General features: G+C 37.9%; 1 pseudogene across 1 annotated transcript; it reads right to left on the bottom strand.

Annotated features, from left to right (window-relative positions):
• Nucleotides 1-23,223: 23,223 nt before the first annotated feature.
• On the bottom strand, nt 23,224-51,632 carry LOC308338228 (ADP-ribosylation factor-like protein 1; annotated as a pseudogene). Its single transcript has 3 exons — nt 51,490-51,632; nt 25,901-25,982; nt 23,224-23,681 (listed from the first exon to the last, which is right to left on the bottom strand). The product of its transcript is annotated as an ADP-ribosylation factor-like protein 1 (transcript).
• Between the last annotated feature and the right edge of the window lie 20,457 nt (nt 51,633-72,089).

Here is a 72,089-nt window from a genome sequence, read left to right as displayed (position 1 = left end):
AAATACCAAGGGCTATCTCCACTAAAAAGTTCAGTACAGTAAAGGATTTTCTGGAAGAATCAGATAACAGAATATTAAGGACCCACTAATGCTACAAAACACTAAGAAAACAAAGGCAGAGTTAAAGGTTCATGCTGCATCTTAACTGATTCTGTTGTTTTTTTTTTTTTTTTAAGATTTTTTATTTATTTATTTATTTGACAGGCAGAGATCACAAGTAGGCAGAGAGGCAGGGAGAGAGAGGAAGAAGCAGGCTCCCTGTTGAGCAGAAAGCCCGATGTGGGGCTCGATCCCAGGACCTTGAGATCATGACCTGAGCCGAAGGCAGAGGCTTTAACCCACTGAGCCACCCAGGTGCCCCTTAACTGATTCTGTTTTGAATGAGTTATTTATCTGACACCACCAACACTCAAATAGATTAGAAAAATTGTTAGGTAAGTGGATTACCATTGAGTTTGCATCTTAAATCAAAATGATAATGATCTTCTGGCTAACGAGATGCAATTCTAGTATAATAAAGGTAAGAGAATTTGAGGCCAGGAGATAGACGGTAGGAGTCCAGACAGGGCTCCATCTCTTGCTGACCATTTGACTCTGGGAATATCATGTATGTAGCTTGCCCGGTCCCCAGTTCCCCCACCTGGAAACTTTCCTCTCAAAGTTGATAATAAAATGCAAATGCTAATGCCTGCCTTATCTACAGTACAGGGTTATTTTGAGAACTGATTTTTTTAAGTGCACTTACTTATTTGGATACTGATATTTTCTCATTATATCCTTCTTATACACCATATATAAGATTTTACAAAGAACAATACCTTTGGAAGACTAATGAAAAGTAGATTTCTAGAAAGAAAAGGTTGAGCAATCCCACAGAGAGACACTATTGAGCTCTTTTAATTGATTCATTTTTTTTCCCTCTTCAAAGGTCCCATTAGAGTACGAAAACACGTTGAAAAGCAGAATCACATACAAGCCACAAACTGGGAGAAAAAATTGTAAAACACTTATCTGATAAGAAACTAATACTCAAAATATATATAAGAATGTTAGATATCCTAAAATATATATAGGAATGCTATATATATTTTAGGATATCTATGTATCTCCCAACAATAATCTCATTTTAAAATGTGGGAAAGGGGCACCTGGGTGACTCCATTGGTTAAACCTCAAACTCGTATTTCAGCTCAGGTCATGATCTCAGCATTCTGGGATCCAGACCCACTCGGGCTCCAGGCTCAGGAAGAAGTTTGTTTGAGGATTCTCTCTCTCCTTCTCCCCCATTCATGCTCACACACACACACTGTTTTGCTCTCTAAAATAAATAAATAAACCATAAAGAAATAAAATGTGGGAAAGATCTGAGTAGACACCCTTCCCCTAAAGAAAGTATACAGATATCAAATAAGAATAATGAAAAGATGGCCCACAACAGTGGTCATTAGAGAATTGCAAATTAAGACAGCAATGAGATACTACTACCTAGCTATTAAAATGGGCAAGCATTTTTTTAAAAAACTGACACTACCAATTCCTGGCAAAAATGTATAGCAACAACCACTTTCATTCATCACTGATGGGATTGCAAAATGGCACAACCACTTTGGAAGATAGCTTGTCAGTTTCTTACAAAGCTAAACATAGTCTTAGCATATGATCCAGCAATCACACTCCTAGGTATTTACCCAACTGGTTTGAAAATTTAAACCCTCACAAAAATCTTCACACAAATATTTATACAGCTTTATTCATAATATCCCAAAACTAGAAGAAGATATCCTTCAAATGTGAATGAATAAACAAACTGTGGTACATTTATACAAGGAAATATTATTCCATTATAAAAATAAGTGAGCTATCAATACACTCAGAGACATGGCTGAACATTAAATGCATATTGCTAAGTGTAAGAAGTCAGTCTCAAAAGGCACATACTATATGATTCCAATTATAGAACACTCTGGAAAAAGCAAAACTACAGCAACAGTTAAAAGATCAATGGTTACCAGAACATTTAGGAGGATTGGATAAGTGAATCACAGAGGATTTTATAGGTCAGTGAAACTATTCTATGGGGCGCCTGAGTGGCTCAGTCATTAAGTGTCCGTCTTCAGCTTAGGTCATGATCCCAGAGTCCTGGAATCGAGCTCCACATCAGGGTCCCTGCTTGGCGGGAAGCCTGCTTCTCCCTCTCTCACTTCCCTGCTTGTGTTCTCTCTCCTACTGTCTCTCGCTCTCTCTCTCTCTCTCTCTCTGTCAAATAAATAGATAGAATCTTTAAAAAAAAAAAAAAAAGGAAAGAAACTATTCTATATAATAGGTAATGAGGGATACAGGACATCCTGCATTTGTCAAAATCCATAGAACTTTAGAGAACAAAGAGTAAATCTTAACATATACAAATACCTTTAAATCATTTAGGAGGTTGGGGATCCCTTAATGGTCTGCAGACTGTGATGAAACAATCTAATTGTATTACAAATACATGGAACAATCTTACTGAAAAGGATGTGGAGTAATGGTGCTGACTTAAGTATTTTTGGAAACGAGTGGAGTCTATGAATAAAGACAAAATAAACTGCACACAAGTACTGTACTCTAGTCAATAAAGTTGTTTCCCACAGGGGTATAGGTTAAAAATTCTAATTTTACTATGCAAGTATATTTAGGTAAACTTATAATTAGGTGAATCAATCATGGACAGTGGGAAACATGTTGCCCACTACTGTAGAGGGAATTTAAAGATAAGCAAAGGGAACAGATTGGAATGTTCATGGAGTAATGGATTAGAGTTGGAAACATCAGTATGTATGACATTTAGCTTAACACAGATATAAATGATTACATGTAGAAATATTAGGGACGTATATATACATGGATTTGTATACACACATACATTCCCCTGCCCTGTCAGCTGAAAAGGCTTAGAAGAAATGATACCCTACCAACAATAAGTACAACTAGCACTCAGATGTTGTTCTCTAATAACATTCTCCAATAAAAGGAACCAGCGTTCCTTGGAGAATTGGTAGATTTTAGGGCTAGGGCAAAATGTAGACAACATGATCCAAGAGCATCTTATAAACCAAAGATTAAGGAAATGTTCCCCAAAAATGGTAAGGGTGTGTCAAATGGACACAAGAATTCCAAAGCTAGCCAAAGCTAGAACAATTTGAGCAAAATAAATAGAATAACTTGGGACTATAACCCAAAGTATAAAACAAATATCTGTAAATTCATGCTAATATAAATAAATGATTGAATAATTAAATTGGGGGATGAGACAAATCTCTCATGCAGAAGAATTCCAAATAATTTATATTGGATACTCTGCCCTCAAGGAAGTAGAGCATAACTCCTTACTTCTTAAAGTGTGGGCTGTACCAAGTGACTTCCTTCCAAAGAGTATGCTATGGAAAGGAAGAGAAAAGACATAAATTAATCTGATAAATACTACCTTAGCCACAAGATCTACATCAACAGTGATGTCCTGCTGATAACATGTACTCTTGATGGGATATGATGACAGTGGCAGATTCTTCTCCCCAAAACCCACAAACTCAGTCTAATCAGGAGAGAAACAACAACAACAACAACAACAAAATCCAGAAAGGTATATCCTACAGTACTTCTGATTAGTGCTCCTCAAAACTTTCAAGTCCTCCACAGCAAAGAAACCCTTACCGGTACTCACAGTCAAGAGGAGCCTAAGGAGGGGACACCTGGGTGGCTCAGTGGTTTAAAGCCTCTGCCTTCAGCTCAGGTCATGATTCCAGGGTCTTGGGATCGAGCCCCATATCGGGCTCTCTGCTCAGCGGGAAGCCTGCTTCCCCCTCTGTCTCTCTGCCTGCCTCTCTGCCTACTTGTGATCTCTGTCTGTCAAATAAACAAATAAAATCTTTAAAAAAAAAAAAAAAAAAGAGGAGCCTAAGGAGCCTGGACAATTAAACATAAAAGGGGTTCCTGGAGGAGATCCTGGAACAGAAAAAGCACATGCAGTGGAAACAAAGTAAATCCAAATAAAATATGAACTTGAGTTATAATAGCATATCCCTATTGGTTCATTAACAATTAACAACAACTGACACACCGTAATAATGTAATACGAGGTCAGGGATAGGAGACATGGTGAGGAGTACATGCGAACTCTTTGTACTCTTATGTTCACAATGGTCCTGTGACTATAAAATATAAAACTGCTCTGAACAATAATCAATGTAAAACATCATTAGAGAGAGCAATAATGGATTAAACTGTAATGTCACTTCTTCACAAGCATCTGGTTTTACTAAAGAAGATGAGACCAGAACACTAATTTTGAAATTCTCTCAGTAGGCTACCGTAGGGCAGCCGGAGCCCTCATTCAGTCATTAGGCATTTATAAAAGCTAATAGAAAGGTTGGTCTTTAAAAACATATCAGAATATAAATCAAAGGGAAACTCACAGACCAGGAAAAAAAATGGAATAAGCTGGAAAATCTTTCCTTTTACATGAAAAATGAACCTGATTTTATTTCCTAGTTCCCTAAGAAAGGGCAAAGGACCTTCACTCTACCATTGAGCAAGGGTCATAAGTGCCTCCTGTTCTGGATGGAGATTATTCAGATGCCTGTCCTCCCAGAATACTAGAGCCCTGGTGAAGTAGACATGCTTCTGAATATTCCCTTCTCCAAGTCCAGAATCTGGTCATCTATTGGACACTGCAAAATACATAATCAAGTATTTTCTTAAAACAGCAGATTGAAAGAATTTTTAAAGTGCAAATACTTAAACTTGTCAGAGAAAATCTGGCTAGGGCTACTTGCTTGAAAATTCATGGGTTGGGGCACCTGGGCAGCTCAGTGGGTTAAAGCCTCTGCCTTCAGCTCAGGTCATGATCTCCGGGTCCTGGGATCGAGCCCCGCATCGGGCTCTCTGCTCAGCAGGGAGCCTGCTTCCTTCTTTCTCTCTGCCTGCCTCTCTGCCTACTTGTGATCTCTGTCTGTCAAATAAATAAATAAAATCTTTAAAAAAAAAAAAAAAGAAAAGAAAAGAAAATTCATGGGTTATCCATCCTTGCCCTTCTCTCTGCTCCAACTATTCATATCAGCATAAGGCAAAAAATAATGAAAATAGTTGTTCATTTAGAACCAGTGTCAGTTTGCTTTTGTATTCTGTACCCATAAGATAATCTATTTCTTCCCCCACATTTTACCCCAGAACATAACTTTCTGACCAGAGTAATTCCCCCCCAACCCAGCTAGATTCAAGTTTTTCCCTGTTGAGAAATCATGAGAGAGAGATGCGGGTTTCAGCCTGACTAGTCTTGAATGTTCTAGTGCACCTAAAACTGAACTGCTTGCATCAAAGAGGGGAGGGTCATGAAGGCACAAGTTCTATAGCAAATCTTGAAAACAGGTAGAAAACTGAGCTAAAAACAAAACAAAAAAACAAAAACAAAAAGCGTTATCCTTTTTCCCCATTATAGTACAAATGACCTAAGTATACATAAGATCCCAATTAAAACAAAGAACTAAAACTCAGTGTGTGGTACTAATTGCTAACCTCTCTGTGGTCCAAATTCAGTTTCATTTCCATGGAGCACCACTACCCTATCCTCACTTCACAATTCTACTAGGAAGAACATCTTTGTCTATGCACTTTAAGCTCCTTGGGGATGGCACCCAGGAGCAAAAGTGACCATAGGAAAGGAACCTCAAATTCTGGGAGCATACTGAGGCAGGGTGCATGCTCTGAAGTTTAATCCTGACATCAGGTTATTGAAATTAGAGGAAAACCCATACTGAGTCATTTGGTTCTCTCCCTTGAGGGCAACAGATTATGGCGGACAGTATATTATTTAGCACTTTGACCAGTGTTCTAAATAGCCTTTCCTTGGAGACTATTAACTCAAAGCTGGCAAGGATTTTATTATAAATGGAGGGCTTTATCATTTCTTCCACAAATGCACATTCTCCTGCTAAGATATTAAAAAAATAAAACTTACAAAACAACATGAAAACAGTGTGGTATTATAGAAAGAGTGTGAAACACTAAGCAAATAGTCCCAAAGTGGTCACAGATCCTCACTCTGACCTGCCTGGACAACAGCTTGCTAAGAAGACTTTCCTCTCTACCTTCTCCTTAGAACGAGGGGCTATATCCAAGCTCAGCTTCCATCAGGACTTGTGACTTTGTCTCCTTTCCTTACAGTATCATCCCACAAGTCTGACAATCCAAAATACAGTTAATGTTCCCAAGCAACTCTCATAAACAGCTGACACCCACATTCAGATGGCTTGGTGCTCAGATTATTCCCCACTTGCAAGTTTGCTTTCGGGCTCATCCTAGGAAAAGGGCAAAGTATGCCCACTAGAGAGCAAACATGGTACTTGTAAACAAAGTACTTTGGCTCTAGTATTTTCTCCATGGGAAAAATGGGAGGGTAGGACACCCTTGTCTTTTTTCCCCTATGCCTTTGGAAGAGCCTGCCTTTCCCAACAGAGCAGAGCCCCCAAGGACTGAGGACCTCACTGCCAAATACAGGGCCAAATATGTGCTCTGACGCTTATTAGTTACAGGAAACTCAGTTTCTTCATCTATCAGCTAGAAATAATACCTATCCCAGATTCTAAGTACTAGTTATAATGTATCCCAAATAAATGCTTACAATCAGCACATTAAAGAAACTCAGTAAATGGTAGCTACTGTTATCAGTATAATTATTCTCAGCAGCTAGCCTTTAAAATATTATTTAAATGTGTAACCTAAAATGTACAGTTTGATTTATTACACAGAAATAAAGCATTTAAATCCACAGAATAGATGATAATGATAAAGCACTGCTTACTGGTTATGTGAATGAGGAAGAAAATAAAGAAATGCCCATCTTGTTTTAGGCACATTACTTCATCTACCCATCTGCTGTCAAGATGCAAACCCAGGGAGAGGAACAACATGGTGGAGCAGTAGGAGACCTAATATCACCGGGTCCCAGGAGTTCTGCTAGTTAGTTATCAAACCATTCTGAACATCTGCAAACTCAACAGGAGATCAAAGGGAAGAAGAGCAGCAATTCTAGGAACAGAAAAGCAACCACATTCTAGAAAACAGGACATGTGGAGAAGTGAATCCAAAGTGATATACAGGAAGATAGACAATAGGGGGAGGGGCCAGCTCCCAGCAAGCGGTAGAGAAGCAGAACACAAAATCAGAACTTTTAGAAGTCTGCTCCACTGAGCAACACTGCTCCAGAGGCTAAGCAGAGGGTGGAGACCTCAGGGGGACAGTATGGTCTCAGGAACCTCTGGGTCATATAAAGACTGCGGGTGCCTGAGTGCAGTAGAGCTCCCAGGTATCAGAGCAGGGAAGCTGACTACAGAGACGGAGCCGCAGAGTAACCTCCCAGCTGGGATTACCTTAAACCATGATCCGAGGCACAGTCGGGACACTGCTCTTTGAGCAGGGACCCCACAGGTAGCAGATTTGGGGAGACCCTCTCCTCCTCCTCCAGGAGGAGCGACACAGGAGCACATTGAAGGAATCTGCGGGGTTTGGAGACTCCAAACAGAGCCGAGCACGAGGGACACAAATGATCCATCTTAAATTGGGAGAGCTCGGAGAGCTGCCGGAGACCAGGGAGATGGGAGGGATTAACTGCTTTCCTCTGAGGGCGCACTGGGAAGTGGGGCCCTGAGCTCTCAGCTCCCTCGGGCTGGAGACTGTGAGACTGCCATCTTCATTCTCCTCCTCCAAAGCTGCATGGAAAGCATTCAGGGAACAAAAGCTCCTGAGAGCAAAGAGAGTGAACCCAAACCCCCAAACCCGAGTGGATTGCTTAGCACAGTCCCTGGCAAGAGTGGTGCAATTCTGCCTCAGGCAAAGACATTTGAGAATCAATGCAAAAGGACCTTCCCCCAGAAGATCAACAGGAAAATTCAGCCAAGACCAAGTTCACCTATCAATGAGAACTGCAAAACTTCAAAACAATGGGAATACATCACATGGAATCCACGGCTTTTTTCCCATGACTCTTTAATCTTTCAAAGTTAAATTTTTTTTAATTTTATTTTTCTCTTATTCTATTTTTTTTACATTTTTTCCTCTTTCCTATTTTAATGTCTCTTAAGTATTTTATCTTATCAAGACCTTTTTAAAAATCTTTTTAAATTTTCATTGTTATACTCACATTCTATCCCTTTATGGTATTTAGCCTTATTTTTTGTATACATACAGGTTTTTCTTTCTTTAAAGTTTTGGGATACGGTTTCTTCTAATATAAAATATACCTTAAATCTAGACATGGCTTTGTTCTAGTCTCCAGCCTAATCACATTCTCTCTCTTTTTTTTTCTTTTTTCAATCAACTTCTTATCAATTCCTTTTTAGAATCTTGAATCTTTTTAATTTTCATCTTTACAGTCATATTCCATTCCTTCATCATGTCTACCCTTACTTTTGTATATATATGTTTTTCTTTCTTTAAAGTTTTGGAAGGCATTTTCTTCTAACAGACCAAAATACATACATGCATACATATATATATATATATATATATATATATATATACACATATATTTTTTTTTCCTTTCTTCTCCTCCCCCACCCTCTACGCCCAGTTTCTGGTCTCTTATGATTTGGTTAGTGTATATTTTTCTGGGGTCATTTCTACCATTTCAGTATTTTTTTCTCTCATTCATCTATTCTCATCTGGATAAAATGACAAGGCTGAAAAACTCACCTAAAAAAAAAGAACAAGAGGCAGTACTGATGGCTAGGGACCTAATCAATATGGTTATTAGTAAGATGTCAGATCCAGAGTTCAGAATGATGATTATCAAGGTGCTAGCTGGGCTCAAAAGAAGCATGGAAGATACTAGAGAGTCCCTCCCTGGAGAAATAAAATCCCTTTATGGAGAAATAAAAGAACTAAAATCCAACCAAGTTGAAATTTAAAAAGCTATTAATGAGGTACAATCAAAACAGAGGCTCTTACTGCTAGGATAAAAGAGGCAAAAGAGAGAATTAGTGATATAGAAGACCAAATGATGGAGAATAAAGAAGCTGAGCAAAAGAGAGATAACTCCTGGACCACAAGAAGAGAATTTGAAAGGTAAGTGATACCATAAGACGAAACAATATTAGAATAATTGGAATCCCAGAAGAAGAAAAAGAAAGAGAGAGGGGGCAGAAGGTATCTCGGAACAAATTATAGCAGAGAATTTCCCTAATTTGGCAAAGGGAACAAGCATCAAAATCCAGCAGGCAGAGAGAACCCACCTCAAAAAATCAATAAAAATAGGTCCACACCTTGTCATCTAATAGTAAAACTTACAAGTTTCAGTGACAAAGAGAAAATCCAGAAAGCAGCTTGGGACAAGAGGTCTGTAACATACAATAGTAGAAATGTTAGATTGGCAGACCTATCCACAGAGACCTGGAAGGCCAGAAAGGGCTGGCATAATATATTCAGAGTACTAAATGAGAAAAAGAAAAAGAATTCTTGGCTAAGAATATTATATCCAACTAGGCTGTCATTGAAAATAGAAGGATACATGTCTTGAAAGAAGTTAATGTGGCCAATGTCGAAGAGGTTACTGCTTATGTTCTCCTCTAAGATTCTGATAGATTCCTGCCTCATGTTGAGGGCTTTCATGCATTTTGACTTTATCTTTGTGTATGGTGTAAGAGAATGGTCGAGTTTCATTCTTCTCTACATAGCTGTCCAATTTTCCCAGCACCATTTATTGAAGAGACTGTCTTTTCCACTGGATATTTTTTCCTGCTTTGTCAAAGATTATTTGGCCATAGAGTTGAGGGTCCATATCTGGACTCTCTACTCTGTTCCATTGATCTTTGTGTCTGTTTTTGTGCCAGTACCATGTTATCTTGGTGATCACAGCTTTGTGGCAAAACTTGAAATCAGGCAACGTGATGCCCCCAGCTTTGTTTTTCTTTTGCAACACTTCCTTAACAATTTGGTGTCTTTTCTGGTTCCACACAAATTTTAGGATTGTTTGTTCCAGTACTTTGAAAAATACCATGGAATTTTGATTGGGATGGCATTGAAAATATAGATTGCTCAGGCAGTATAGACATTTTAACAATGTTTATTCTTCTGATCCATGAGCATGGAATGCTTTTCCATCCTTTTGTGTCTTCTTCAATTTCTTTCATGAATGTTCTGTAGTTCCTAAAGTACAGATCCTTTACCTCTTTGGTTAGGTTTATTCCCAGGCATCTTATGGTTCTTGGTGCTATAGTAAATGGAATCAATTCTCTAATTTCCCTTTCTGTATTTTCATTGTTAGTGTATAAGAAAGCAACTGATATCTGTGCATTGATTTTGTATTTACCCCAAAGATACAGATGTAGTGAAAAGAAGGGCCATATGTACCCCAATGTTCATAGCATCAATGGCCACAATCACCAAACTGTGGAAAGAGCCAAGATGCCCTTCAACAGACGAATGGATAAAGAAGATATGGTCCATTTTTATGATGGAATATTATGCCTACATCAGAAAGGATGAATACCCAACTTTTGTATCAACATGGATGAGACTGGAAGAGATTATGCTGAGTTAAATAAGTCAAGCAGAGAGAGTCAATTATCATATGGTTTCACTTACTTGTGGAGGATAAGGAATAACACAGAGAACATTAGGAGAAGGAAAGGAAAAGTGAATTGGGGACTCTGAGAAACAAACCGAGGGTTTGGGAGGGGAGGGGGTTACAGGGTTAGGTGTGCTGGTGGTGGCTATTAAGGAGGTCACGTATTGCATGGAGCACTGGGTGTGGGGCATAAACGAGTCTTGGAACACTGAAAAAATAAAATTAAATTTAAAAAAAATTGAAGGAGAGATGAAAAGATTCCAGGACAAACAAAAACTAAAAGAAATTGCAAACACCAAACCAGTCCTACAGGAAATATTGAAAGGGGTCCTCTAAGCAAAGAGAGCCTAAAAGTAACAGACCAGAAAGGAACAGAGACCATATACAATAACAGTCACCTTACAGACAATATAATGGCACTTAATTTCTATCTTTCAATAGTTACCTTGAATGTAAATGGATTACATGCCCCAATCAAAAGACACAATGTATCAGAACGTTTCAAAAAAACAAGACCCATCAATATGCTGTCTGTAAGAAACTCATTTTAGACCCAAAGACACCTCCAGATTTAAAGTGAGGGGGTGGGGATGCCTGAGTGGCTCAGGCAGTTAAGTGGCTGCCTTCAGCTCAGGTCACAATCCCAGGGTCTGGGGATCAAGTTCCGCATCAAAATCCTTGCTCAGTGGGGAGCCTGCTTCTCCCTCTGCCTGCTCTGCCTGCTGCTCCCCCTGCTTGTGCTCTCTCTCTCTCTCTCTGACAAATAAATAAATAAAATCTTTTTTTAAAATAATAAAAAATAAAATGAGGGGGTGCAAAACAATTTACCATGCTAATGGACATCAAAGGAAAGCTGGGGTAGCAATCTTTATATCAAATAAATTAGATTTTAAGCCAAAGACTATAAGAAGACATGAGGAAGGACACTGTATCATACTTAAAGGGTCTGTACAACAAGAAAATCTAACAAATTTTTTAATTTAATTTTATTTTTTTCAGTGTTCCAAGATTCACTGTTTATGCACTACACCCCGTGTTCCATGCAATACATGCCCTCTTTAATACTCATCATCCACTCACCCATCCCCCATACCCCTCCCTTCCAAAACTCTCAGTTTGTTTCCTCAGAGTCCACAGACCTTCATGGTTCGTCTCTCCCTCCAAATTCCCCCAATTCACTTTCCCTTTCCTTCTCCTAATGTCCTCCATGTTATTCTTTATGATCCACAAGCAAGAGAAACCATATGATAATTGACTTTCTCTACTTGACTTATTTCACTCAGCATAATCTCCTCTAGATCGTCCTGTTGGTACAGAACTTGGGTATTTGCCCTTTCTGATGGAGGTGTAATATTCCATTGTATATCCGGACCATGAAAAATCTAACAATTACAAATATCTATGCCCCTAACATGGGAGCAGCCAATTACATAAACCAATTAATAACAAAAGCAAAGAAACACATCAACTATAATACAATAATAATAGGGGACTTAATAGGGTATTAACCCCCACTCACTGAAATAGAGAGATCATTTAAGCAAAAGATCAACAAGGAAATAAAGGCTTTAAATGACACACTAGACCAGATGGACATCACAGATATATTCAGAACATTCCATCCCAAAGCAACAGAAAACACAGTCTTCTCTAGTGCACATGGAACATTCTCCAGAACATATCACATCCTGGGTTACAAATCAGGTCTCAACTAGTACCAAAAGATTGGGATCATTCCCTGCATATTTCAGACCACAATGCTCTGAAACTAGAACTTAACCACAAGAGGAAAGTTGGAAAGAACTCAAATGCATGGGTGCTAAAGAGCATCCTCCTAAAGAATGAATAGGTCAACCAGGAAATTAAAGAATTAAAAAAATTCATGGAAACAAATGAAAATGAAAACACAACTGCTCAAAATCTTTGGGACATAGAAAAGGCAGTCACAAAAGCTAAGTATATAGCAATATAAGCCCTTCTCAAGAAACAAGAAAGGTCTCAAATACACAACCTAATCCTATACCTAAAGGAGCTGGAAAAAGAACAGCAAAGAAAATCTAAATCCAGCAGGAGAAGAGAAATAATAAAGATTAGAGCAGAAATCATTGAAATAGAAACCAAAAGAGCAGGAGAAAAAAAATTAATTAAACTAGGAGCTTGTTCTTTGAAAGAATTAATAAGATTGATAAACCCCTGGCCAGATTTACCAAAAAGAAAAGAGAAAGAACCCAAATTAATAAAATCATGAATGAAAGAGGAGAGACCACAACCAACACCAAAGAAATACAAACAATTATAAAAACATATATTATAAGCAACAATACACCAGCAAATTTGACAATCTGGAAGAAATGGATGCATTCCTAGAGACATATAAACTACCAAAACTGATCCAGGAAGAAAGAGAAAACCTGAAAAGACCCATACTTAATAAAGAGATTGAAGCAGTCATCAAAAATCTTCCAACAAACAAGAGCCCAGTGCCAGATGGCTTCCCAGGGGAATTTACCAAACATTTAAAGAAGAATTAATACCTATTCTCCTGAAACTTTTCTAAAAACTAGAAATGTAAGGAAAACTTCCAAACACATTTTATAAGGCCAGCATTACCTAGATCCCCAAATCAGAAAAAGACCCCATCAAAAAGGAGAATTACAGACCAATATCCTTGATGAACATGGATGCAAAAATTCTCACCAAATTACTAGCCAATAGGATCCAACAGTACATTAAAAGGATTATTCACCATGACCAAGGGGGATTTATTTCTGGGCTGCAAGATTGGTTCAACATCCACAAATGAATCAATGTGATACAATGCATTAATAAAAGAAAAAGAACCATATGATACTCTCTCAAAAGATGTTGAAAAAGCATTTGACAAAGTACAGAACATCCTATCTTGATCAAAACTCTTCACAGTGTAGGGGTAGAGAGTACATACCTCAATATCATCAAAACCATCTATGAAAAACCCACAGCAAATATCATTCTCAATGGGAAAAACTGAGAGCTTCTCACCTAAGGTCAGGAACATGGCAGAGATGTCCACTATCATCACCGCTATTCAACATACTACTAGAAGTCCTAGCCTCAGCAATCAGACAACAAAAAGAAATAAAAGGCTCCTGAATCAGCAAAGAAGTCAGACTCTCACTCCTTGCAGATGATATGATACTTTATGTGGAAAACCCAAGACTCCACTCTAAAATGGCTAGAACTCATATGGGAATTCAGTAAAGTGTCAGCATATAAAATCAATGCACAGAAATCAGTTGCATTTCTATACATCAACAGCAAGACAGAAGAAAGAGAAATTAAGGAGTCAATCCCATTTACAATTACACCCAAAACCATAAGATACCTAGGAATAAACCTAACCAAAGAGGCAAAGAATCTGTACTCAGAAAACTATAAAGTACTCGGGAAAGAAATTGAGGAAGACACAAAGAAATGGAAAAAAGTTCCATGTTCGTAGATTGTAAGAACAAATATTGTGAAAATGTCTATGCTACCTAAAGCAATCTACACATTTAATGCAATCTCTATCAAAATATCATCCTTTTTTTTTTCAAAGAAATGGAACAAATAATCCTAAAATTTATATGGAACCAGAAAAGACCCCAAATATCCAGAGGAACATGGAAAAAGAAAACCAAAGTTGGTAGCATCACAATTCCAGACTTTGAGCTCTATTACAAAGCTATAATCATCAAGACAATATGGTACTCACACAAAAATAGACACACAGATCAATGGAAATGGACCCTCAACTCTATGGTTAACTAATCTTCGACAAAGAAGGAAAGAATGTCCAATGGAAAAAAGACAGTCTCTTCAACAAATTGCATTGAGAAAATTGGACAACCATATGCAGAAGAATGAAACTGGACAACTTCCTTACACCGCACCTAAAAATAGACTCAAAATGGATGAAAGACCTCAATGTGAGACAGGAATCCATCCAAATCCTTGAGAAGAACACAGGCAGCAATCTCTTCAACCTCAGGTGCAGCAATTTCTTCCCAGGAACATCGCCAAAGGCAAGGGAAGTAAGGGCAAAAATTAACTATTGGGAATTCATCAAGATAAAAAGCTTTTGCACAGCAAAAGAAATAGTCAACAAAACCAAAAAAACCCCGATAGAATGGGAGAAGATATTTGCAAATGACATATCAGATAAAGGGCTAGTATCCAAAATCCATAAAGAGCTTAGCAAACTCAACACCCAAAGAACAAATAATCCAATCAAGAAATGGGCAGAGGACATGAACAGACATTTCTGCAAAGAAGACATCCACATTGCCAACAGACACATGAAAAAGTGCTCCACATCACTCGGCACCAGGGAAATACAAATCAAAACAACAGTGAGATACTACCTCACATCAGTCAGAATGGCTAAAATTAACAATTTAGGAAATGACAGATGTTGGCAAGGATGCGGAGAAAGGGGAAACCTCCCACACTGTTGGTGGGAATGCAAGCTGGTGCAGCCACTCTGGAAAACACCATGGAGGTTCCTCAAAAAGTTGAAAATAGAGCTACCCTACGAGAAGGGAGTTGAGGGAAATTGGAAGGGGAGGTGAACCATGAGAGACTATGGACTCTGAAAAACAACCTGAGGGTTTTGAAGGGGCAGGGGTGGGAGGGTGGGGGAACCAGGTGGTGGGTATTAGGGAGGGCACAGATTGCATGGAGCACTGGGTGTGGTGAAAAAACAATGAATACTGTTACGCTGAAAATAAATAAAAATTTTAATTAAAAAAAAAAATAGAGCTACCCTACAACCCAGCAATCGCACTCCTGGGTATTTACCCTAAAGATACAAATGTAGTGATCCAAAGGGACATGTGCTCCCGAATATTTATAGCAGCAATGTCCACAACAGCCAAACTACGGAAAAAACCTAGACACCCATCAACAGATTAATGAATAAAGAAGAGGTGGTATATATATAAAATGGACTACTATGCAGCCATCAAGAGAAACGAAATCTTGCCATTTGGAACAACATGGATGGAACTAGAGGTTATTGCATTAAGCAAAATAAGTCAGTCAGAGAGAGACACTTATCATATTATCTCTCTGATGTGAGGAATTTGAAAGGCAGGGTGGGGGGTCATGTGGGGTAGGGAGGGAAAAAATGAAACAAGATGTGACCAGGGAGGGAGACAAACCATAATAGACTCTTAATCTCAGGAAACAAACTGAGGGTTGCTGGGGGTGGGGAGAGAGGGATGGGGTGTCTGGGTTATGGACATTAGGGAGGGTATGTGCTATGGTAAGTGCTGTGAATTGTGTAAGACTGATGATTCACAGATCAGTATCCCTGAATCAAATAATATATTATATATTAAATATTAAATAAATAAATAAATAAAAGATGTAGACCCAAATGCATGATTTTCATGGAAGCAGAAGCCCCACAGTCATTCTCAACTTCTTTCCAAATCTGGAATTTTGAGGGTGTTCGCTCTCCTCCAGTCAGTTAACACTGTTCAGCAGGTTACACAGGAAGCATCAGTTCCCCCTAAACACTAAATTTATATGCTATGGAACCAGAAAATATTAAATAGAACAGTATATGAAATACAAAGGTGTGAAGGAAGAATGAAAGTACAAGAGTATGAACATTCAAGAACATGCAGTGTGAGTGACAATCTTGCAGACAAAACGAGGATGAACCAAGTCTTTCTAATCGTCATTAAGGCTGTAAGTGGAGCTCAGAGATATCCTGGCTTCATTCCTAAATCTCTTTGCACTGTTCCTAGGTCTCTAGCCATAAAGCTATGACAGAAGACAGACAATAGAGGATCATGAGTTTAAACAACTTAAAATGAGTTGGTATTAGGTGTTAAAGACATAGATTCCTCTACCATGTTTGGTATCTCAAGTTGAGTTAAAATGAAATCCAACAATAGGACAGAGAGAGATAGATACTGCCTACTAGAAATACAAAGAAAGCTGAAAGAGAAATAACCAATTAAGGGCTGGGTACATTTTAACTAACATAACTTACACAAAAGGTAAGAAGCCTTGGCAATATTACTTCAGGCAACATAGAATTTAAAGGATTTTAAATTGAATGAGCATGGTATTATGTTAAATCGATTAATAATAAAGATGACATTCATAAATTTTAATATGCCAGCTAAAAGAGCCTCCAAGTGTATAGAACAAAGACATACAAAGGTATGACAGAAAGTGATGTGTTTAAGCCACTGCTATCAATGTATAACAGATCCCAAATTCAAAAATAAAACAAAATGAGACCCCCCAAAAAATAAGTATTATAACTAATGAGATAGAACTAACAGAATATGCCAGTTTTGTCATCTTAATAGTAGAGATCTCATTCTATTTCATACCCTTGGTCCATATACAATCATCAACTGTGAAAATAAAACCATCAGTCTATTTCAAGGAATTATTATGGCAAAGAGCTAATAAAAATATTTACCCAAATGAACCATTAGACTACTAAGTGATGGTGATGTACATGATGGCTTAACGGCTGCTTGCATGCTTCACTAGGCCCCCTAATTCAGATATTTGTGTTTTAACTTTTACAACCTTCTGGGCCACAATAATAATTTTATAGTTTGTTATGGAACTGTACCAAACCTATAAAACCCACAAAGCCCTCAAAACTCCACATATGTGGGCTGTCACTGGTCCTAATAATTGCTCTCCAAGTTTTGTACCAAACTCTTAAATGAAAAACAAATATACCACGTGCACAGAGAAATGAGTGAAAAGGACCTACCAGAAGACTGCTGAGCTGACACTCAGCACCTTCCACAATTTGGCATTTTGAGTCCTTCATACACAGTTCTGCCTTTCAGTTCCCCAGTCAACACATTAAAGAGGCAGCCTTTTCAAAAATTATTGTCTGTATAACTCATGAATCTAAATACCAAAACTATTTCACCAGAAGGGTGGGAATCTATTCCGTGTTTGCTGTGAATGACAAAAATCACATAGCTCAATTGAACTATGAGCCTGCAAATCTAGGTGAACACTGGGAACAGCAGGATCCTGAGTGTGCGGACAGGACCGTAAAACATACAAAGCTGTTAATTTTTCCTGCAAAGCAAACTGCTCAGGAGATTAGTAGCTGTTTTTCTTTTTCTTTTCTCCTCTTGTTGACATCTGAACCATTTTTGCTGCCGCCAGCCCTTCCCACTAATGAATCAGTTCATTGCATGAATTGGGGGAGAGACATCTTGTCACCGGTTTCCTCTCTATCCAGAAGTGATTTGCCAGAGCAGCAGAGCTCAGGAAGCTGGCTTCACTCTAAAGGTTATGTTGTATACCAGATGGGAGAGGAGTGGTAGGATGGGTGAAACAAGTGATGGGGATTAAAGAGTACACTTATCACCATGAGCACTGAGCAATACATGGAATTGCTGAATCACTATATTACATACTGTATGTTAACTATACTGGAATTAAAACAAACTTGATTAAAAAATATTTTTTTAATATTTAATTAATTTATTTGTTTGACAGAGAGATCACAAGTAGGCAGAGAGGCAGGCAGAGAGAGAGGAGGAAGCAGGCTCCATGCTGAGCAGAGTGCCCGATTCGGTGCTCCATCCCAGGACCCTGGGATCATGACCTGAGCCAAAGGCAGAGGCTTTAACCCACTGAGCCACCCAGGCACCCCTTGGTTCAAAATTTTTAAAGAAAAAAAAAATTTTTTTAAAGATTATTTTGTGGCCGGGCACCTGGGTGGCTCAGTGGGTTAAAGCCTCTGCCTTCGGCTCAGGTCATGATCCCAGAGTCCTGGGATCGAGCCCCACATCTCTGCCAGGCAGAGAGCCTGCTTCCTTTCCTCTCTCTCTGTCTCTCTGCCTACTTGTGATCTCTGTCTGTCAAATAAATAAATAAAATCTTTAAAAAAAAATTACTGTAAAAAGATTATTTTGTGGCCATGTTTCTTTGACACACTGAGGAATAAAGCATGTATGTGTTTCTGTATGTGTTTTAATTAGACAAATTAAGGACCTCCGTGGGTCACAGACTTTTCTAAAAGCAAAGAATTGTGCCATAGGACAAAAAAGAACTGATTTGTGAAGCCCTTTGGAAAACCAATATTGTTTTTATTTCCTCTATAGACTAAGTTTTCAAGGAAATACAAAAATTTGTCCTCCATAGATATACATGTGAATGCCCATTAATACAAGCCTGTATGTTATGACAATAGTAACAAAACGCAAACAAAATAGGAACCAAACTTATCCTCTCCACCTCCCAAGCTTCTCCTTCGGAAAAATGATTCCAAAAATGGCCATATATAATTATCTCCTATAAAATCAATCTCAAGATATCAGATACAGACCTTATAACTTCCCAGATTTCTTTAATTCATTATGAAATAATTCTCTCTATAAGATATCTTTATAAATCAAACCTTTGGACTTTTAAGTTTCTCTAGTTCCTTCGATTACCCTGTGGGGAAAATTCAAAATGCTGGATTTGTTTTACGGTTCAAGGTATGTGAAAAGACTGTGCAGAGGACTATAAACTAACAATATATGCTCGTTATCAATCCAGTCCCATATTCCTGCAGGTTCTGGTTCAAGATGGCGACAGTAGCAAGGTCGGGGACTTACCCTTCCGACGGATACACCACATCTACAGCCACATGGCGAAGAACTTCCTTTGAAAAAGAAAACTATGAAGTGTTTGAGCAATTCCTAAGCATCCAGCGAATGACACAAGGTCCACATAGCAGCGGGGAGGAGTGTCCAGGACACGACTTCTTCATGAACTACACCACGGCGGCAACCTTCCCTCAGCAGGGAACTCCAAACCCGGAGCCTCTCCCTGAAAAGCGGAGGGTTTAAACGGCACCTCAGACACCGCAACTTTTAAAACCTGATCCTGAGAGATGAGGCCACAAAACATGTAGCTTTGCAAACCAACGGGGCTCACATGTGCCATCTGAGAAATCGACTCCGAAATGACTGAAGCCCTCGGACTCACCTCCTGCTCGTGGACCGGACGCTGACGCAGCTGACTGAGAGGCACCCGGAAGACTGAATGTGAACAAGGCTAATTTGCTAATTTTAAAGCATTCACCTGACCGGCGGGCATCTAATTGAGCACACATCTAGAGGTTGCTAGCTGGCAGGCACCATTTTTTTTTTTCTCTCTTTTTCTTTCAGGTGCCATCTCTACCTCCTCCTCAGCCTGGTTCCAAATGACAGGTGTCATTATCATCTTCTTCTTCTTCTTCTTTTCCTTTTTTTTTTTTCTTTTCTTTTTCTTTCTCCTTTTTTTTTTTTTTCTTTTTCCTGGCTGGCCTAGCCTAAACGTTGTTCCTTTGCCTTACTGCATTCAGTGGGAGTCACCTTCATCTTCTCCTGCTGCACCCAGAGCAACAGCATCTCCCAGAAGGGAGCTTTTACCTGCATTTGGAGCTTTTACCTGGTATTTGCAGCTGCTGCCCAGGAACACCCTCTTAATCACCTGGGTCAGGGAGCTTAATTAGCCCTTTTTAATTACCCTGATTAACCTTTCCAGAATACTTGGAGGGTAGGCACTTTCTTTGCATTCTTTCCTGGCCAAACTCCAAAGCTCCAATATCTGCCAGAAATAAGGTTTTATAGGCATGTGGTGCCCCACATTTTATGCCTAGTGCCTTGGTTTTTGTGGCTGCTGCCCAGTGATGCCTCTTGATCATCTGGCTCTGAATCCAGGGGAGCAGGGTGGATGTGTGTTCCTGAATCTCATGGGATTGTAACAACCAGAGAGAGTTCTTGGCAGAGTCCATCCCCAGGACACTACACAGACAGCAGACTGAACACAAACCCCCAGTCTTTTTGTGGAAGAGGTCTATGTGCTTGTCCAAAAGCTTCAGCCTTAGTGGTAGGTTTGAGGTCTGGCACACTTATAGGCGGCTACAGAGATACTCTAGGGAATGGAGGCTAGTGGACACCATCTTTGTGCTCTCTCTCTGCTTCCCTACAGCTTGCTTGTATCTCTGAGATCGGAGTTTATACAGTCTTCTGGAGCCCCGATTTTTGCCACTGCTACCCATGGGACCTCCAGTTCACCTGGCGCTCGTGGCGGGCAGGGTTGACATTTGTTTTCCCACAGGACTATATATATTTTCATACTGTAAAAGCTGCTACCTGAGGGTCTGGATTCCAAACATTCTGAATCTAGATGCTGAATGTCATCCTTCCCTTTGGAACCCTGACTGGGCTTGGCACACCCTCCACTACAGGGTTGAGGGTATATTAAAGCTATAATAGGCCACTTAAACAATCACAAATGTTTGAGAGACAACCTAGAGCTCAGTCAGGATGAAACGATGGGGTTCATCTTCTATTCAGAGTCACTCCTTTAAAACTGAGAGGTGGCTATTTAATGTATAAAAGCCAACACAGAGAGTCAAGAAAAATGAAAAAACAGAGGGATATATTCCAAACGAAAGAATATAAAACCTCAGGGAAAAACCTTAATTAATGGAGATAAATAATTTATCTGATTTTTTTAAAAGTTCAAAAGTAATGGTCATAAAAGATGCTCACTGAACTCAGGAGAAGAATGAATACAGTGAGAACTCCAACAGAGAGAAAATATAAGAAAGTGACAAAAATAAGTCACAGAACCAAAGAATACAATAACTGAATTGGAAAATAAATCCATTTCTGCTTAAATCCCAGAAGGATGGAACAACATAATGGTCTGGTCTGGAGGTCAGTAGACCCAGTTCTTCAGCCCTGACATCAATGGCTCCTGAGTCAGAACCTGCCTCTTTGTCGGCTGGGTGTTAAGACCAGGTATTATCGTAGGAGCCTCACAGAGTTAATACACTTTGCTTTGAACTTGCTACCAGATAGTTCCTAGGACTCTGTCTGTAGTCCATCCAGTAAATAGAAAAGTAGGCTAAAGACACACAGAGAAGTCAAACAGGACAGAAGACCATGCCCTCCTTTCCCAATTGTCTCTAGCATTCTCCCCCCCTTCCTTCTCTGTGTCAGGATCATTGGAAGAATTAGAGGCACTTGCGGAGATAATGTGTTCATGGTCTATTTCTTACCTTCGACAAACAAAAAGTTATAAGTTGTCCTTTATCATGTCCAGTGTTCAGAAATTTATGTTCCAATGTTGAGGCACTGTGTATGGAAGCATAACCTACTAAATGCAATGATAGCCCACACCTGTTGCCCTGACTGACCTCACGGTTCATTCTCTGAGCTCAGGTACAAGTCATTAACTTGACACTGTAATTTATTTTCCTATGAGAGTATCTCAGACATCCCAAATTATGGACGTGAATTGTGCTGTGAAGAACACAGTGGCCCTGAGCTCTAAAGACATCCTAGAAACATAATGGATAGGCTGGTCTGTTATGATTATGGTAAATAAAGGGTCTGGCTTGCTCTGGGAAAACAAGCAGAAGTTATAACTGCCAGCTGGCATAACAGACTTCATCACAGACTGCCCCAAAAGGGGAAGGTTTTTTTGTTTTGTTTTGTTTTTTGTTTTTTTTAAAGATTTTATTTATTTATTTGACAGACAGAGATCACAAGCAGGCAGAGAGGCAGGCAGAGAGAGAGGAAGGGAAGCAGGCTCCCTACTGAGCAGAGAGCCTGATGTGGGGCTCGATCCCAGGACCCTGGGATCATGACCTGAGCCAAAGGCAGAGGCTTTAACCCACTGAGCCACCCAGGTGCCCCAAAAGGGGAAGTTTGATACCATCTTGCCTTATACAAAATCTTCATTGTTAAGCTTCTCCGTAGACCCCCAGAAGAATGGATGGGAAAAAAAATGTGAAGTGAGTTATTTTTCATAAATCTAACCTTAAGCAAAATTATGCTTATTTGTTAGCTCAAGAGAAGAGGTTATTGAGAATTAGACACAGTGTGGCTTCAGGGCAGGTGTGGCATCAGATGATAACTGTAACTTCACTGCTATTGCCACTTGGACAACCAAATCTGACATTGCCAGCCATTCATGAGAGACATACATCTTATCTTTTATTGAAAAGTTTGGGTTACACCACAAGGTTGTTTAGATATTCCCTAAGGGCTTGGAGATGGTGCCCCAAAGGCACCTGAACTCCAAGACCCATTGTCAAGCTTCATGTCTTTATTTTTTCACAGGGTTGTCAGTCCTCAAAGATCACCACCTCTAGAAGTGCCACCCCCAGCAGGAAACTGCCTAACCAAAAGTGACACAATCATGATATTTTATGCATAATTACAACTCCTCTTCACATTATTATTATTTAAACTGTTTGATAATTCAGCCTTTTTTTTTTTAGTTAAGATATTTATTAGTGTTTATGCAAACAAGCTGCAACTGCAATTCAAAAATAGGAGGGTCTTTTCCTCAATAAGAGTACATTCTTTGGTGGGACTCAATTTAAATAAGAATTCCATACAAATAGAATATATACTAAAGACAAGAAAGCAAGGAAGGATTTTACATTACACTGAACATTTAGTTGGTTCAATCATGGTGAGTTACCCTCCCAACCAAATACTCTTTATGTTTATTACAAATATTGCAGTCACTAGTATATGTCAACAATCACACGTTTTTAACATTTAGTAGCATGAAGCACACTTAACACATTTCCAAAAAGAAATGTGATATAGTCTTCATTACAGAGGTGCAGACTGATTGAATGATTGTCTGCTCTTTAATGCTCCAATGAACCCTTCCATTGCCTCATCAAGGCCAATGCCTTTGGTTGCTGAAGTTTTGAATAGTTGCCATTTTCCATCCTTCCACCAGGTAACACAAGTAAACTTGCCATCTCTGAGAGTCATGACCTGTTCCGTGTCCTATTTACTTGCAAACATCACTAAAATGGATTTCCTTGACTCTTCTTCCTCCAGTATGGCAACTAATTCTCATTTGGGAATGCCAGTTCGGTCTCCATTACAACTACCTACTCAGAAATGATTGCATCTGTGTTTGAATAATAACATCCCCAGTATAGACTGATAGTTTTCTGTCCTCCTAAATCCTGGAGTTGGAATCCAAGGCTCTTGTATGTTACCATCTCAACTTTAAATCCAATAGTAGAATAGTAGCAATGACTTCTCCAACCTATAATCTATACGAAATTATAGTTTTTCCTGTTCCATGTAATCCAGCTTCTGGGCTGTCTCCACCTCCCCCTCTGGATGCAGTTCTTGCTCCTGCTCGGGCTCCCACTCCAGATCCAGCTACCCTCTGCCTCCAGCTCCAGCTCTGGCTCTGGTGTGCTTTCCTGGGAAGTCAAGAATACCAGCACCTTCCGTGTCAGAATGGCCAATACAGCATTATTTTGACTTACAAGTCTCAGAGGTGTTCTTTCAGGTTAACAAATTCTACCTTTATTTCAGCTCAAAATATATATTTTTTAATTTAGGATAAAATAAGTAGCATCAAGTACCACTTAACTCCATTCTAGGGGCTGACATGAATAACCAGATTTTCATTTTATCCTGTATCTTCGGAAATCATCCAGCCACATGAACACTTTAAAACAACAACTTAAAAATTAAATAAATAAATAAATAAATAAATCTTTGACTGGAGATGAATGCACCAATATATATAAGATTGATATAAGATGTGTGGTTACAATGATTTTTATTTTATTCTTAATGTTTTTTGTATTTTCCAATTTTCTAGAGTATAAAGAAAAGTTGTTATTGAAACTGTAACTGCCTTTTGAAAATATACACATTTAATAATATGAAATTACTATTATATTGAACATTCTAATATATATATATATATATATATATATATATATATAGCTCCAGCCAGCCCCATGTTTCTATTCTATATATCAAAACCACTTAGAAGGTGCCCATTAGACAAGTGCTCTGAGACCTTCTCAGACAGCAGTTAAGTAAAAACTTTAATTCACCAATTACAACAGGAAAAACTGAATTATAGGATAATTGATTTGTTTAAGATGCACAGGTACTCTTGGGCACTCCTGGGAAAAGAACCCATGCTTAACTCCTATCATTTTGACCACTCCACAATTTGCTCCAAGACTCTCTGCATTACCGTTAGAGAGGGCATGGTATGGAACCACAGTGAAAAAGTCTTGACTTCCCTACCAGTTTTCCTTCCTCTTTCTGCTTAATAAATTGAAGTTTGCCTTTGTCATAATTATGCAACTAACAGAAAGACTTTTAAAAAGCTGTGTTATAAAAAGTGTTGCTGCAGGGCACTTAGGTGGACAGTCGGTTGATCATGAAGCATGGAGTCTGCTTGGAATTCTCTCTCCCTTTCCCTCTGCCCTTCCTGCTTGCGCTCTCTCTTTCTCTCTCTCAAATGAATAGATAAATATTTAAGGAAAAAAAAGTGTTCCTGCTTTTGTTTCTCAGAACATCAAATAATGAGTCTAATATTTTCGTTGACTTGGGATTTAGTTTGACTTATTTCCAAACTGGCTTTTTTTTGTCCTTCGGTATCACATAGAAACAACTTGAATCTAAAAGTCACTCACAACTAAATGTAAGATTATTGATGTAGCTGCACAGGAAACCCCAAAATTGGTATCCTGTTGAAAAGATTCATGCATTTTTACAAGAATAAGTAGCACTTAGAGAGTATTTAGTATGTGCCGAGCAGTATTAGCACTTTACATGTATTAATTCATTTAATCCCTATAACAACCCAAGAAAAAGGCATTATCCTCATTTTAAAGAGAAAGAAACTGAGACATAGAGTGAGTAAATAATAGCTAATTAGTAAAGCAGCAAAGAACTGACCGGAGGCAGTCTTGGTCTATGACCTGCATCTTAACCACTGAGCTGGAAGTGCACCAGCACCTGTAATCTGTGCTCTGGTTTGTTGATCTTGTCAGACTGTCTAATGCAGTGATCAGGACCCTGGGCCTTGGTGTCAGACTCAGTTGTTCATGCCCAGTCTGCCACTTACTAGCTAAGTACCCTTAGACAAATTATTATTGTTCATTTTCCCTAATTTTTACACAATACCTAATTTTTACACAATTTTTATAAGGGTTAAATTAGATAAGGTTTGCAAAGTGTTCAGCCAGTATAACCACACATTAAGGTTCCTGTACGTGGTTCTTATTAGAATTTGATCTACTTTCTAACATAAATTTTGTCTCAAAGATAGCATAATACATTTAGAATGTTTATAGTCAAATGAGAAATTTTCAAGGAAGAAGGCAGATTCCCTTGTTTCTGAACTGAAGAAGAGCCAAAAGCCAAGATTTAGCTGCAGTTGGAAAGTTTTGCAGATCTCAAGCGAGTAGCACTTTCATCTAGTTCTTTTATTTCAGAGCACGGGAAATATCCTTACTGGAGTGTTTTTAAACTCTTTTTTGCTGCCAAAAGGCAGAAACACAAACAATGCACTGCTTGTAATCGTTGCCTCAAGAGATCTGTGAACAAAATGAAGAAACAAAGAACTGGCAAGAAGGACTGTGCTGGACCAGTTCAATACTACACTGTTTTTGGAGTGAGGGGAAAAAAGAGCAATTTCTTCCATGAGAACAGCCAATGCACATTATTCTAGTGAAAGTACTTAAACACACAGAATAGAGACAGAACATAAAAACAGCAAATTGTTTTAAGAAAAGAATGAACTCCTATGGGAACAAGATGTTCTGGTTTACTTCTGAACCCAGAGAGAAGAGATTAATGCTGAGAGGGAATGTCTAGCACAGGGTCTGGCATGGAACAAGTAAGGAGGTCAATTAACATTTACTAGATAAGAAATAAAAGAATTTTCTACACAAAAACCAAACGTCCTTTCAGGAAAGACAATTACATATTTGCTTTGATTTGCTCTTGGACGTATGTCTTATTCAACTAAAGTCACAAAGAGAGGAAGTTTGTTTATAGAAAACTATTGCCAACATTTGTAACTATTTCCTTTATTAATATATATTTCAAAGTTTAAAATTTTGTGGAGTAGAAAATTATTTTCTCTTTTGAAATTAGTAAAGTTTGTAACTCTTTCCTGAATAATTCTGAAGACTGCTGAATGCAAGTTTCAGATATCAGCAGAGATGACGGATACAAAGTAGATCAGATAGTTTTTGTCCCCTAAAAAACATTCTAAACCTGGGGTTTGTGATGGTCACTTTGTGTGTCAACATGGCTAGTCAATAGACCCAGATTTTAGGTCAAACACCAGTCTGTCACTTTGAAGGTATCTTTTTAGATGAGATTAACATTAACATGAAAATCTGTAGACACTGAGGAAAGCAGATTACTCTCCATTAAGTTGGTGAGCATCGTCCAATCAACTGAAGGCTGAAAAAAAGACTAATGTCTAAGGAAAAGGGAACTCTGCCTCTAGACTACCTTTGGACTCAAGCTGAAACATCAGCTCTTTCCTAGGTCTCTAGCTTGACAATGTATTCTGCAGATTTCAAACTTGCCAGCCCCATAATCACATGAGCCAATTCCTTAAAATAAGTCCACCCAATATATGTATATAAAATATATATTATATATATATGACTTATATATATGTCTTATATACATGCGCACATATATCCGTGCATATATATACACACACATACATATAAATACACACATCCTATTGGTTCTGTTTCTCTGAAGAACCCTGACTTACACAACAACCTCTATTTAGCTTACAGTTTGTGAGTTGGCAATTTGAGCCACCTTTATCAAAGTAGCTCTGACAATCCCAGCCAGACATAGCTGATCTTGGCTGATCACTCATACAACTACAGTCAGCTGCATGGTTGGCCAGGGGCTGACTGGTTTAGGATGGTTTAACTGGGATGACTTACCTCTGTACCACAGGACATTTCATCCACCAACAGGCTAGATAGGGTTTATTCACATGGTGGCTGGGCCAGCTTCTTGGAGAAAACAGAACCTGGAGGCCCAGGCCTGGAATTTGCACAAATCATTTCTGCTGCATTCTGTTGTCCAAAGTGAATACAAGGTCAGACCAGATCCAGGGGGGGACAAAATATGCTCTACTTCCTGATGACAGGAAATCCAAAGGGATTATGACAATTTGCAATCTATCACACAGCTGAGTTGAAGCTCACAGAGTGTTAGTGGGTAGGAGACTATTGCTGCAATGATTAATTTCCATATATACTCTAAGAGATGACTAAGATGTTAAATATGATGTTATACTTGACCTAAAGGAGCTTATAATAAGTGAGACTATGGGAGGGATAAGAATAACAGTAATAATGGGAAACTGATAAAGGTAATAAATGAAACCATTAAAACCCTAAAATGGGAAATTTAAATTAGGTCAAATAGACAACAAGACTTCCTGGAGGACATAATACTTGAATGATTATATTTAGAGAAGTCCATGATAAACTAATATGTATGCTTGGAAGAATACCAAATTTTCATTTAGGTAATTAGGATATAAAATATTCTATTAGTAACTTTAGGCAGTGATGAATAGAACTGGTCTTTGAGTTAAAAAGAATTGAGTTGGATGCTTGGCTTTGCCACTTACTAGCTAAAAGAAACTTGGGTAAATTATTTAACCCCATTACTAACTAAATTCCTTATTGTTAGATGGAAACAAAAATAGTACCTACCTATTATAAAGGTTGCCTTGTGTGTTAAACGAAGTATATGTAGAGTTTGACAACAGTGTCTTGATCATGATAAGCATTCAGTAAATTATGTTATTATTGTTACACTTATTCTTTTAAATAGTCATTATTACATATTTTGTTTTTTAAACTCCAACAGAGACAATTATCAAAAACTCTTTTTAGTGTTAGAATTACAAAAGTTAAACCAAATGCTTGAATAACTGCTTCTCCTGATCTTAAAATAACAAAAAGCAATAAACCACCTATCTTGAAAGGAAGAGGTACTCTATGGCTGCTCGCCAGGACTGTAGTGTTCCATGTGGGGTCCACCAACCCATGGATGTCCCTAAGACTCTTTTAGGGCTAAGCAAGTATTATTTCATAATAGTACTAAGAAATATTTGCTTTTTCCAGTGTTGACATTTACACTGATGTTACAATAGCAATGACAGGTAAAATGCTAGGAAACTTAGCACACACCAAGGCAGAGGCAGCAAATTCTGCTAACAGTCATTGTATTTTCCACCTCCAAGCACTCATAATAGGAAAACATGTTCAGTAGACTTAGGGATTACCTTAAAGATGCAACATAACATACATTATCAAGTTTATCAAATTCAATCTTTGGGCACAGGTTATTTTAATATCCTATGTGATGAAATGAGAAAAATACATAAAGCACTTCTGTTGCACATTTAATTGAGATAATCACCTTAAAGAAAATCACTTGCGTGATTGTTCAAGTTGTGAGCTTAGCTAGCCAGTGTTTTCTTTTCTTTTTTTTTTTTTTAAGATTATTTATTTATTTATTTGACAGACAGAGATCACAAGTAGGCAGAGAGGCAGGCAGAGAGAGGGGGGGAAGCAGGCTTCCCACTGAGCAGAGAGCCCGATGTGGGGCTCGATCCCAGGACCCCAGGATCATGACCGGAGCCGAAGGCAGAGGCTTTAACCCACTGAGCCACCCAGGCGTCCCTAGCCAGTGTTTTCTAAGGAAACATTTTTACGTGTCATCCTTGCACAGGGGCCATGCTAATCTTCTCTGTATCGTTCCAGTTTTAGTATATGCGCTGCCGAAGCGAGCACTCTAAGGAAACATTTTTAGTTGAAAGAATGGCAAATGAACTATGGTTATTGAGAATTGGGCATTTCACACACATATTCACAGAAATTAAATAAAGTGGCTCTCTCACTTCAAGGAGAGTGTTTATTGCCAACAATACATCTCCAGATGAAAGCTTCCCAATACCTCAAGATTTTTCCAATGATATTGGTGATAATAGAAATGAACGTGATTTTGGAGTATAATATTTTAAAATGGAACAATATTTGGAAGATCTGCATAAGTCATAAACCAATATTTTCAAAATGACCAATGTATAACATTACAAAATCACGCATGTATAACAAATCCATTCAAAGTTCAAGATAGAACAGTGGGTTTTAATATAATAGTATAAAAGTTTATCGATATAGCTTCAGATTCCACACTGAAACTAACTTCTGAAAAGCTTCCACTAGTTAATTTATGTGAATTATCAAAGAAGAATGCCCATAAATATGTCAAAAAGTTATTAAAATGCTCTTTTTTCTAATTATATATGTATATGAGGCTGAGTTTTCTCTAATACAACCAAAACCATTAACACAACAGATTGTGTATAGAAAGGTATGAGATCCAGCTGCCATCTGTTAATCAGACTTAAAAAATTTTACAAAAATGTAAAACAACTCCATTTTTCTCACTATTTTGGGAGTGTTTGGAATATACAGTTATTTTTATAAAAATTATTATTTAAAGTGTATTGAATTTATAATTTTTAGATGAGTTAATAAATAAATCTTTTTAAATGTCTCAGCTTAATTTCTAATATAGTGAATATAAATAGGTATAACCATAAGAGCAAAAGCTCTTAGGGGTCCTCAATAATTTTCAGGTATGTAAAGGAGTCCTGAGAACAAAAAGTTTGTGAGCCACTGCCTCACAAAACATGTCACTATCTTCTGAAAGTAGTTACTATGGACTAGATCTTTGTCAGTCTTTTCTACTAGCATATAAAGTCTATGAGGGCAAGGATTATTCTCTTTTGTATTCCAAACACCTAGAATATTGCCTAACATGTTGTCAGTGCTCCATGAACTCTTGCTAAATATGTTAACTGATTAAGATGTCCATTGAGATTCATGTACAAAGATATTCACTGCAACATTCCTTGTAATAGCTAAATATTGAGAAAATGTAAATGTCTACCAATGGGAGATTGATTAGGAAAATGAAGGTACCACCATGAAATGAAATATTATGTGACCATTAGAATGTAAGTCAATTAAAACAATCAAAGGCTATGAGATAATGTTCACGATATATTAAAAAGTTAAGAATGTACTAGAAAAGCATATAGACAGTATCATATTAACTTTATTAAGAAATAATTATGTCTGCCTTATGAGCTTCTAGTCATCTTTGTTTTCTTCTCTGCTTTCCGTATTTTCTGCAAGCATGTAAATAAAAGTTTGAACCATCCACATCTCACAAACTTCTGAGTATATTTCATCATACAGAATGGTGTGATAATAGTGTTTATGCTAATAATATGAGGGCATTTTATAAATATTAAATTTCACTCAATATCCTCTATTTATAAGGAAGACGATGTGTGTTATGGAAACATGGATTTGATTAATCTTTATGCTTTCTTGTGCTTTTATCTATAAATTCAGGAGGTGGGCAATGCAATTCAAAATGGTTTCCATTCAAACAAGTCAAGTTTTAAAAAGTTAAAGTTCTTTAAGAGGTAACTTACCTGGAAAAGTCATTTCTATATTCCCATATTGATGGTTAAATGAAACATAACTACACATATTACAGGGGGAAAGGCATGTATTTGACCTTTGGCATTTTCAACAGTGCTATTTAATACTACATGATGCATTCTGCTCAGTTGATCATTTAAGTGGCAGAACAATGAAAAATCCATCCTACATTAGAATCAATGAATTGTATCAATTTAGCATCAATTATTATATCAATTAGCATCAGTAGGTATTATACATAAAAGTTTTATAAGTATTTAAAGTCTCACAACAAGTTTACAAAATACAGAATATGGGTAACAGAAGCATGGAGAGTTTGTGTGGCAGTTCATGCTTACATAAGAGAGCATGCCTATACTGACAAATCTAACACAAGAATTACAGAGATGAGAGTTCAGTCAAGGGTTCCTCTGAAGCCATTATGGCAAGTTCAGAACAATTTGACAACATACTGAATTATGTTTTTCTTCATCAATACTTTCCATTAACTAGACTTTCTTTTAACTTAGTGAGAAGTGACCAAATTCAATCCTACCACTTAAAGAAATAGAAACACTTTCTTCCCATTGATCTTCTGGTTGTCATTAAAGGAAGTTAACTTCAGGATTCACATTTGACTTCAGCATGGCTCTCAACATGAAGATCTACTGTGGAGGTCTTCTTGGGCTGCAGAGCCCAAAGAGATAAGCTGAGAGTTCAGATAGGTGCCGATCCCAAAAATGGCACTAAACTCTAATGCATACTATTGGTTTGATATGATTATTATATTCAGATTTTTATGCTCTGGCTCTTTCATCTCACCAGTCTGTGTGTGCTTGGGGTATTATTCTATAAGGAAGTGCTTAAATTGAAGAAATACTAGGCTCACAATAAATAATCCAAATAAAGTATGTCGTGATGTTTATATTTGGCTCTGTCTACTGAGCATTGATTAATAGCCCTTTGGCCTTATTGATTCATCACATGAGCCTGTTTACTTAAATACATTCCCTCCTCCTCCTTTCACCTCCAGGAATCATTTTTTTCATTACCTCCCATATGTACACTTTAATTCTTTTTAACACAGCAATTACAAAAACTAGTCCTAACTCCTATTTCTCCATGTATGGTTATATAAATACAGATATGCACACTGATAAAATAGTAGATACAATATCTTTAAATATTTTTAAAGTACATTGATGAGCTGGCAAGAAAGTAAGAAATATTAGAATTATAAACCTAAGTCAAACCAGAGACCTGGAAAGTAAGCAGAGTACTAAAACCAAAACTGAGTTGTGACCATTGGACTTTTGTCAAACTCAGTGAACCTTAACTACAACTTTTATAGTTGTATAATGTAGTTATAACTACCATGTAGTATAATGTAGTTATAACTACCATGTAGTTATACATGGTAGGTAGGTGGAAAGAAATAGAAAGACAAAGGCCAAGGCTGACTCAAGAGCTCACCCAGCTCTTCAAAGAGTGGGAATCTTGAAGTTCAAAGAAAAGAGTAATCAAAATACATTAAGTAAAAAAAAAGCAGCACCCACACTTTCTACCTGGAACATTTCCCATTACAGAAGTCAAAGAGAGAGCAGATATCTGATCTCTTTGCTCCCAGGAAGCTAGAGCAGAAGCACATAACCAAGACTTGACCAATCAGAGCTTCTGCCCAGGTATAGGATCTGGAGAAAGTGATGCAAAGCTAGGAGGATAGTAGAGATTCTGTAAAGCCATTGTAACAGTAGCGTTAATAGCACAGCAGCATCAAGGAAGCAGCTATTCAAAGCTGCCCAGTTTCACTGAGTTCCTGCATATTTTGAGTATGGTTCTCGAGACTTGTAATTGATTCTTTTAATATTTCTTCTAGTAAACTTATACTTAAATTAGCCAGAGTTGATTTCTGATATCTGCAAATGAGTACTTCATTGATACACTCTTCCTTCAAACTCAGAAATAATCCTGAAGCCAGAGAATTCTGAGTGAGAGTCACCCAGAAAAGCCTAAATGTAAATAAAAGATGGTAATCTGGAAGAAGGTTTTTCTCACAATTAACAGTTGCTGTAGATCAGGGATCTATCCAAGGTTCTCATCTCCATTATAACTCTATGACCTTGAAAGCCTTGTTGTGATCCTAATCTTCCTGCTTTTTATCTTCCTAAACTCTCACAACTATGACTATGACTCATGACCATTCCAATAAACTCTCTTGAATCTTCATGGTCCAGTCACACCCTGACTAATTCACATCAAGAAGAATTATGATGCTCATTTTCCAAATCATAAAACTGAAATTAGTTTAGTAGCTTGACAGAGTTATCAGTGAGGTACAAAAAGCCTGTCCTAGTCTTTCACAGTGAATGTTGCCTTGTGGTACTAATAATTTGTTTCATTTTGTTTTCATAGAGGGATTTTCATTAATTTTTAAATAAATACACATTCAGCACCTGTAATGATCCCAGCACTTTGCTATATGTTCTAGTGGATATAAAGAAATGGTCTTCCAACAGGCAAGCCTGTATTAAGAATATCTTAATTTGAATGCTGGTTTACCTAATCACTCTGCATGAATTTGGACAAATTTTCTAATGCTTTAAGCCTCAATTTCCTTATCTATTAGGGGTGATTCAATCCTAACAGGATTGTTACAAAGGTCAAATAGTAATTGTTGAAAAACAATTTGTTTTTCAATTGTTGAAGAAAGAAAAAAAAATAAGATGTTCTTCTAACAACTTGGAAACAAGGAAATTAAGATCACTCTCCAAGAATATTGTATCACTTGTGTGTGGAATCTAACATAAAAACAGAGAATAGAATGGTGGTGAATGGAGGTGAGGGAACTAGGGAGACATTATTTAAGGGTACAAAGTGGCAACCAGTAGATAAATAAGTCCTGGAGACCTAATGTATAGCATATAAACTTCAAAGTTGTTATGACTTAACAGGTTTAGAGAGATTATTGATCTGGTAATGATGGAAATAACTAAAGCGGAAAGACCAGTGGAGAAGTTATTGTAAAAATCCAATTGCCAAGTTATGTAGGACTTGACTAAGGTTGTTTGTTTTCTGCTCTGTTCTTCTCCTTTTTTCTGAGAATAAGGCATCACTTCATGTGGGGAACTATTTCTCCTGCCTCTCCATCCTATGTCTAGTAGAAGTTGATATAGTGGTACTCCATCTCTGATTTTTGCTCATGGTCAAGGATTGGGCATATGTCAACCAAGGCAGAGTGCTTCAGTGGGATTATCCAATTGATTCCTACCTGAAAGTAAAGCCAATCATATTCTAGTCAGTGTTGAATTGGGAAGCTTAATCATATGGCAAACTTTTCTCAATAGTACTGCTGAATTCTAATCATCCATTGTATGAGCTGGTTTTGCTCCATTTGCTGTTTGCTCCAGTCACTCTCCACATCACTACATAATGTCACCTCCATGCCTCATACCAATGCAAGGAATCCAATTATTTCCAATTCTCAACTGACAGGTCACAACTTGCAACTGCTCATCTGTACTCATTTAAGACATTATAGTTCCAAATATTCTTTTTCAATTTTAATTAAGTCTGATACAAATTGATATTTCACTCTAAAATCTTTTCAGTGGCTAAATATTCTAATTCAGTGGCTAAAAATTCTAATTACCCCAAAAGAAAGTGAGGAGTAAGCCTGTTTGACACTCTCAACTTCTTCTTTTTAATTCCTCTATTTCTTACTTATTCCCTACCACTCCCATAGCGACAAACATCTTTCTTTATATTTACTCTAATGGTTTTTAAAAAGCGCGCCATTTAGCAAATTTTTTCTCCCCCAACCATATTTGAAAAAGTACATGCATAAAGATATTCCTAGGACATCAAAATTCCAAGTGCCAGCATTCCATACAGGAAATTCTTGAACATACGGCAAACTGTAGTATGGAGGAGTCTTCATCACCTAGAAGAGTATCTCACAAACCTTTTGGTCAGAAGCCCATTACACATTCGGCTCCTGGGTGGGCTCAGTCAGTGGAGTCACACCCTTGATTTCAGCTCCGGTCATGATCTCAGGATTGTGAGTTAGAACCCTGAATCAGGCTCTATACTGGGCACAGAGTCTGCTTAAGATTCTCTCTCCCTTTCCCGCTGCCTCTCTCCCCACCCTCTCTCTCTAGAAAAAAAGTCCACTATACTCAAATGTTAAATGCCTCAAAGAACTTTTGTTTATTTAATTAATACTTATTGATATTTACCATACTAAAATCACATTTAAAAATTAAAACTAATAATTTTTCAAATACTAATTCAGTTTATAACAATAATAAATTCATTACATATTAACATAAGCAACATATTTTATGAAAAATATCATTCAAAACAAAAAGAGAATAGTCAGAGGAGCCCATTATTTTCACATATTTCACACTTCTTTAATATCTTGTTTAGTAGAAGACATCTAGATTCCCCTATCTGCTTCTCTATTCAGTCTGTTATACCACTCCACTGTATACTCAGAAGAGAACAAGGAAAAGGCAAATGAACTTTAGATATTGTTGTGAAAATGTTGACTTATTGGATCTACCGAAAGGGTCTCAAGAATTTCCAAGGTTCTCCAAACCATACTTTGAGAATAGCCAAGCTACACTATGTGTCGATGGTCCCAAACCAAATTCTAAAATAAGAAAAGTTTGCTTTCAGTTCACTTCAAATACCTGGTATCCAGAGTCCTCATGCTCTCTTCTGGTAGCCCGGAAATCCTTGTACCACTGTGACTCCAAGATGGGGCTCTCTTTCTCTAGGACCACATGTTCTCAACTTGCCAATTTCTTTAAATCAAAATATAGTATATTCATTCTGTGATTATTCCCTGAGGGTCCAAATAGGTAACACGCTAGTTTAATGAACTAACATTTGATGGCTCAGCCATCCTTCATACAATAACATATTTAAACTCAGTGCTTCAGTGTCTTCACCCAAAGGAGTTATTTACATGTGAGCGTTATCCAGTGGAAGGGTTTTTGTGTCATTTTCCTCAGATAACATCACCTCATCTCCCTGTGCTTAGTACTAACCTTGTGCACAAGTGTGCTGTGAATATTGTCAGGTACATATGTGAGATATTTGAATACATGCTTAGATTATTTTGCATCCCTTTGTAAATGCCACGTTCCGTCAAAGAAAGTACACAAAATCTAGACAAAGAGCAAAAGATACCAGCTAAAAAGCAGAACAGCAAAAATACAAATTCAGAAATAGGAAGAAATGCCACAGCTATGACATACAAAGACAAAAAATAATAGTACCACTTAGTAATTTTCAACTTAACCTTTTTTAACAATAAAAATCAATACAATTTTTAAAATCATTTACAATATAAGAGTTCTTAAAATTATAAGCATGATACAACTACTGGTTGGGAGAATATACTACTTTGACATCTCATCTATCCAAAAAGAGGAGAAAATGGATCTGGGCTGGTTTCATCCAGTCACTTGAAACCCACAAAAAGATAAAATTGAGCTATTGACTTACAGTGTTAATGAGCATCAATTCACACATTGCCTCAAGATAATGAGGCTACATTCTCAGAGTGTAGGATGGGTAATTAATGCTTCCAATTACCATGAATTTTCAGAGGAAACAATGGTTAGGAACTGCCACAAGCTATGCTTTACAGTTTGGAGTAGCCAAGGGAGAAAACCTCTCAGAAAATTTTATATCACTTTCTGTGCTGGAAGACACAAACCAAGCTATTTAGAAAAATATTTTTATTACGTGGGAAACAAAAATATTCTTTCCTAAAGTACCAGACTTAAAGTATCTATTTAAGCGTAACTAAAGATTTCACAAACTCTGGTCCCATGTGGTGGGTCTGTTCTCTTGTAACTTGATCCATTTATAACTCCAGACTCTTTCCATGGATTGGCTTCTAATTTTGTAAAATCCAAGTGTACAGCAATATGAAAATTCAGAACAGGCTCACAAGTTTTGCACTTCAGTTACTGAAAGGGATGTTGCCTTGTTAATCTCAAAGGATTGGCAGAGCAATTTTATCACATTTTCTGAAAAAATCTATACAGATTTAAGGTCGTGTTCTGGATTTAATTGAAGTAACCTTTTGTACAATCTAGCTTTAATGAAGTGCAATGAAGTTAAACTCCATGGGGGCCATTAATCTGAAACACTCCATTTAAAAACTACAAGGGGAGTTTTTAATAAACAGTGTGAACTAATGCCCATGTGGAAAGGTAATTGAGAGGGAACTGGTGTCTGGGCCAGATTGTTATTAAACCCTTATCACAGGTAAAGCTAAAACCCCCAATGGCAAGCTGCCCTGTGATTTATATTGCCCTTCTCATCCTAACTTTAAAGGAAAGGCTACGTTTAATAATGAAAAAATCCTGTGACTAAGCTATAAAATAACTGAGCAATTACTTAGAATAATTTATACAGTGCAATACACTGACCTTGCTTTAAGCATAAAATCTACAAAATAACTTTGGCAATAAAACTGTGAACTACTAAAAGGACTAAAGGTTTTAACCATTTTTATTGTGTGGTGCCTGGGGGGAACATAAATACATATTACACTCTAATCACAGGGCTTAAGAAAATTCATAATTTTTTTTTCTCTTAAAATGGCTTTTCAGAGAAAAGTTTGCTCAGTTTGGCCAATTGCAAATCAAGAATTCCAATGTCCTTGCTTTAAAGGGATTACATATAATTTCTTTTTTTTCTTTTTTTTAATAGGATTACATATAATTTCTATATTTTTTTTCTTCATATGAGAATTCTGCCTGACTCTCCTGTAACTCCTAGCCATCACCCACAGAGGAAAACTGGCAAGAACTTTTCTGTATTACCCATTTAAATATTTACTTTTTCAAAATTTAGAAAAGAAAGAAAGAAAGAAAGCAACTGGCCTCTATTGCAATAGTAAGGATTGATGCTATCTCCCCAGACCACTAAAGCAAGGATGATTCTATTTCTGAATAAGAAAATAATACTCCATCACTCAGCAATCTACAATCAATGTTTCCACTTTCCATGGTGGCTTTCAAAACCAAAGTTCAGCTTTTATTCTGAACTGGCATCAGAGCAGCATATAAGCAAGCATAACATATTACTCTAGCTTTCTTCAATTTTTCAATCACCATAGCTGAGCAAACACTTTTTCTCTGAATGCTCTGAATTCATGAAATGATTCCAACAGATTGTTTTTCAATTGACTCCAAATTCCATGAAATCCAGTTGATTCCTGCGAGATTAGAATATCAATACATTGAAACCCTGCAGAACCAAATCGTCAAAGCAGCATCTTCTCTTAGGAATACAAAAACTCTACTCTTACATTAATTTACCCTCAATAGAATTAGCTAGTTTAGCTCCCAAATGAGAATAAAGACACAAAAAATATTCTCCTAGGGTGGCTTTACATAAACAGATGCCAAAGAAGAAATCTTCAGTCTAAAATACTGTCTGAATACTCCACCTTTATTACTCCTTGAACTACAGGTATAAAAGAGCTACTATTTGGGGCGCCTGGGTGGCTCAGTGGGTTAAAGCCTCTGCACTGGGTGTGGTACAAAAACAATGAATTCTGTTATGCTGAAAGGAAATTTTAAAAAAAAAAGAGAGTGAGAGAGAGAGAAAACCCTCTGCCTTTGGCTCAGGTCGTGATCCCAGGGTCCTGGCATGGAGCCCCACATCGGGCTCTCTGCTCAGCAGGGAGCCTGCTTCCCTTCCTCTCTCTCTGCTTGCCTCTCTGCCTGCTTGTGATCTCTGTCTGTCAAATAAATAAATAAAATCTTTAAAAAAATAAAAAGAGCTACTGTTTGAAAGCAAAAAGGTTTTAAGGTATAATGCATTACAACATTATTAGTCTTTGAAATAAATAAATAAAATATTTAAAAACAACAACATTATTAGTCTTTGAAAAATACCTAGCAAAGTAGGTAACCCATCATCTGGAGGGACAAGAAAAGAATGGGAAATATGATAGTGGCATAGGAAAATTTCTAGGAGTTCTAGTCCTAGTGACGCCCTCCAGAAAATAAGCTCTGGAGACCTCAGAAAGGCATGCACTCAATTCAAGTTATCTGAGAGAGGGGACAAACTGGGGTTGCACATAGTCACAGAATAAAGGCTGAAATACTGAAGGGGAAAAAAAAAGAGAGAGAGAGAGAAGACAGTGTCACAGTTCAGGACAGGGGCCTTTATCTTGTCCCCAGAAGGCAGATTGAGTCTCAGAGAACAATGCAGCTATGAACAAAAATCTGATTTTAAACTTCCTCAGAGGCAGCCAAATTCCCAGATGAACCCCACATTCTCTAGGACAGTATGGAGGCTTTCTGAATGGGAGATATAGCCACCTCCCTTCAGGACGAGGAAACTGCCTTAAAAAAGAAACTAAGATTCCACACATTTAATTTCATTCTCTTACAAAATTCCACTGAAACTTTATGACAGGAACTTTTCAGGGCCAAGATCTACAAGGATGGAAAAGAAACCAGAGCTGGAAAGCAGAAAGACACGTGGTAATTGATTGGTGGACCAAAGAAAGACAACTCCTCGGTCAGTAGTAAAGAAAGCCAATAAACAATTTGATTAAAACTGCAATATCCTCAGAGGTCTGGGAAACCATATACCTCCAAAGTGGGGTGAGGGTGGGGGAATGTTTAGAAGCCTTTCTAATTACAGATGTCTAGATTCCCAAAGAGGAAAGTAGAAGTATAATCTTTTGAGATGATCAAATATACAAATGAAATAGTAAGGGGTTCAAGATGTCATCAAAGGTAGACCTTGAACTCTCCTCCTCCCACAGACACAACAAATTCATAACTGTATACAATAATTGTACTCTGAAAGGACTTAAGAACTAGGTGAACAGGGCCCCCCCAACAACAAAAGACAAAAGAGATTCATCAAGAAGCGTGGGAGGGGCAGAGACAGCCTTGTCCAGCACTCTACTCCAAAGGGGGTGACTCTGCAATGAGGAGGGATCCCAACATAGAGAACTCTCCCCTGAGGAGTGAAGAGATTATGCTCCAATAAGGGACCCACCTAGGTGGCCAGCACTGAAAAGACAAACCCCCAATACATCTGGTTTTAAGAATTAACAGGATTAAGATCAAGAGAATCACGGAAAATAAAGACCCCACCCTTAAAGTGTTCACACACAAACGCACTCACCCTGAGCTATAGTACAAAAGTAACAGATTGAAAAGCACCCAGACCATAATCAAAGGAAACCCACTAATTCATTTTAAAGTGACTGCCAGAAGGATGAGAACCTGTAGGGACTTTATACAGGGATAAAAGCAGGGGCACCTGGGTGGCTCAGTTAGTTAAGCATCCAACTCTTGGTTTCTGCTCAGGTGGTGATCTCAGGGTTGTGAGACTGAGTCCTGCATCAGGCTCCATGCGCAGCTCAGAGTCTGTTTGAGATTCTCTCCCTCTCCTTCTGCTCTTCCCCCTGTCTTGTACTCTCTTTCTCTCTCTTAAATTAAATACATAAATAAATCTTTATATAGGGATAAAAGCACTGGTAGACACCATTTTTGCATCTCATCCTAACTTGTTGGTGATAGAGCAAATGAATGTCACTTTTGGAGCTTTTCCTCTAGCCTGCTAGTACTAGAAGGCAGGCTCTGCATACCCCATACCATAACTGGGCTGGTTGAGCACTCTGCACCATGTCATCCCTGCTTAGCATCCAAGCTATAACCAGAACAGATAAGTGTTCCAAGCACCATCTACCTGGTGTAGGAGCTGCAGCTCTATCACAACCAATTGGGCACATGAGCCCACCTGAAGGATTCCCATTGAATGCCTGGCTCTGGTGGCCAGGGAGATTGCACTTCCGGACCATAAAGAACAGCTTCTACACAAAACTACTCCTTTATGACTGAGGGAGATAGCTGTTTCACCTAAGGTATACAGGCAAACACAGAGAGAAAGGCAAAATGAGTAGACAGAGGACTATGTTCCAAACCAAAGAACAAGGCAAATCCCCAGAAAAAGACCTTAATGAGATGAGATAAGCAACCTGCCTGATAAAGAATTGAAAGTAATGTTCATAAAGATGCTTACTGATTTTTGAAGAAGAATAGGGGAACACAGCAAGAATGTCAATATAGAGATAGAATAAAAGAAAGTAGTAAACAGAAGTTATAATTGAACTGAATCATACCCTAGAAGGGTTCAAGAGCAGAATAGATGCAACGGAAGTGCAAATTAGTGGACTGGAAGACAATTTTAACTTATATGCACACACAACATGGGAGATATATAAAGCAAATAATAACAAAAATAAAGGGAGAAATAGAGAGCAATACAATAATACTAGGGGACTTTTATACCTGACATAAATCAATGGATAGATCATCCAGAAAGAAAATCAATAAGGAAACATTGGCCTTAAATAACACATTAGACTGATGGACTTAAGAGAAACATAGAAGAACAAATGACTTAAAACTGCAGAATTCATTCTTTTTGAGCACACATGAAACATCCTCCAGGATACATCATATGTTAGGCCATAAAACAATTCTCAATAAATTAGAGAAGATTGAAATCATATCAAGCACTTTTTCCAACCACAACAATATGAAACTAAAAATCAATTACAAGAAAAATACTGTAAAAAAAAAAAAAACATAAACATATGGAAACTAAACAACACATAACTAAATAACCACTGGGTCACAATGACACAAATGTAGTGATCCAAAGGGGCACCTGCACCCAAATGTTTATAGCAGCAGTGTTCACAATAGCCAAACTGTGGAAAGAACCCAGATGTCCATCAACGGATGAATGGATAAAGAAGATGTGATAGATGATAGATAGATACATACATAGTATGTATGTATGTATGTATGTATGTATGTATATACACATACATAGTATATGTGTGTGTGTATATATATCTGTGTGTATACATATATATATATGCATATGTATATGTATATATATGATGTGATATACATACACCCAATGTAATATATACATACATATATGTATGTATATACATATATGTATATACATACATATATGCATATGTATATGTATATATATGATGTGATATACATACACCCAATGTAATATTACACAGCCATCAGAAAAAGAAATCTTGCCATTTGCAATGATGTGGATAGAACTAGAGGGTATTATGCTAAGCAAAATAAGTCAATCAGAGAAAGACAGTTACCCTATGATCTCACTGATATGTGGAATTTAAGAAACAAGGCAAAGGATCATAGGGGAATAGAGGAAAAAATGAAACAAGACAAAACCAGAGAGGGAGACAACCTATAAGAGACTCTTAATCTCAGGAAACAAACTGAGGGTTGATGAAGGGAATGGGGTGGCTGGGTGATGGACTTTGGGGAGGGTATGTGTTGTGGTGAGCACTGTGTATTGTGTAAGACTGATGAATCACAGACCTGCACCTCTGAAACAAATAATACGTCATATGTTAATAGTAAAATAAATAAATAAATAAATAAATAAAATAAAGACTAAATAAATAGCCAATGGGTCAATGAAGAAATCCAAGAAAAAATTAAAAAATACATTAAGACAAATAAAAATGGATACAATGTTCTAAAACTGTTAAGATTCAACAAGAACAGTTTTAAGAGGAAAGTTTAAAATGATATAGGCCTACCTCAAGAAATAAGAAAATTCCCAAATTAAACAATTTAACTTTACACCTAAAGAAACTAGAAAAGGACAAAGACCAAAGTTAGTAGAAGGAAGAAAGTATAAAGATCAGAGTAAAAAAAAAAAAAAAAAGAAACCAAAAAAAATAGAAAAGATCAATGAAACTAAGAGCTGGTTCTTGGAAAAGATAAAAAAAAAAAATTAACAAACCTTCAGCTAAACTTGTCAAGAAAAAGAGAGAAAACCCAAATAAATAAATGAGATACGAAAGAAAAATTACAACCAATACAACAGAAATACAAAGAATCACAAGATAATATTATGAACAAGTACATGTCTCCAAATTAGACAACCTAGAAGAAATACATAGCATCTTAACAAACTGATTACTAGTAATGAAATACTTAGCATCTTAACAGACTGATTACTAGTAATGATTACTAGTAATGGAATCAGTAATCAAAAAAACTCCCAACAAATGAAAGTCAAGGTCCATATGGCTTCACAGGTGAATTCTACCAAACATCTAAAAAAGTCAGTATCTAAGCTTCTCAAATTATTCCCAGAAAATTGTAGAGGAAGGAATGCTTCCAAACTCATTTTGCAAGGCCAGCATTACCCTGATAACAAAACTAGACAAAGATACTACAAAATTAAGAAAAAAAAGAAAGAAAATTATAAGCCATTATCAATGATGAACATAGATGCAAAAATCCTCAAAAAATATCATCAAACCAAATTCACAATACATTAAAGGGATCATATGCTATTACCAAATGAGATTCATTTTAGGGATGCAAGGATAGTTTAACATCTGCATATCAATCAACATATATACCTCTTTAATAAAACAAGGCATAAAAATCATATAATCATCTCAATAGGTTCAGAAAAAGTATTTGATAAAATTCAAAATCCATTCAGTGGCTAGTGGGTTAAGTCTCTGCCTTCATTGCAGGTCATGATCTCGGAGTCCTGGGATCGAGTCCTGCATCGGGCTATCTGCTCAGCGGGGAGCTTGCTTCCTCCTCTCTCTCTCTCTGCCTACTTGTGATCTCTGTCTGTCAAATAAATAAATAAAATCTTAAAAAAAAAAAAAAAGAACTCTCAACAAGGTGAGTAGTGAGGGAATGTGCCTCAACATGATAAAACCCATATATGACCAACACATAGCTAACATCATGCTCAATTGTGAAAAGTTGAAAACTTTTTCTCTAAGATTAGGAATAAGACAAAGAAGCCCACTCCCACCACTTTAATTCAACAAAGGATTGGAATTCCTAGCTTCAGCAATTAGGCAAGAAAAGAAATAAAAGACATTCAAATTGTTAAGGGAGAAGTAAAACTGCTTCTATTTGTGGATTACAGGATACCATATGTAGTAAGTCCTAAAGTCTCCACCAAAAAACTGTAAGAACTAATAAATGAACTCAGTAAAATTGCAAGATAAAAATGTCAATATACAGAAATTTATTGTGTTTCACTAACAATGAGCTATCAGAAAGAGAATTTAAGAAAACAATCTCAAGAAGAACATCAAGAAGAACAAAATGCTTAAGAATAAATATAACCAAGGTGATGAAAGACCTGTACTCTGAAAACTAGAAGACATGGATGAAAGAAATTGGAGATAGCACAGATAAATGGAAAGATATATGAAAATAATGGATTAGAAGTAATTTTATTAAAATGTCCATACTACCCAGAACAACCTACAGTTTCAATGTAATCCCTATCAAAATACCAATGACATTTTTCATAAACTACAATAAATAATCCTAAGATTTTCATGGAACCACAAAAGACCTTGAGTAACCAAAGCAATCTCAAGAAAGAACAAAGCTGGAGGTATCAAAATCCCAGATTTCAAACTATACAACAAAGCTATAGTAATCAAAACAGTATAGTATTTGCACAAAACATATACATAGATAGCTTAGAAATAAGCCCACATTTATATGGTCAGTTAAACTATGATAAAGGAGACAAGAAATACAACAGAAAGAAATTTCATCAATAAATAGTCCTTAGAAAACTGAAGAGCTACATGGAAAAGAACGAAATGGACCACTTTCTTACAGTAAACACAAAAATAAACTTAAAATGGATTAAAGACCTAAATGAAAAACCTGAAACTATAAACTACTACAAGAATACATAAGCAATAAGTTCTCTGACAAAAAGAAAAGTGCTATTTTTTTGGATATGTCTCCTCAAACAAAGACAACAAAAGCAAAAATAAACAAATGACTACATAAAACTTAAAAGTTCTTGCACAGTGAAGTAAATCTTCAACAAAACAAAATGCAACCTCATACTGAATAGGAGAAGATAGTTGCTAATATTATAGCTGATAAGGGGTTAATATCCAATATATATAAAGAACTCATACAACTCAATATAAAAAAAAATAACCTAATTTTAAAATGGCAGAGGACTTGAACAGACATTTTTCCAAAAAATACATAAAGATACCTAACAGGTATATGATGCTCAACATCACTTATCATCAGAAAAATACAAATTAAATGAGATACAATGAGATGCTAGTACCTTATACCACCAGAATAGCTAAAATTAAAAAAGACAAGAAATACCAAGTCTTTGCAAGGATATAAAGAAAAGGGAAGCTTCATGCACTGTTGGTGGAAATGTAAATTTGTGCACCACCATGGAAAGCCTGTGGCAATTCCTCAAAATTCTAAAATAGAAGTACCATACAACCCAGCAATTCAATTTCTGGGTATCTAACCCCCAAAATGAAGACACTAATTCAAAAAGATACATGCACCCCTGAATTTAGCACAGCATTATTTATAATATCCAAGATATGAAAGCAACATAAATGTCTAGTGGTAGATGAATGGATAAGGAAGATATGGGGTGTGTGTGTATGTGTGTGTGTGTGTACATATACACACACAATAGAATATTATTCAGCCATATAAAGAATAAAATCTTGCTATCACAACAGCATGGATGGATCTAGTGGGTATCATGCTAAGTGAAATAAGTCAGACAGAGAAAGTTAAATACCATGAGATTTCACTTATACAAGGAATCTAAAAAACAAAACAAACAAACAAAACAAAACAGAAACAGACTCAGTTAAGCTGGGCCTGGCAACTGCCACACAAACTCGTTATGTATGACTAAAATTCTCAGCCACTTAATCCTCCCACTCACTTGGAGATACTCATTACCCTTTGAACAAGGAGACCCACAGGGACCTTGGACCTCGATTTGTGAAGGTGTTCTCATACATATTCTACCTTCTCTACCTTCAAACTCCTCCCTCCTCTTGGGCCAGAAGCTAGTTTTAGTTTTTAACATTGGGCGGGGTGGGGATGTGGGATTATTCTACGTAAGCACTTCCACTTAGCCTAGATTCTGAAAATACAAAGACATATGCTAATTGTTCAGCTTGTACATTTTAACTACCCTAAGCTACCACTGACATATGCTATGGAGAGAGAAACTTCCTCAGAGTCAGTGTGGATAATCTTACCTAACCCTGCATGGAATCAGTACAGCTGTGCCCACTTACTGTATTACATAGGAAACCCATAGCAGGAATTGCTTTTCAAATTTTATCTACTATTTTAATCTTCAGCCAGATTTTCAACCATTGACATCAATTCATTTAACTCTTCTGGTAGAATCTTACCACTCAAGATTTAAGGTGAGATCTCATCAAAATATGAAAACAAAAACATTGTTCCAACATAAGTAATTATTCCATTACCACACTATAAATTCATTCAATCCACTGAATATGGCAACTGTAAAACATTTCACAGCGTATATTGCTTCAGCACAACAATTAGACCTTAACCTTCCCATGTTAAGTTGACTTATAACATGACACCCAAGTCCCATCACATAATTATAGGTCTTATCAATACCATGATAAGGTATTGACAGTCAGATCTCTTTCTTGTAGTCAACTTGAGAAAAATATGAATAAACATAGGAAAATATGTAAACCCATCTTATAAGGGCTAAGAAAGTCCTCATAGCCCAAGCTTACAAATGAAGAGTCCTAGAAAAGTACTTGCAGGTAGGGCATCAAATAAGACCATATAATTAATGGCTGTGCTCTTCCAGCATTGGAAAATCAAACAAGATTGCCCTTTCCTTGACACTTTCTTGACTAAAAGGTTAAGTTATAGAAAGCACAAACCACAATCAATCAGCAGAAAGAAGGTGATATGGTAAACTGGGTGTGACAACATTGATAGGAGGAGTGAGTTCAGCACTGAGTCTCCAGGAAGCACTCCCAGAACATCCCTGCAGAGTTGACCATCCACAGGGATCAGCCCAGTCAGGAAAGTTAGGGACTAAGGAAGCACGTGTCATTCAATACCGACTGGAGCTAGTGATCAGACTCAAACAAGGCTGCAGAAAAAACACTCTCTCCACCACTGGGCTTACCAGCAGGATGATTACCTCTTTCTCATTTCTGCTTTCCAAACCTTACATGAGAAAAACCCAATCAGCAAGGCCAATTTGCCTCTGGGTCCCTAGGCAGAAAGATGTCTGGGAATTCAGTTTTGGACTCTGCAGCCTCTGTAGTGAAGGACAGTACAGTAGAAGGAGGAAATGTATGCTCAGCCTTAATCTACCACAATTAGTTTATTAATCTAATCTACCTAATTTACCACATAGATCTAAAAACATTTTTTCCCCAACAGTCACAAAGTGTATTCAATGCTCCACAAAGACTATCTTCCCTATGCCAACCTGAACACAGAACTACACCCATAGCTCTCAACTATGAGAGCTATATTTGCTACACCCATAGCAAATATAATAGCTAATTCTAACATGTACTTACTTCTATTACAATCCCAATTTTAAAGTTGAGGAAACTAAGAAACAGAGATGTAAAATAATGTGTCCCAGATGACAGAGTTAGAAAGTGGCAGAACAATCTGCCTCCAAAATTTGTGATCTTAAACTCTGTACTGTATAAATGGAAACCACAGGAAAACCTGCAGTCCAGACTACCCAGACCAGGAGATACATGAGGCAGGCCTAGGATATTTACCCACAAGGAGTTATGCTCTAATTCAGATGTTCTGATATCTCACTAAGCTCGGTAACTTAATCTCCTGCCAAAAGGGAACCTAGAAAGAGGGAGAAGTAAGGGCTTGCTGCCACCGTCTTTCCTCCTGGTTCCCAGAAAGTGCTGTACCACAGAAGAAGATAGATTGATAAAAGAGAACATCAATAGCTGGATGATCAGGAAGGATAGATTGCTAAAAGAGAACATGAGGACCTGGAGCACTGACTTTCTTGGAGGTATACCCATCCACCATTGACAATAAGCAATCCATCATAAGCAAGGACTCAGATATTTTCACTCATGTCCAGATTCTGCTTTTATAAGCCTGGCCCTGTAAGAGGCTCTACCATGAAGGATGGAGGAAGAAATGAATTGTCCATGTTAATGGGGCAGCAAGAGCTCCAGTATGCCAGCAGAGAAAGAAGACTTACCCATAGCTGACCTTGGACCTCAGCACTAGAGCCTGACTCACATCTACTAGACCAGGATTAATCTCTGCCCATTGGTCAGCAAAGGTCCCAAGCCCTTGAGCCATTTCTTAAGTTTCCCTCATCCAGCAATCTTGTCTTTCCAGATTCCTGCTATTATCAGACTCTACCTTGACAACATCTACTTAATTTAATCTATGTTCAAATTCTTGCCCTCCCAAACCTGCCATTGTCCCTCAAGGACAGGACATAAATATGTATCATAGAGTTTTCTCCTGCTTCAGTTTTCAGAGGATTAATTTCATGTAGGTTCTGTAACACAAAGATAGTTATACATGCCTTTTTGTGAGCAAAGAAATAGAATTCCCAAGAAAAATTTAGTCTTCAAGTGTTTGGGATAGTTTTACTCAAAAAATATAATGTTACCATTTCAGGAAAAAGAAAAAGCTTTAAGACTTTTCAAAGGCTCATTGGCCATCAAATAGTCCTTATAAAACTGGCTATAGGATAAATTAATCAAAATTACATATCTTTAATGTCCCTTAAAAATCTAGCATTTTAGGGGCGCCTGGGTGGCTCAGTGGGTTAAAGCCTCTGCCTTCGGCTTGGGTCATGATCCCAGGGTCCTGGGATCGAGCCCCAGATCGGGCTCTCTGCTCGGTGGGGAGCCTGCTTCTTCCTCTCTCTCTGCCTGCCTCTCTGTCTACTTGTGATCTCTGTCAAATAAATTTTAAAAAATCTTTAAAAAACAATCTAGCATTTTATATTTTGGGGGAACCCATTGAACCTTCAGAGCTATCAGAGTCAGGAGAAGGAGAAATAAGAAGCAAAAGATGTAGGAGATAACAGTTTGGGAAGGAGTGAAGGGGGCATTAGAAAGAGGGCAATTTATGGATAAAGAAAAAATATAGGCAGATATTGGAGCAACTGAAGGAAAAGATAAGAGGAAAATGTATGAGAATATGAAAAGAGTGATGGTGGTGGCAGAGGGCAAGAAGAAGGGAATAAGCAACAAAAGATACTTGCTCACCTGCAGAACACATATACATATATGCTCACACTCACACTCACACACACAGTCTCATGTCACTACTTTCCAAACTCATTTATTCATTTTATCCAGTTAATCTTCATTGGGCAAATAAATATGGTAGAAAAGACTAGCCTGGAATTCAGAAAACCCAAATTCTAACCTCCACTGTGCAAATGGCTAGTAGTATGTGACTTTCAGCCAGTTGCCTAATCTTTCTTTGTTTAATCTCTATATCTAAGGGCATACACTTAAGCATTTCCAGGCCTGAAGTACTGGGTCTCTATGAACATAGAGAGCAAGAAGACAATGAAGGGGGGAGGGGGGCGGATGAGAAATGATGTATAAGAAATGAAGAATGAAGCTCATCTAATTAATTCAAAACCCTGGGCAGCCTAGATGGAGCCCAATGGTTAAGCCATTAGAGATGTGGGCCAAATTTCTTGTTTCCACTGAGAGCAGCCAGGCTGATGCTTCAGGGAGAAAAGTATGAGAAGAGTACTCTTCTCCAAAAAAAGCCTTCAAAAAACAAATGAACAAGGTGTCTGAGGAGAGTCCTGGATGCCCTTCTTTACCCTAAAGTCTTTTGAATATCTGCCCCTGCAGGCTTTTCTGCTAGCCTGCCAATCAGCTGTTGCTGCCATTTCAGGCTATTTTAGAGGTGATATTAGGTGATGATTGATGATTATAATTATGATGGTGATGGTGATAATAATAATGGCAGTTATAACCAATAACTATAGTAAATAGGAGAGAAAAAGTAAAAGGAGTGAAAATAAAGAAGAGTATGAAAAGGAGAAGAGTTACCATGTGCTAGTAACTGGGCTAATTGCATTGTTCCTAGATTCTTTCAGTAAACATTTATGGCATCCCTGCCATCTACTGTGTTTGTAATACAGTGCTATCAGGGCAAACAGAGAGTTCACAGAGTAGGAAGAATTACAAACAAGCATATGTCCTAATACATCATGATAGGTGTTGTGTTAGGGAAACACAAAGTCATGTAGATACACACAGCCCAAACACAGATGGTCTGGAAGTCTTCACATTTGTGTGTTGTAAGTATGAGTTGATTAGAAGGGACACAACTGTGGAGGCAGGATAACCATGTAAGCCCTATAACTATTGTGGACAAGAAGGCAAGAATATTGACAGTATGGGCTGGGGTAGTGGAAGTGGGTAAGGAGGGGTGTGGATGAATTGACAAGGCTTAGTAGTTAATTAGGTGTGGAGAGCAAAGAGAAGGAATAAATCATGAAAAATTCCCAGACCATAGAGTGAATGGACATTTACTGAGGTAGAAGACACAAGAAGCAGAACAAGTTTAGGATAAGGAGTTCAGTCTTAGACATGAGTTTTACAAGCATACATGTTACCTAGATGTAAATAACCACTGGGAAGGTGAAGATATAAGACTACCGGGACACACACTATCTCTTCTAATATTTTTTCAACTGTGTGTGGTATGTATCATTAACCTCCTTTTACAGAGATGAAAAACAAGACTCAAAATGTTATTTGCCTAATTCTCAACTCTTGTCTAAGTTGACATGTAAACATAAATCTGAGTCCAAAACTTACATTCTGGCCACCACACCATGCTGTCCTCAGCGAAGTGCTCATTTTTGTCCTTTCCCAGGGTAATTGTTCTGGGGATACGAAATAATGATGATGAAATGTAGACCCTCCCCCCAAGAAATTCGGTCTAGTAGAAGGAGAGAAACGTAATAGCCATTAAAATGAAATCTTTTTGGGGCACCTGGGTGGCTCAGTGAGTTAGGCATCCAACTCTTGGTTTTGGCTCAGGTCGTGATCTCAGGGTCCTGAAATTGATCCCCATGTGGAGCTCCGTTCTCAGTGGGGAGACTGCTTGAGGATTCTCTCTTGCACGTCTCTCTTTGCCTGTCCCCTCCCTCTAAAAAATTAATTTAATTTAATGTAATTTAATTTAATGGGATGTGGTAAAAACACAATGTGATCAGTTAAATAAGGTAGATATAAAAATCTACAAAAACACAAAGTAGGGGCAACCAAGGGAGCAGAGAGAAAACTACAGCTGGGATAGAATATTTGAATCAAACTTAAAGAATGAATAATCCCCAAATATGCCTCGAATGATGATTTTTTCCCCACATTTACAAATGAGGTGAAAAGGCTAAACTAATAAACCCTTGCCAACCAAACACATGTCTTTCCACTAAAGTCCCCAACGGTTGACTGCAAGTGCAGCCCAGCTGGAGGCCTGTTTCAGGGCCTAAACCTATAGTCGTGGCTGCTTTGCTCATTTTGAACAACATCATACACACATGTCAGAAATCAAGCAGCTCATTTGTTAATGTCATTCTCTAACACTTCCTGTTTAAAACACACCTCTCTGTAAAAAATGCTGTTCTCCAGACAGCAGGAGCTATTCCTGGTAAGAACATCTTCATATCAAAGGAACTTTTCGCCTGAACTTTCAATATCACCCTGTTAGAATAACCATCTCTTGCTTCAGTCTGCAGTTCCCCCATGTTCCACATAAGTCTATTCATTACATGTTAATAATGATTGTCATTTACTACCCCCTTGTTCATTACTAAAATTAGGAATAGCGAAGTAATAAGAATCTACTTGGAACATGCTCAAGAAATAAGTTCCACATTGTTTCAAGGTTCCTCTTCTGACTTTATTGTGTCTTTTATGAGTAATTTTTTCTTCTGTTTTATAAAAAGAGAAGTCATCTCTCTGGTGACCACTAACTTATACATGTATGTCGATCATTTAGGTTAGAGAAAAAGAATGGCTGATTCAGAAGCATTTACATTGTCAAATTCTATTGTTTTATAAGTTTCACGATAATTTGTTTATCACAGTCAGATTAATTTCTTACAGCACTACCTCTGCATCACATTCCTGCTTAAGTCGTTCCCTACTGCTACCATATCTCATTTAAATTCCTCCTTAATTACCTTGATGGTACTATCCATCAGTACCTCAAAGTTGTTTCTAATACTCTCTAATACTTTATATACTCTAACCCTCTAATACACACAAATTCTGCCCCAACCTGTGGAATTTCCTTACTGAGCCGGTCTTCTTCTCTTTACCCTACACCTGCACACACATGACAAACTCACTTCCAGCTCTCAGCCTCGCTCCCTTATGCAATCAGTATTTATTTTTTAATTTTTTTTAAAGATTTTGTTTTTATTTATTTGACAGAGAGAGACAGATCACAAGTAGACAGAGAGGCAGGCAGAGAGAGAGGGGGAAGCAGGCTCCCCGCCAAGCAGAGAGTCCGATGCAGGGCTCGATCCCAGGACCCCGAGATCATGACCTGAGCTGAAGGCAGAGGCTTAACCCACTGAGCCACCCAGGCGCCCCTGCAATCAGTATTTATTAACTTTCTGTTATGGGCCAGGCAAAGTGGAAGACTCCCAGATATTTAAGACAGAGTTCCAGCCCCTCAATAGCTTACTCCACTAATAGGGGAGATGGGACATCCAGGTAAATAGTTACCAGAGTATGACCAGCACTCTAACAAGAGTATAGGTAAAGCCTGTTTCAGGGTCCAAGTACAGTTAATGCCTTGAATACCCTTTACTTCCCTGCCCTATGGGGTTCTACTTTCAATATTTGGTTCAAGTCCTACCTCATTCATGAAGTTTCCCTAAGCCACATCTACCTCCACTGATCTCTCTTTACTCCTAACTTAAATTATACTCCTAATATGCTATAAAGAAATCTAATTCCAAATGATAAACTATCTTATACTATTCTTAGTATTTTCATGTGGGTTTTCCTCATCTCCCCATTTATATTGTAAACTTCAAGGGCAAGGGTTATATCTTCCAGTTTCTTTGCTTACTTCTCTATACCTAGCATAGGAGGTAATTATTAAAGACATTTGTATTTTATTTCTTTATTTTATAATGTACCCGTGTTATAAAAATTAGATTTTAATCATTTCTGAAAGTGTAATACAAAAACTTAATAAATGGACTGAAATAAGATTTTTAACAGGAAAAATTGCAGTTTGCAGAGGGAAAATATAGGTCACATATGTCTGGTGAAAATGATCAGTTGATTTGGTCCTTATTTTTCAAAAATAACTATTCACATTGGGGCGCCTGGGTGACTCAGTGGCTTAAGCCTCCGACTCTTGATTTCAGCTCAGGTCATGATCTCAGGGTTGTCAGCCCTGTACTGGGCTCCGCACAGAGCGTGGAGCCTACTTAAGATTCTCTCTCTCCCTCTCCATCTGCCCCTCCCCACCCTGCTGTGCTCCTGCATGCTCTCTCTCAAATAAATAAATAAACAAATAAAAAATTAATTAATTAATTTAAAAATTATCCACATCATTCATTCATTCAACAATTGTACATTGAGGACCTACCATGGGCTGGCATTTCCTTCATGAAGTCAGTCTGCTTTGAAGAACTTCCATTGTGGAAACTCTCCTAGAGGGACGAAATCCTGAACCTTGACCTTCAAGAGTTTTCTGATGCCGCAGAACCACAGGATCACTCAGAATCACTGAGTTGGAGCTACAATCCATGACAGGTCATTTTAAGAATTTTAAGAATTTCTAAACTAAGAATACGTGTGCGTGTGTGTATGTGTGTGTCCTTTGTAGTTTTTTTCTCCTTTTACTTACTAGATCTTTGATATATTATGTAATGTGACTGCCTCCTGATCAGCTCCAACATGGACCACAAACAAAGAGCGGCGTCAGAGAGCACAAATAAAACTGTGATATGCCACACTCTGTTATTATTGTCCAAGATTTTTCATGATTTTCTCCAAAAAAACATAGGAATTCGTGGTTCTGAACTACTTATGCCCATAACATTTTATTCCAATTTGACCATACAAACGGCTTATTGTGGCATCTGCATTAGACATCAATTCTTTGAAAAGTAGTAACACATAGCATTTCCATCCACCTAGATTAAGGATTGGCATACAAAACACCAAGGGAATGCACCAGACTGCTGCCATGGTTCTCTACATTCCTTTCTGACCTTTGAGGATTAATTTTTCTTTAAAGGAAAGAAAGGAAGGAAGGAAGGAAGGAAGGAAGGAAGGAAGGAAGGAAGGAAGAAAGAGAAAGATGATCTTTTTCCACTTTTTCCACTTAATATAAAATGCCAAAAACTTCCAAGAAAAATTTAGAGGGAGGAAGGAAATTGGAGGTCTAGGGAGAAAAAACATAAACCTTCCATTTTATAAAATTGCAGCACTCAAGAGAAAGTAGAAGCTCAACCGCAATTAAAAAAAATACGAAATGACTTAATTCCTTTAGAGGAAGCCAGGTAAAATCTTACCCTAATACACAGAGAATACTGTGGTTCTTTAAACAACATAAAGCAACACAAAAATGTTTGACCCATGAAGTTCACCTTATGCATGAGACCACCAATCAATGCGTGCTGGGCATATCTTCCAGTTCTGCACTGTCATGTTAAGCAGTCAGATCTTCAGAGAAATCTTGACAAAGAATTTCATTGACCTCACAATACATTTTATGTTTCTCCTCAGAAATGTTTAATGTCTGCAATTACATGTCAGCCACCTGAGAGCTTCAGAACACTATCCATCTGCAGTTATCACAAAGGAAACCAGTCACAAAAGAAAACTGGGACTTTACTGTCCTCTGCTGGATGCCCAGGCTAAGGACTATTTCTGCATTATCTTTAGAAGATTATTGAGAAGTACTGTGAATAGCTGTATGTAGCTGGGGGACTTTACTTAAAATGAGCCATCCTGAGCATGGAATGCTTAATCCATTACATGTATACATGACTCTTTTGAAAGATTGAATAATCCAGTGCACATTTAGCTACATCAAACTAAATTACTATTAAAATCAAGGAGTGATTTTTAAAATATTTTAATTGTTCATTTTAAGCAGGTCTCCTATATTTAAGAGAATTTTTTGTCAATGTGAAAGATGCCTACTGACATTTATTCCTAATATTAAATAATTACTCCCACCATCTGTTTTTTTTTTTCATTTCATTTTATTTCTTTTCAGTGTTCCAGAATTCATTGTTTATGCAACACACACAGTGCTCCATGCAATACATGCCCTCCATAAAACCCACCACCAGGCTCACCCAACCTCCCTTCCCCCTCCCCTCCAAAACCTTCAGTTTGTTTCTCAGAGTTCACAGTCTCTTATCGTTTGTCTCCCCCTCCAATTTCCCCCAATTCACTTTTCCTTTCCTTCTCCTAATGTCCTCCATGTTATTCCTTATGCTCCACAAGTAAGTGAAACCATATAATAATTGACTCTCTCTGCTTGACTTATTTCACTCAGCATAATCTCTTCCAGTCACATGTTGTATCAACCCATGTTGATACAAGTTGGGTATTCATCCTTTCTGATGGAGGCATAATACTCCATAGTGTATATGGACCACATCTTCCTTATCCATTCATCCGTTGAAGGGCATCTTGGTTCTTTTCACAGTTTGGTGACTATGGCCTTTGCTGCTATGAACATTGGGGTACAAATGGCCCTTCTTTTCACTACATCTATATCTTTGGGGTAAATACCCAGTAGGGCAATTGCAGGATCATAGAGTAGCTCTATTTCTAATTTCTTAAGGAATCTCCATACTGTTTTCCAAAGTGGCTGTACCAGTTTGCATTCCCACCAACAGTGTAAGAGGGTTCCCCTTTCTGCACATCCTCTCCAACACTTGTTGTTTACTGTCTTGTTGATTTTGGCCATTCTAACTGGTGTAAGGTGGTATCTCAATGTGGTTTTGATTTGAATCTCCCTGATGGCTAGTGATGATGAACATATTTTCATGTGTCTGTTAGCCATTTGTATGTCTTCTTGGGAGAAGTGTCTGTTCATTTCTTCTGCCCATTTTCTGACATGATTAGCTGTTTTGTGTGTGTTGAGTTTGAGGAGTTTTTTGTAGATCTTGGATATCAACCCTTTGTCTATAGTGTCATTTGTGAATATCTTCTCCCATTTCGTGGGTTGCCTCTTTGTTTTGTTGACTGTATCCTTTGCCTTGCAGAAGCTTTTGATCTTGATGAAGTCCCAAAGGTTCATGTTTGCTTTTGTTTCCTTTGCCTTTGGAGACATATCTTGAAAGAAGTTGCTGTGGCCAATGTCAAAGAGGTTACTACCTATGTTCTCCTCTAGAATTTTGATATATTCCTGCCTCATGTTGAGGTCTTTTATCCATTTTGAGTTTGTCTTTGTGTATGGTGTAAGAGAATGGTTAAGTTTCATTCTTCTACACATAGCTTTCCAATTTTCCCAGCACCATTTATTGAAGAGACTGTCTTTTTTCCACTGGATATTTTTCCCTGCTTTGTCAAAGATTATTTGACCATAGAGTGGAAGGTCCATATCTGGGCTCTCTACTCTGTTCTGCTGGTCTATGTGTCTGTTTTTGTGCCAGTACCATGCTACCTTGGTGATCACAGCTTTGTAGTAGAGCTTGAAATCAGGCAACGTGATGCCCCCAGTCTTGTTTTTCTTTTTCAACATTTCCTTAGCAATCCAGGGTCTCTTCTGGTTCCACACAAATTTTAGGATTGTTTGTTCCAGCTCTTTGAAACATGCTGGTAAAATTTTGATCTGGATGGAATTGAAAGTATAGATTGCTCTAGGTAGTGTAGACATTTTAACAATGTTTATCCTTCTGATCCATGAGCATGGAATGCTCTTCCATCTTTTTGTGTCTTCTTCAATTTCTTTTATGAGTGTTCTGTAGTTCCTTGAGTACAGATCCTTTACCTCTTTGGTTAGGTTTATTCCCAGGTATCTTATGGTTCCTGGTGCTATAGTAAATGGAATCAATTCTCTAATTTCCCTTTCTATATTTTCATTGTTAGTGTATAAGAAAGCAACCAATTTCTGTGCATTGATTTTGTATCCTGCCACATTACTGAATTGTTGCATGAGTTTTAGTACTTTGAGTTTTCCATATAAAATTTTCTTTTGGGTTTTCCATATAAAATATCATGGCATCTATGAAGAAAGAAAATTTGACTTCTTCTTTGCCAATTTTAATACCTTTTATTTCTTTCTGTTGTCTGATTGCTGTTGCTAGGACTTCTAGTAATATGTTGAACAACAGTGGTGAGAGTGGACATCCTTGTTGCGTTCCTGATCTCAAAGGGAATGCTGTCAGCTTTTCCCCATTGAGGATAAGAGTTTACTTATCTTGACGAGTACTGAGTAATGTGCAGAATTGCTGAATCACTATATTGTACACCTGAAACTAACATAATACTATACATTAATTTTTTTAATTTAATGGAGTTGAATTATTTTGAAAATCATTTTGTATCTGTGTTCATGGCTATACAATGAATGTGTCCTAGACACCAAAAATGCAGTCCTGTGAAGACCTTCTATTTCAATAAACTGAAAATTTTCCAGCCATAATAAATCACCATAAAGATAAGCCACTGGTGTCTCTTTTCATCTAAACCCAGAATATTTGGAAGATGAGGAAAACAACATTTACCAAACCCCTTCTCTGCTATCTCATGTAACCTTACAGCAGTACTGGGAGGGCATGTTGCTACATGCATCTCAGAGCTGAGAGAACAGTCTCAAAGTACACTTAGAGAAATGACTGCAAGCCTTTATCACTCCACCCTCCCAACTCAGGCTTCAGAGACATGATCTCACCTCTGCCTTGGACTTTCTCTCAGCAAGAATTTTCTACACTCAATAGAGAAAGGAAAGTCAAGGGGGAAATATCTAGAGCTTCACCCTTGATGCTGCCACTGACATACACATAACCTGGGATAAATTATAACTTTTCCAAGCTTCAGTACCTACATCTGTACAATGGGAACAGTATTAGTCTCATACCTTTCTCACTTCATAATAATTTAAATTAAGTGCTTTTACTAGCAAATTTTTGGTACTGAGAACTTATTTCAATTAGTATTTTTAAAGGGCTGTTTAGGTCAAAGAGTTCTGACTCTGGAAGTAGACAGAGCTGGGTACAAACCCCAGCTCTCCCTCTTGCCCACTAAATAACACTGCATAGCTCCAAGCCCAAGATTCTTGGCTACCAGAGAGAGCAGTAACAACCCTCTGCCAGTGTTGTTCTGGGGATCAAATTAGTGTGGTAAATGTTTAACAAATGTTCATCAATTTCTAGCTCCCCAATTACCTTTAAATGTGCCAAAATTTCATCTACCTCAAGTGTTTAAATCCAGCCAGGAAAAGGGACGAGATTCTTCTCAGGGTCCCTTCCTGTCCTATATTTTTGAAACAATTATTATGTAAGCCTTCTCTAAGTGCTTAGGAAATAGGGAGAAATAAATAAGAGGCTAATTCCATGATCCCAGCATGATTGTAGGAGGTGAAAAAAACTTCAAGAACACCTAGTTCAGTTTCCTTACTTTGAATATAAGAAACCTTCACCCAGTCTATTTGCCCAAAGAAAGAGCCAAGACTAGAATCCTACCCCCGCAGGCTCCAAAAGACATCATGATGCTGCTCTGATCCAAAAATAGCCAAACCTTTCTAGAGTACAAACTGCTGGATAAGCTGACTTATAGTGCAGGGTCAGTAGATCAAGCCACCCTTCAAATCCCAAAAGGTTGTATAAAAATCAGGCATCAGCTGAGGGAACACCTTAAATGAACATCTTAAGAGAGTTTTTTTTTAATCTGGAAAGAAATAAACCTATAGTCTTAAACACAATTTTTAAAAATCTGCAAGATTTATGTTCTGTGTAGAGAATGTGAATACATTACCCAAAACTGCTGCTGATCACATTAATGTAAAACTAACCAAATAAATAAAACCAGGAGGCCTGAAGGAATTGCCATTGGCACAACTGAGAAAGAGATGATGTTTAACCACAGAAATGCCCCCATCTCTTAGCTTATCCTTGGCTTCGTATCCCCCATCTTGGAATGTTTAAGTATTGTTCACCCAGTCACATCATGCCTTGTAGAAGACAACCTCATTTTATTCTTTCCTGAATTCATTATAGCACTAAAAAGCCCCACCTAGGATCTATATTGTAATATTAAAACAATTTAGTCCTTGCCAACCTTCAGCATCCAAAGCATCATGTCTCCCAGAATGTATTACAAATATATTTCACCATAAACTTAGTTGTCTTTCAGAAATGAATACAAATAGCAGATAGCACCTTGTTTGATCTAATAAGGCTGGAAAGGAACTTTAATCTGTCTTCCAGATTTAATAATGGGTGACCTATCATGTATTGATTCTGTTTCTTTTCCTGCTTCCCAGCAAGTGTGCCCTACTCCCTCAGATTTCACAGGCTTCCCCATTTCTCTCTGTGGTGTGTTTGTTTGTTTTCTCAGGTGATTAGTTTAGTAGAATCCCTGCCTGGAGAATGAGTCTGGATTTGCTAGTGCTGATTTATTTACTTGCCAATGCCACAGCACCAGCACCAGGCATTTGCATTAGAAAACAAAAATTATTACCATTCCATCTTTGGTGTCGTACTTGCACATACATATAATTATGAATGAAGATACATCGCCTTTCAAAAACTGACAATACTTTTTTGTAGCATCTTGTGTCCATGTGCTTTTTGAGCAAACGGTAATATAATGTTTTTAGGAGTATTGACTTGTCAATATAGCACTGCACAAACCCAACATTTTCAAGTTCTAACCGAACATATGTTAAAAAGAAATATTCCACCACAGAGAGTAATACATAAACAGAAATCTAAACTTTCCTTTTATCTACCTCAGTTAACATATATTTTAGGCATATTTCTCCTTAAATTATAAATCCAGAAGTCAGTCCTGCTGGAGAAGCTCATAATCAGTCAGGCAACATTCCTACATTACTTAAAACTTAATAGCATATGCATTTGTATATCTGTCTACATTAGACAAAGACTTGTTTTCAAGCTCCTGGTAATCCCTAGAAGTAGGAAAATATGGGTGTGCCAATCCAGGACTTCTATAAAAAGAGACTTACAATGCCCCAGTGTCCTCAAGATCCATTCAAAAGACCACCTTAGAGAAGAGGCTCTTTTAGCAAAATAGTCACTCAACCCTTTGGATGGGATCCCGAGGAAGAAATTTCAAACATCAAATTAAACTGCACAGCAAATTTGCAAAGTTGGAATACATTTATGTCTTGTATTCTCTCTTGGTAAAGTAGAAAGACAGGGAATTGGACTTTTGACTATCCTTTAGTAGGAAAGAAAGCTATTCTTTTTCCTTCACTTATTTTTTAACTGACTAAACTTTTATTGGTAGTAGAAATGTGGGAATAGTCTGGGAAAGAAATTCTAAAAAGCAGAACTGCATGAATTATTTTAAAATATTTTTCTGGAATTGTGAATGTTCCCTCCCTAAAAATTATGTTGAATTAACAAGGCATGCTCTTGAGAGCTGATTAGTCTCTCCTCTGCATGTTTCTGCAATTCAGGGAGCTCATGCCAGCTGGGCAATTATGCCTTGGGTTGTGGAGCAAGAGCCCCAAGTTCCCTACTTTGCAGGGAAGAGAGAAAAATTTGAGAGGTGAGCTGAAGCATGAGAACCAGACATTTCCCTGAGATTTACCTATAAAAACCAAGTTCCTTCTTTGACACATACCATATTGATTAACTTGCAATATATATCATATTGATTAATTGTTAACTGTTTACCATTTTATATTATCTTATAATAAAGTATAATTTGAAATATGTTTTTAAATTTATCTGGAGAGGGATATGTATAGTTATAGCTCTACACTTATTCGCAACCCTAGTTTTGCTTCTTGGACCTTTCAAAGAATTCTTTGGTATATTTAGTCATGATAAGCCATGTTTTCTCATAACAGCAAATTAATCCCCGAAATTTTAGGGGCTTAACACAATAATTGTATACTTCTCATTCAAGTTCAATATAGGTCTGTGGAGAAATCTGCTTGACCTGGTCACTCAGGAAGCCAGGTGATGGACACTCACATCTCAACATGTGGCCTCACTACTAAGACAGGGGTAGAGCAAAAATGAATTCAGCCTATGCTTCATCCCAGAATTCACATAAATGACTTTACATGCAGCCTCAGCCAGTACAAAGGATATGACGCCAACCTCACTAGAACAGAAGCTGTGAACTGTAAGCAAATGGATATTCAAAGAGCATTAATTATCTCTGGCATACCTGGAATCCTTTTTCTGAAGGTCAGAAACTCACACTACACTCACTCAAAATCAAGCTTGGTACACTCCAAATTTAGACAGATGGCCTAACATGAAAACTCTTCTTCCTTATGCCTGCCTCCTGGTTTTACAATCAAAAGTCCTTGATCAAATTGATTCTTGTTTTTCAAAGAAAAGTTCAATGTAACATTTGATTTCTCTTTAAAGAGACACTAATGAGAAGAGAAAGAGCTCTTGCTTAGAATAAACAGAAAAATCTAAACCAACTTTAGCCTTTATTAGCTAAGATACTTAACTTTTTGTACTTTTGTTATGTCAGCTTGTTATGGGGATCACTCTAACTAAATTATGACTTCTTTCTTTTAAAGATTTTTAAAATTTTTTAAAGATTTTATATATTTATTTGACAGAGAGATAGAGAGCAAGAGAGAGCACAAGCAGGGGGAGTGGCAGGCAGGGTGAGAGGGAAAAGTAGGCTCCCCGCTGAGCAGAAAGCCTGATGTGGGGCTCAATCCCGGGACCCTGAATTATGACCTGAGCTGAAGGCCAATGCTTAACTGACTGAGCCACCCAGGTGTCCTTAAATATTTACTTATTTATTTTAGAGAGAGAGCGCATGGGCTTGGGGAGGAGGGGCAGAGGGAGAGGAAGAGAGAGAATCTCAAGCAGCCTCTACTGCAAAGTGCAGAGGTTGAAGCAGGGTTCAATCTCACCACCCTGAGATCATGACCTGAGTTGAAAACAAGAGTCAGATGCTTAACCTACTGGACCACCCAAGTGCCCCTAAGTTATAACTTCCTTAACAAAAGAATAGACATCTTAACATATCTCAGTATCTCCCATAACACCTAGCATAACACCCTGCTCAGATGTTCAGTTGATTTACAGGTACATCAGGAGTCCTTTATTCATGTTGGATATATCACATATTCATTCTCATCAGGGAGAAAAGACAGCAGTGGTCTGGCATTGACTTTCATAGAAAACTTCCAGTTGTAACCATATTTTTGACAGTTGGGTTTCAGTATTTCTGATTCTGTCAAGTGAGCTTCCAGCTCAGGCGAACTCTCCCTTAGATTAGGGCATGAGGCTTTGATTAACATGTTGACCTGAAAACTCTTCCACATTAACACTCCCAGAGAACAACTTTGACTGGAGTATTTGATCTTCTTCTTAAAAAGAAGATAAAATGTTCCACTCTTTACATTTCACATGTTACCTCTCAAAAGATAAACCAATCTTTATTTTCTTACCTAATCACTTCTAGCATTCTCCACTTGGCTTTTGGACATTATTTAACCTGACCTTACCCTATTTCTCTAACCTCCTGTGGACTAAAGCTTACAAAAACTAGTATTAAAAATAACATCTTGGGATGCCTGGGTGGCTCAATTGGTTGGGCCGCTGCCTTCGGCTCGGGTCATGATCCCCGGGTCCTGGGATCGAGTCCCACATCGGGCTCCTTGCTCGGCGGGGAGCCTGCTTCTCTCGCTGCCTCTGCCTGCCTCTCTGCCTGCTTGTGTGTACTCTCTTTCTGACAAATAAATAAATAAAATCTTTAAAAAAAAATAACATCTTTTGGACTAAACACAACTCTGTCCTCCAGAAGAAATTGTGAAGGTTTTAAAACATAGCTGACATAGTCCCCCTTCCCATCCAACCTTCCATCTGGACAGGTTTGTGACTTAGACCAAAGGAGTATGGAAGAAATGACTCCAGATGATTCTCAAGATGGATCATGAAAGGTAATGCAACTTCTCATACACTGGAACATTCATGGTTGAAGTCCTGAGCCACCATGTAAGAAGGACAACTATTCCAAAGCCATCAAGCTGTTAAAGAAAGGCCATATGTAGGAGGAAACCAAGCCACATGGAAAGGCCACTTGTAGGAGATCTGTTCAATAGCTCCAGTCTTTGCAATGTCCCAGCCCCAAATCAGACATGTGAATGAAGAAGTCTTTGGATGCTTCTACTCACCTGTCTTTCAGTCTTTCCAGCTGAAGATCCAGATATTATTGATTAGAGACAAATCATCCTCACTGTCCAGTCTGAATGTTTGACCTAAATAATCAATAAACATAATAAAATGGTTATTCTAAACCTCAAAGTTTTGAGGTAATTTGTTATGCATTAGTAACTGAGTGAAGTCTATGCCTATAGCTCCTATATTAGTTTTCTAGGTGTGCTGTAAAAAAAATTTAAAAAGCACCACAGAATGGGTGGTTTAAGCCCATGTCTCATAGTTCTAGAGGTTTAGAAGTCCAAGATCAAGGTATTGGCAGGATTCTTTCCTTCTGAGCCAGTTTTCTCACCTTGGCTAGTTGATGACTATCTCCTCCCTGTGTCTTTACATTATTTTTCCTCTGTATTTGTCTTTGCTCAAATCTTCCTTTCATAAGTGGGCAGTAGTCATATTGTATTAGGGCCCACCCTAAAAAAACTCATTTAACTTGATTACCTCTTTAAAGATCATTAAGCACCTCTGTCTTATGTCTCTAAATACAGTCACATTCTGTCTACAAATACAGTCATATTCTGAGGTAGTAGAGATTAAGATTTTAACACATGAATTATTGGAATATATAAGTCAACCTATAACAGGTCCAAAGACAATTTACATAGGGCATTATATATGAAGGCATTTACATATGGCATCTCTGAGGTAGTGAAAGAAATTACTTAAAAAGATTATTGGGTGAAGCTCCATCTTTTGAGTATACACAAATATATGTATGTATATATTGTGCGTGTATGTGTGAGTGTTGAAACATGGATGGATCTTGAGGGCATTATGCTAAATAAAATAGTGAGTCAAAGGGAGAAAATACTGTGTAACATCACTTATACATGGAATCTAAAAAACCAAACTTACAGAAACAGTAACATCACGTACGTGGAATCTAAAAAACCAAACTTACAGAAAAAGAGTAGAATGGTGGTTACTAAGGTCTAAAACAAGGGAAATAGGGGGTACTGGTCAAAGTTATAAACTTCCAGTTATAAGATGAATAAGTTCTGGGAATCTAACGTATAGCATGGTGACTATACTTAACGATACTATATTACATACTTGAAGTTTCTAAAAGAGTAGATCTTAAACATTCTTACCACATAAACACACACACACAAACAAATGATAATTATGTGAGATGATAAAGGTGTTAACTAACCCTACTGTGGTAATCATTTCACAATATATACATGTATAAAATCATCACATTGTACATCTTAAACTTACACCATATTATATGTCAATTAGATCTCAGTATATTTCAGGCAATGGGGGTGGGGGAAAAGCAATCAAATTCAAATCCTAGAAATGAAAACCATGGTAACAAAGATAAAGACTATGTTGTACAGACTTATCAATAGACTCCACAAAAGGAAAAGGATCATGAACTTAAAGATGGGTCAATAGAAATTACCTAGGCTGAAACACAAAGGAAAAAAGAATGGGGACAGGGAGAGGAAGAACATAGCATCCAGGAACTGTGAGCTAATATCAAATAATCTAATGTATATATCATCAGAATCCCAGAAGAAAAGAGAGAAAAACCAGGACAGAAAAAATATTTGAAAAAATAATAGCCGAGAGTGTCACAAAATCAGTGACAGATCTCAAACCTCAGATCCAAGAGCTCAGAGAACACTAAGCCGGAATAAATAACAAAATACACACGTGTATGCACAAACACATGCATGACTAGGCCCCTCATATTCAAGCTGCTGAAAACAAAACGCAAATTGGAAATTCTAAAAACCATTCGGAAAAAAAAGGGAGAAGTACTTTCTATTGGGAGACAACTCTCCATGGGTCTTTCATGTTTCTGAATGTCTCACAAAAGGGGGCACTGATTGCCTATTGTTATAAATTATCTCTACAAGTATTATTGTGTATAAAACAGCTTAATGAGATAGAAATTCTTTCTTGCCAGAGCAGAGAGCAGGTTTGCTTACAGTTGTAAAAGATAGTGTCCCTCTCCAGAACAAAGGGCAGACATGCCTACTCCTCATTATAAAAGATTTGGTTCCCCTAAGCTCAGAGTTCCTCTTCTGAGGTCCCTCTGGGACTATTTGCCTTATCCTTGTAGGACTTGGGGGCAAGTGGAACACATGCAAATATACTGGTATTCATGCTGCGTTCTGTGTCATGAGTAATAAAATTCTTTGTTTCTCACTCAGGAGTCTTCTATCTTCGGTCAGCCTCTATGAACCTGTAGCAGGCTAAATTTTCAGCCTGCAAATAGCATAAAATCCTAGACCCTTTACAATTTTTGATAGCAAGAAAAAACTACAGTAGACTTCTCATAAGAAAACATGCAACACAGAATACAATGGGTGCTGCTGAAAAGTGCTGAAAGAGGGGCACCTGGGTGGTTCAGTTGATTAAGCAACTACCTTTGGCTCAGATCATGATCCTGGAGTCCCAGGATCAAGTCCTGCATCAGCTCCCTGATCAACAGGGAGTCTGCTTCTCCTTCTGACCCTCCCCCACACCATGCTCTCTCTCTCTCTCTCTCTCTCTCTCTTTTATTCTCTCTCTCACCAATAAATAAATAAAATCTTTTTTTTTAAGTGCTGAAAGAACTGTCAACCCAGTGCTCTATTATCTGTATAGATGTCTTTCACAAAATGAAGGAGAAATAAGGCTTTCTCAGACAAGCAAAAACTGAGAGGAATCCTTGCCAGCAAGTTTGCACTACAAGAAATATTTTTTTAAAATATTTATTTATTTATCTATTTATTTATTTATTTATTTTAGAGAGAGAGAGAGAGAGCACAAATGGGAAGGACAGAGGGAGAGAATCCCAAGTAGACTCAATGCTGAGCACAGAGCCCCATATGGGGCTTGATCTCATGACCCTGCGATCACAACCTGAGTCAAAACCAAGAATAGGACACTTAATTGACTGCACCACCCTGGCACATGAGATATATTAAAAGTTCTTCAGAAGAAAGGAATATGATAGCAGACAGAAACTTGTATTTACGCAAAACCATAAAGTGTGTTAGAAATGGAATAAATAAGAGTGCCTGGGTGGCTCAGTTGGTTGAGGGACTGCCTTTGGCTCAGGTCATGATCCCGAACTTCCGGGATCGAGTCCCGCATCGGGCTCCCAGCTCCTTGGGGAGTCTGCTTCTCCCTCTGACCTTCTCCTCTCTCATGCTCTCTCTCATTCATTCTCTCTCAAATAAATAAATAAAATCTTTTAAAAAAATGTATTTAAAAAAAAAGAAATGGAATAAATAAATATTGTATCCCTTGGATACCAATACCTGCCCTAATCATCCCTAAATTTGTCATTTCCCTTCGGAGACTAAGTAGCCAGTCACGTAAGGGTTATGGGGGGAAGAATCAGTTCTGCAATCATGTCAAGGAACCCAGAAAAAGTGCACTAACAGTTTTGGGGTGAACCACATCATACAATATTAGATGCCTTTATAATAGTGCATGAAAGATTCAGAAGCAAAGTAATTCAGATCTGGAGGTGTTGCTGAATACATCAGTTCCTGAGGCTACAGCTTCTGCAAAAGGAATTCAAACTCTATCCAAGGACCTGAGCAACATTCCTCTGGTGAAAACATAGAATAGGAGAAAACAGAAAGAGGAAATTCTGTGGGTGAGGAAATTCATCTTGGTAACCTCAAAAGCTTCACAGAAACAAGAAGTGGACTTCACAATGGGAGGAGTTTCATTTTGTTAGTTTGTATGGGTGGCAGCAAATCTGGGAGTTTATTATGTTCATTTGGACTTTGTGCCATTCAGATTATTCTGATGTCTGGTGAGCTTCATTGAATAACATGTCTATGGCGGCCATTTTAGTGTTCACCAATATCTAGTTCTCCTCTTCTTTCTGGGCACATAGAAGACTATTCTTCCCAGACTCTCACAGTTACACAGGGTCACATGAAAACTTTTAGTCAATGAAATAGCACCAGAAATGATATGTGTCACTTCCAGGCTGATGCCATGAAAAACCTCTAACAACCAATTAGCTTCATTTTGTCTTCATTCAAGAATGCAGAGGTATTGTATGGAGTTGGTGAACAACAAGATTAAAACAGTCTTAACTGTTGAACCCTCACAAGGACCCCAACTGTTTGGTAAGTTGCCTGGTCCTATAAATTTTTTGTGTGTCAAGCCACTAGGGGAAAAATATTAACACAGGAAATTAACAACTTTCTGAAGTTTGCTTTTTACCTCTCCATATCTTCATAATAGTTTCTTAGACACAAAAGGAAAGAAAAATAGAAGGCAAGGATAAAAAAAAAAGTAGAGAGTAGAAATATTTTTTAATTATTCTTCAGTTTTTTACTTCAAATATGTCAGCAAGCATGAGGCTATCCTTGGTTCTGATACAACTGGCATTGATCATGTTCACATGTATAGCTATGATACCAGGACTAACCTGTATATCCTCACTTGTTTTCTTGTGTCAGAACGTAATAGTGAAAAGCAGCATCTCTAATGTGATGAAAATCTCTCCAATTCACAATCAGTTGAAAATGCTATGGGCCCACTGCCAGATAGCATTCTTATGCTGGATCTTTTTCTCAGCACCCTAAATTAACCAGCTGGAATTCCCTTTTAAGTGCCAACCTATTCAGCCTTTCAAAATGCAGTTTTTCTTTTAGTGGGAGATCTGCCTCTCATCATAGAGATGGAAAAATGCATTCTTGACTTCCCCCAAAGAGAAGACTTTTTTGAAACAATAAGCTCAAAGGAAGGTAAAGACAGATCCCAGAGCACTTGTTTCAGGCAGGATATATGGACTGTGCCCACAGATCAAGGCAGACTCCTGGAGAACTGACTGTCACCTCACAAAACCCTCAACAGTAATAGCTAGGCCTGCCTGCCTCATAAGTAATTCTCCAGGGCAAAATAAGGCAAGAGAGAAAGAGTTGTTGTAAATGAATAATTGAATTAATTAAATCTATTGATGAAGAAGAGCTCTCTGGTCCAGGAGCAAAGAACGTGGGACAGTGTTTCAAAAAATGAAGAAATGCATCTTCTTCTGGTGTACCTCAAATTCTTGTGTGGGGAAAATACAATGCACTATTCAACATCATTGTAATTCTGAAATACCTAACATTAAAAATTGTTATGCCCCAATAATGGGTCCGTGATTAAAGGAGCGAGACTGATATAAAGCGAAGGTCAAGCAAAGCTTTATTTCGCGCCAAGCATCAAGAATCTAACCGAACGTTCAGGGACGCACTTCTTACAAGAGAGGGCGACACTTCTCTGTTTCACAGACTAGCTTTTTTTTTTTTTTTTTAAGATTTTATTTATTTATTTGACAGACAGAGATCACAAGTAGGCAGAGAGGCAGGCAGAGAGAGGAGGAAGCAGGCCCCCCGCTGAGCAGAGAGCTCGATGTGGGGCTCAATCCCAGGACCCTAGGATCATGACCTGAGCTGAAGGCAGAGGCTTTAACCCAATGAGCCACCCAGGCGCCCCCACAGACTAGCTTTTAAGGGCAAAGGCCATGTGGTCGGGCCTGGCCACGCACAGGCGGCCAATGAGATTGTAACACACACAGGAAACTCCACAGTGATGCTAGGTGACCAACTGAATTACAATCTACCCTAGTAGACATTTGAACCAGCCTATTACACCTTTATTAGGATTGGCGCCAAAAAGGTTCCCAAAGGGCAGGGGCCCATACTCCTTGGTAGCTAGGGAGACAGTATGCAACCCCCCACTGATCAATGTCTCCACCTGGCCTGACCCACCCTTGTATCTGGGCTTTGTTACCTGGAGCTGGTTTCCAGGACTTGTTTTTAAGTGAATCCCCTGGGGGAAGGGGAGCAGGGACAGTTTAAGGGTTAAACAACAAGGTTTTTGTTTAACCTCAATGAAAGCCTCTTGCTAAAATATAAAAATATAAAATAGGTCCTTACAGAAGCAGAACAGGGGCACCTGGGTGGCTCAGTGGGTTAAAGCCTCTGCCTTGGGCTCAGGTCATGATCCCAGGGTCCTGGGATCGAGCCCCACATCAGGCTCACTGCTCAGTGGGGAGCCTGCTTCCTCCTCTCTCTCCCTGCCTGCCTCTCTGACTAGTTGCAATCTCTGTCTACCAAATAAATAAATAAAATCTTTAAAAAAAAAAAAAAGGCAGGTCAGAAATATAATACTATAAAACACTCATTTCAAAAAGACTGAGTGATGAGAGAAACATTTTTCATTTGCTTATTCAAAAATATTTATTGCACATCTATTTTATGCCAGGCTTTGAACCGACCTAATTTAAACAAGGATAATATTTTGAGATATCAATACTTTGTCCTCCTTGCATTTTTCCCATTTCCCAGTATAGCAGAGTGGGTAACCTATAGAATGTGGCTCCAGAGTCAAACTATCATAGTTCATTCCATAGCTGTACCCTTACCAGCTATGTGACTTTAACAAGCTAATTTCTTTGCATTAAAATTTCCTCATCTATAAAATGAGGGGTGATGAGTCAATACATGTAAAATATTTAGAACAGTGTTTGTAAGACAATAGGGACTCGGTATTACACATTATTATTTGCTATTTTTACTCCCTTACCCCAAATTCAAACTGGTAGCTATTCCTCGTCTCAGGAGTATCTGGCAGAGAATAAAGGGCACGTGTCCCAGAAAATGACTCTGAGGGCCTAAGGGGATCAATATCTCACCCCAGGGGGAGGCTCTGAGTGCTCAGCTTGCCCGTGGTCGGAACCCCTCCCAGCAGCAGCTCCTTCACATAGCTCTATCCTTCATCAGTACAGCAGCACTAAATTCCTCTAGGGCAGCACATCCTCTCCTGATTTTTGTCAACCTCCGCAGCTTGTCATTTATGCTATGTCCTCTCTAGACAACCAGAACCAGGGCTCTGTCCTCCTCTTCCCTGGATCAAGTAATTCCCTTGCTGTCAAGTGCTTGACGGCCTTAGATACTTCCGGTGCAGAGTAGGTCTTTTACCTGGTCCATAAAAACCATAGTTTTGACCCATTTCCTGGAATGTCACTGAAATGAACTAAATGTTTGTGTCTTCCCAAAATTCATATGTTGAAATCCTGACCCCACAAATGTGATGGTACTAGGAGGTGGGGCCTTTGGGAGGTGATCAGGCCGTGAGGGTGGAGCTCTAAGGTGGGATTAGTGTCTTCATAAAAGAGACCCCAGAGGGCTCTTTTGTCCCTTCTGCCATGGGAGAACACAGTGAGAAGACAGCCTTCTATGAATCAAGAAGTGGGCCTTCACCAGACATTGGACCTGCTGGCACCTTGATCTTGGACTTCCCAGCTTCCAAAACTGTGAAAACTAAATGTTTAAGGCACTCAGTCTCTAGTATTTTGTTATAGCATCCTGAACAGATGGAGACACTCACATTGGCTTCTTTTCCCCTCAATGGAAGTCTCTTCAAGTTCCAGTAGTGTGCTAGAGCCAGTTTGCACTGCCTGGGAAAGTCAACTGTGCAAATGCTTCCAAACTCTGTTCAGTAATGAGCTATCAGGAGCTTGAATATGGCTATAGTGGGCATATTTATTTATACCTCAGAGATTTCACAAATGCTGCAAATCAGGACTTTTTACTTTTCAAGAAAGCTGATTTACCAACATATCACTGCCTTTGCCTCAGACCTACAGACACAGAATTCACGTATCTCCCCTGACTCTTGAAGGCCTGAGTGTAGACCATACCTGGGCCTCTCGCTTAGTTAAGAAGAAAGGTTGAACAGTATTCTTCTAAATTGGTCTCTCATGTAATTTCGGATTCTTCTCCACACTGCTGCCAAAGTAATCTTTCTAAAACACAAATCTCATCTGATATGCAAAGTTTAAACTTTAACATGACATTTAAAGTCCTTCTAATCAGGCCCCAGTTTTTCTTTTACCTGCTTTTATCTTAATATATATTCATCTCATTTTCTTCTACGTTCCTCCAGATCCCAAATTTGCTAAAGCACTTACTATTCCCCCAAGATTCCATGCACTCTCAGACCTCCATGCCTCTATCTATACTGTTGCCTTTGCCTGGAACATCCTCTCTTTGCTTGAATGCACCCTCTTCTCTCAAGCTTTCCTTGCAATAGCGGGCAGAATGATGACTTTGCATTTCTTGTCTCATTCCTCTATTAGAGCACTAGCTCAGTTAACTTCAGGTGGCTGTATTCTTGTTTTAGCTTCCTTTCTAGATGCTGTGCTCCCAAAGGGGACAATTGTGTGACCCATCTTTATGGCTACTAGACAAAGAAAGTACCCAGCAAAATTTGGTCCTCAAAAACAATTTTTAATCAATTAATGAAGATCTAGAAGAGGCACTGAAGAACAATAATGACAAAAATTCATCTTCCTCTTCCAATCCTGAACATTTCAGTCCAAAAGCCATTGGTGGGTCTGGGCAAGAAAGAAGTCCATGCCACTAACAAGAGGGGTGGGGATGCAGCTGAAATGATCCAGAGCAGGGTGCCAAAGCCTGAGCAAGGGAAAGTGGGTATCCAAGAGGTAGGGCAGGATGGAAACTTCGTGCAATTTTAGATCTCAAGTAGCAGAAGAAGGACATTCACACAGAGATGTGCTAAAAGTTAAAAGGCCAACTTCAAGGGGCTCCCAGTAACAAAAGCTAGGGGGGAAAATGGAACACCAAACAAATGATAGCAATAGATTATATTCCACTGAATAAAGTAGAAAACCATAAATCTATGCTGATATAAATAAATATATAAATTAATTGAAATTTGATGAGGAACGTGATATTTTCACAGACTCAAAGTACCTCCCACAAGGTACTTGTTAATTACAAAGGGAAAATGAGTACTTTCATGGAGAAGACTAATAGACACTTATATTAATCAAGTGAACAAATACTATCAGAA

The sequence above is a fragment of the Martes martes genome, assembly GCF_963455335.1.
Source record: "Martes martes genome assembly, chromosome: 2".
Classification (NCBI taxonomy): Eukaryota; Metazoa; Chordata; class Mammalia; order Carnivora; family Mustelidae; genus Martes; species Martes martes.
The sequence above is the reverse complement of the archived record's forward strand: the minus strand, read 5'-3'. Positions and strand labels throughout refer to the sequence as shown.